This window comes from Myiozetetes cayanensis, unplaced genomic scaffold, assembly GCF_022539395.1.
Source record: "Myiozetetes cayanensis isolate MyiCay16 unplaced genomic scaffold, myiCay2020 scf2-11, whole genome shotgun sequence".
In the NCBI taxonomy this organism is placed as follows: Eukaryota; Metazoa; Chordata; class Aves; order Passeriformes; family Tyrannidae; genus Myiozetetes; species Myiozetetes cayanensis.
In genome coordinates, this window is record NW_026087411.1 from 112077898 (window position 1) to 112139849 (window position 61952).

At 49.0% G+C, this 61952-nt stretch overlaps 4 protein-coding genes and 4 non-coding genes across 14 annotated transcripts; 4 read left to right on the top strand and 4 right to left on the bottom strand.

Moving 5' to 3' along the window:
- Window positions 1-6442: 6442 nt before the first annotated feature.
- Window positions 6443-6967, bottom strand: LOC126640537 (gallinacin-10-like). Its single transcript, XM_050316414.1, has 2 exons — window positions 6821-6967; window positions 6443-6579 (listed from the first exon to the last, which is right to left on the bottom strand). Exons 1-2 carry the CDS (start codon window positions 6876-6878, stop codon window positions 6443-6445), a joined length of 195 nt encoding a protein of 64 aa, XP_050172371.1. The 5' UTR covers window positions 6879-6967.
- Window positions 6968-20608: 13641 nt separating this feature from the next.
- TRNAW-CCA (transfer RNA tryptophan (anticodon CCA)) lies at window positions 20609-20680 on the bottom strand. Its single transcript has one exon. It is a non-coding gene; the product is annotated as a tRNA-Trp (tRNA).
- A 1247-nt stretch (window positions 20681-21927) lies between these two features.
- TRNAR-ACG (transfer RNA arginine (anticodon ACG)) lies at window positions 21928-22000 on the top strand. The gene has a single exon. It is a non-coding gene; the product is annotated as a tRNA-Arg (tRNA).
- A 792-nt stretch (window positions 22001-22792) lies between these two features.
- TRNAR-ACG (transfer RNA arginine (anticodon ACG)) lies at window positions 22793-22865 on the bottom strand. Its single transcript has one exon. It is a non-coding gene; the product is annotated as a tRNA-Arg (tRNA).
- Window positions 22866-23782: 917 nt separating this feature from the next.
- TRNAW-CCA (transfer RNA tryptophan (anticodon CCA)) lies at window positions 23783-23854 on the bottom strand. The gene has a single exon. It is a non-coding gene; the product is annotated as a tRNA-Trp (tRNA).
- Window positions 23855-30540: 6686 nt separating this feature from the next.
- On the top strand, window positions 30541-32569 carry LOC126640124 (gallinacin-11-like). Its single transcript, XM_050315681.1, has 3 exons — window positions 30541-30625; window positions 32038-32166; window positions 32365-32569. Exons 1-3 carry the CDS (start codon window positions 30568-30570, stop codon window positions 32490-32492), a joined length of 315 nt encoding a protein of 104 aa, XP_050171638.1. The 5' UTR covers window positions 30541-30567; the 3' UTR covers window positions 32493-32569.
- A 1347-nt stretch (window positions 32570-33916) lies between these two features.
- On the top strand, window positions 33917-35523 carry LOC126640121 (gallinacin-12-like). The gene is made up of 2 exons (XM_050315679.1): window positions 33917-34238; window positions 34822-35523. The coding sequence occupies exons 1-2, from the start codon at window positions 34106-34108 to the stop codon at window positions 34968-34970; spliced, it is 282 nt and encodes a 93-aa protein (XP_050171636.1). The 5' UTR covers window positions 33917-34105; the 3' UTR covers window positions 34971-35523.
- A 2487-nt stretch (window positions 35524-38010) lies between these two features.
- LOC126639700 (gallinacin-13-like) lies at window positions 38011-45955 on the top strand. 7 transcript variants are annotated; one of them, XR_007628863.1, is made up of 6 exons: window positions 38013-38278; window positions 39572-39995; window positions 40090-40159; window positions 41125-41227; window positions 42969-43161; window positions 43503-45955. XR_007628863.1 is itself a non-coding variant. In XM_050314814.1 (5 exons), the coding sequence occupies exons 3-4, from the start codon at window positions 41167-41169 to the stop codon at window positions 43091-43093; spliced, it is 183 nt and encodes a 60-aa protein (XP_050170771.1). In that variant the 5' UTR covers window positions 38029-38278; window positions 39572-40159; window positions 41125-41166; the 3' UTR covers window positions 43094-43161; window positions 43503-45955. The 7 variants fall into 7 exon arrangements, 2 of the variants coding, with proteins under 2 accessions (XP_050170771.1, XP_050170772.1); XR_007628862.1 differs by having other exon boundaries at window positions 38011-38278; window positions 39572-40159; XM_050314814.1 differs by having other exon boundaries at window positions 38029-38278; window positions 39572-40159; window positions 42972-43161.
- The last annotated feature ends 15997 nt before the right edge of the window (window positions 45956-61952 follow it).

Below are 61952 nucleotides of genomic sequence, written 5' to 3' on the forward strand. Positions count from 1 at the left end.
AAGTGTTCAAGGTGAGGCTGAATGGGGCCCTGAGCACCCTGGTCTAGTGGAAAGTGTCACTGCCCATGGCAGGGTGTTGGAACAAGATGAGCTTTAGGGTCCTTTCCAACCCAAACCATTCTGTGATAATGGTGATGAATGTAGGAAAGGATCAGAACTTTTTAGTCCTTGCTTGGATTGGACTTGTAGGGCTGCACCTGAAGAAGGTGGGTAGGGCTGAAAGGGTTGTGGATATTCCCACTCCTGACTATGCAACTGTCCGACAAGGTAGTAGCTCCAATCTCCCAGGTGTTTTCCAGAGTGGTTCAGAACTCAGTTACTCTCTGTATTTTATATTTATGACTTTAACAGTGTATTTCACCAAGCCCCGAAGAAGGAATCATTAGGCAGAAAGGGCTGGAAGGGAGACCACAGTGTGCTGTGCCACGCTCTCCTAGGAGACTGCAGCCCAACTTCCCTTCAGCAATCCCTGAGCTCTGTCCTGAAAATGATGAGGTCATGTAACTTACTGCTGCTACAGGCACTGAATCCCCACACCCTGCTCTGAGGGTTTGAACTTTCTTCCAAAGTTGAGCCTGCCTGGGGAGTCTAAAACTATTTATTCTTGCCCCAAATGAACTTGGTTTAATGACTTTTTCTCTTGCTGTCAATCAGCTTCCTGATGTGGTTATGGAAAGACTCACATCTCTCTGATTCCTAGATTCAACTCACCAAGTCCACTTGTGTCATGTCTGCACATCTCTCATGACTTTGTAACCTATTTCTGTATCTGAAAATAAAATCTGATATTTTTTTTTTTCATGCATGTGAAGGACCAGTTGTAGAGAAGGTGGACCAGAGGAAGTGTCACCAAAGCTTTGTACAGACCTCTTAATATTTGTGCTTGTCTCCAAGCAATTCCTATCCTGGGACATATAAGAAATTCAAGTGCACATTTTTTGGGGGGGGGGAACAAAATGTACAAGCCGAGAATCATTAATGAAACCAAGTCATGAGGGTGCTTAATTATTTACTACTTCAGTGAGAGCAGCAAACTGAAGAGAGGGAGAGTAACAGTGGGAGGTGAGCTCTGTCTGCACACAAAGGGCAGAGGTCTGTGTCTGGTGAACTGGCTGTTAAAAGTCAGGTGTAGGGCATGAAGGTGCTTCAGGTTTTTTTATAGAAACCCATTAACTCCATATATCAGGACTGGGATTTTAAAACAAGCAAAAGTCCTCTTTGCTGTTGTGGACAGATGAGGAGCTCCTCTGTTTTCCCCCTGCACATGAGAAAAGAAGTTTTGAGGAGTCAGTCTTTAATATTGAAACACTCTCTGTCTGTGTGTGCACTCGAAACTAATTTTAAGCCAAGCTGTAGGGAACACTGAGCAGCTCTTTGATTCCTGATCTGTGAGACAGGACATAGATACAACCCCACAACCCAAACCACTCTGAGCATCTGCTCAAGGTTTCAGACAGGCACCCCATCCACATGGACCCTCAGCTCCACTTCTGGAAACATCATGGATGAAAAGAGGGGGGGAAAAAGGTGCAGTCCATGATCATAAAGCACGGGCAGTTGTAAGGAAATGATCAAGGGTGGAGTTTCCCTGTAAAAATCCAGTGTTTAATGAAAAAGGAAAACATGCTTTTCTACTCCTTGCATAATTCCCCTCCTGCCTGTCCCACGAGGGGCAGGGGTGTTTGTTTTGGGGAGTGAGGCTGCTGAGCAAACCCTGCTGGGGTCAGCCCACACCGTCACACGTCGTTCAGAGGTCTTTGGAACCAAACAACATCAGGGAGAGGGAAGGAAAGAGGGAACAGCTCCATCCTCCTCACCTCCCTCCCCCAGCTCCAGCTGGAGAGTGGCAGCAATGCTTGTTCTGGGTCCAGGCTCCCTCCATGGAAAGGTAAATGTGCCTGGGTTGATAACAGCCCCCTGCTCGGCACTCGGCACTTGGACAAGGTGCTCCACTTCTTCCTTCTCCTTGAGCACCAGGAGAAGATGCTGGCAAACAGTTTCCAGTGTGCAAAGAAGCAGCAAAGCTGTGACTGATGGGAAGCTGTTGATCTTGAGGCGTCTGTAAGGGTTAATATTTGACCTGGTAGCAAAGGAGTGGGTAGGGGATTTTGTATGGGACCTATCCTTGTGAAGAAGTGCCATTTTGTCACCCAGAAAGAATCAGTTCATCTCTTTGGCTCATTCATCCTTCAGGGGGCTTGGAAATTTTGCCTTTTCCCCTTGAGAAGTTGCCACTTGTAGTCTGTTTTCTGAGCTGTGGGAAAAGGAGTGCAAAAGTCTTTGGATCTGAAGGAGACTCCCTGCTTTTGATTACAACTGATGGGGAACTGACCTGCTGGAGCAGAAGGGGGAATTAAATTAGTGACAATCTCCTGTGGTCTAGGAGAAAAATAAACAAGTGACAGCAACAAGTGGTGTGAGTTCCCCTGTCCCAAAGTTAATGGAAAAAATGATGGTGAGAAGCACAGGCATTTAAAGACACAGTGAAGGTGACAGTGGGTGGAAGGTACACGATGTTCGTTCTCCTTCACAGAGCACTCAATAGAAGCTCCCCATGCATGAAACCAGCTTTCTGTGGGGGAACTCCAGTCATAGTGACTGAAGTTGCTGTCCAAGGCCAGTCATGGGAACACCTCCAGTGTGTGTCCTTGCTGTGGAAGAGAGCTGTGAGGGGAAGAAGTCACCAACCAGCAAATTTTTGGGAAGTCTTTATATTCCAATCAGCATTTTGAAGTCTGATCTGTTCTTCAGGTGACCAGGGAGGAGCTTTTCTGAGGTCCTGCATTAGCTTTGTAATGTGAACATCAACCAAAAGGTCTCTTTTCTCCCATGGCTTGAACACTGTTAAAGGGTTTGATTCCAGCTGCCATCCCACCAGGGTGAAATGCAAAACCCTTATGGGCATGAAGTGAAGCATCTAGAGACAGAAATGGAGACAACTTTGTCTGGAGTAACATCTCTGTGACTTACACACTGGAGAGGGGTTTCACTGGGACAGGAGGGAAATCTGGGGCTCAGCCTGTTCTGAACCGAGCCAGATTTAATACCAGAGGTTTTTTCAGGATGTTGTGGTTAACCCCAAAAGGAAGCTCAATCCCATACTCATTCACATCCTGGTAGAATGGAGAGAGAATCAGAGAAGTGAAAAAACTTGTGGGTGGAGATAAACACAAATTAATAGATTGAAAAAAGAAAAGCTGTGCAAGCAAAGCAAAACAAGGAAATAATTCCCCATGCCAATTCCCATGGGCAGACAGGTGTTCAGCCATCCCCAGGAGAGCAGGGCTCTGTCACATGTGACAGTGACTTGGGAAGACAAAATGCCATCACTTTGAGTGTTCCTCCCTTCCTCCTTCTTCTCCAGGGTTTTATTGTTGAACATGACACCAGATGGTCTGGAATATCCCTTGTGTCAGTTGGGATCAGCTGTCCTGGCTGTGTCTCCTCCCAGCTCCCTGTGCACCCCCAGCCCACTCGCCGGTGGGGTGGGGTAAGGAGAGGAAAAGGTTTCCACTCAGTGTAAGAACATGTTTGACAATAACAAAAACATCCCTGAATTATCGACGCTGTTTCCATCACAAATCCAAACTACAGTTCCATACCAACTGCTGTGATGTAGGATCACAGAATATGCTGAGCTGGAAGGGACCCACAGGGATCATCGAGTCCAACTCCCAGCCCTGCACAGAACCATCCTCAAGAGTCGTACCCTGTGCCTCAGAGTATCATCCAAACACTCCTTGAGCTCTGGCAGCCTTGGTGCTCTGACCAGTGCCCCGGGGAGCCTGTTCAGTGCCCAACCACCCTCTGGGGGAAGAACCTTTTTCTAATATTGAACCTAAACCTGCCCTGACACAACTTCAGGCCATTCCTTCAGGTCCTGTCACTGGTCACCAGAGAGCAGAGATCAGTAGAGAAAGCAAGTCTGGTGTTTTAAAAAGCAGTCTACATATCACCCTAGATCTTGTTTCTGGGATGGGATAGTTCAGCCCCCATCACTGTGTTTGTGAAGTAGTGTGTGTATATATTTTTAATGTATATATATTTTTTTATATATATAAAGTTTGCAATACTGGAGGCATTTGTTGGTTGCAAATTTGTCATCCAATCACTCATTATCAAGAATTGCCTGTACAGTTGTTCACACTCAACTTTCAGTCTTGTCATCTTGGATGCTTTATTATCATCATCACAACTGGTTTCTGTTTTAGCCATTCCCTTTTCCAAATCACTTGGGAATATGTGAGACTGCACATACTCATTTGTTTAAACATATTTCATCACTCTCTGAGCCTTGAGTCAAAACCACAGAGCAAATTACTGTTAATAACAACAGAGATCACAGGTACTGGTTTAAGGAGACATTTTATTTTTGTGTGAGAATAAAATAATAATATATATATTGCTTCACACCCTCCAAGAGCTGCATGAACCTGAAGTGATTGAACAACCAAACATCCCTGTGAGGTAGGCTGGAATAGGTGGCCAAGGTGGCAAAGTGGCTTGTGTATTAAAAGCAAAAAAGGGAGTGACTTCAGCGAGGAAAAACCTGGATCTCCAGAAGCGGTGTGCTAACAGGACATGCCCTCTGGAAGCTTCTTTTAATGCTCATTTGCAGGAGGGTTTAGATAGAGGAGGAATCCATCAAAATCACCTCCTCAAGGCAGTGGAAATGTTGCTGGTACAAGGGCACTGACCCAGGCAAGCCTCCTCTTCTTACTCTGCCAAAATCCTGCAAGAATAAAAAGAGTCTTCGTTATTTTGCTGAAGTGTAGCCTAAGGTCAATGTCTAAAGCCTCAATACCTGATAATTACCTTTCAAAGGAAATGCACAGCCTGCAGGTCTAAAAGCCTATGTTTAGGTGCCTCCAGGGAAGGTCCCCATGTGTGCTGGGTGTCCAGGTCTGTGCACGTCCAGTCCACAAGAACTGTGGTTGCTGGCAAACTAATTGTACTACCACTAGTAAGAACATTTTTATTCAACTCACTCCAAAATAAAGATTGGGGATTTGATGTGGTTACTGAACACACAAGTCTAGTGCCATTTGGAGAGTTGTGGGGTTTCTGATTGGCCTCCAGACATCTTTTCTGAAAATGAATTTTTTCCCATAGGTCATGAGTTACCTCAGCCCCAAATGCTGCTGCTAAACATCTCAGTTTATCCTGCTGAATCAAGCTCTTTGTGTCTAAATGCCAAGATTTCTTTTCAAGCAACTCAGTGAGTCGAATCCTGAGCTGGAAAAAAATATGCTATTGTACTTCAGAATACCCTGTTGACTTCAACTTCTAATGTTGTACTGATCAACTCAGCTGAAAATCCAACAGCTCATATAAGAAGAGCTCTAATCCTGAACATAAACAGCCAGCAGTGTCACATATGGGTATTTTCATCCAATAAAGAATGTTTCTGTAGGAAAAATTACACCTGAGCCAAACTCTTATTCCTTCCCCAGCCCCAGTTTTCCTTTGATTAGGCATAACAGATGCTTGTATAGAAATATGATGTTGGAGATCTGCAGTCTGCTCCTACCAGTCTATTTACTATGGGTAGAAATTGCTCCCTAAAGAGGATGAGCAGTCACAGAGGCTTAGGGTTCACATCATTCCTTTGTAAAATCATCTAATTCCAGGTGGCTTCTGTTCCATTTATTTTCCTGATATCCTAAGTGGATGGTTCCTTAGCATCTTGATCTCCTGATAAGAAACCTCCCATTATTGGAATGACTTGGGTTTCCTGAAAGCACCATCTTGTGGCAGTGAATGGAACAAAGCTATTGCAAGAATCAATGCCTGAGGAATATGTTTTATTCTAAGCTAAAGAATATTTCCCAAAGGCATGTTCAAAACCTTAGGGAAGGAAAAAACTGGCTGTCAGGGAAACTCTAGACATTATTAAAAAATGGTCTCCAAAATCAAAAGTGAAATGCCCACCCAAGTCTCTACTCACTTACAAATTCACTCTTTACCTTTCTAAGGACTGAGAAGTGGTGGAAAGAAGGAGAGATGGGAAAAAAATGAGAAGCAGAGTTGTGTGAACATATTTCCCCCTTTAAATTTATATTTTCTAGGCGATTCTGGAAATTAAAAGAACATAAGGAGGAGAAAATGTTTCCTCTTTTGGGTGAAAATACTGTGAAATATTTTTGTAACTCTTCAAAAACTTACTTTTTTTTTTTTTTTTCCCCCCATTCAAATTTAAAATAAACTGAATTCTGGGAAAATGTTGACCCCCCCGAACCCTTTTTATTGTACATACACTTCCATCCAAATGAATTGTCTCCTTAAACACACATCGATGTACACATGTTCATCCTCCCTCTGGGCTTTCTCACAAAGGGCTGCCCTGCGAGCCCCGGGGAGTCGGGCAGATTATTCAGGCAAACAGTGGATAAAGCAGCAGGACCAAACAATTCCCTGTGATGCCCTTCAGACCCTGTGGCACTTACTTGGAGCAGCAGTTCAACAGCCCGTTGTGGCAGGTCCCTGTGGCAGCGAAGGTGGGTGGGCACGACCCGGCACGGCAGAAGTTTCCCTGGCTCCTGCACTCTGCAGTGTCAGCAAAAAGGGGATCTGCAGAGCCTGTGAGAAGTGAAAAGTGTTAAAAATCTCAGGTTTCGGTCTGAAATGAAGAATTTTTAAATTGTAAATGCTCATTAAATCATTAAATGTTCATTAAAACAGATGCCCTCGGGACAACCCACTGCACCATCCCGACAGCATCAGATTTAGCCTGTCAGGTGATGATTGCTTTTTCCCTCCTATGAACACACCTTTGCTCACAACCCCCTCTGTGGTTTATAGGATTTGTTTTTCTCCTCACCTGAAGTAGCCTGGAAGATGAGGAGGAAAACAGCAAAGAGCATGTAGAGGATCTTCATGGCTGCCGGTCGCTTGTGGGCTGCGAGGTCCTGCAAAGTGCCAATGGTGGATGGAACTGGCTTGAGGAAAGGCTGGGAAAGACACCCTGTATTTATAGGGCCTGTGGGATTGTGCAAGTGTGACCACTGGGTGCTTTGTCAATGAGTAACTGCAATGAACCTTCTGGAAAGGGGCTGGTTATCCCCCTTATCGCGGGTGGCAGCGAACATGTTGCAATCCCCCGAGGGTGAATTTCCACTTAATGTGTCAGTTATATAATGTGACCATCAGCCAAGCCCCACTGAGCTGCACCAGTTGTCATGGCTTTTGCAGACCCCTTTCCAACATGGGCACAGGGATGGGTCAGGCAGGAGGCTTGGAAGTCAGCCACCATTGGAGTGGGGACCCGGCTTTGACCCTGGATTCGTCACCCCCTGACAATTCACGTAACATTTTGTCTCTGTCTCCCCATCCCTGTCACCAGGTGGATGATGTCAAAGGCAGAGAGGAAAGCATTGGGAAAGACATGAGATGATGCAACTGTTCTTTGTAACTTTTTGAACAGTCTCACCCACTGCAGAAGGGTGACACAATGATCTCTCCCTCCCTCAATCCTCACTTATATCATAGAATCATAGAATGGCCTGAATTGGAAGAGACCTTGAAGATCATCTCATTCCAACCCCCTGCCACGGGGAGGGACACCTTGCACTGGACCAGGTTGCTCAGAGCCCCAGCCAGCCTGGCATTCCATGCCACATCATTCCCCACTGCCCTATGTTCAGCCTTATGTCACAAACTCTGACCTCCTTGCACTCAGTTCCCATTTGCCCAAATTAAAAACCCCAAGAGTTAGAGTTCTGACACTAATATGTCTCTTTCCTTTTAAAGAAAGTGAACTGTTTCACATACATGTACAAGTTTGTGATGCAATGCCAAGTGTGTCCTCTCATATTGCCCCAAAAGGTTGGGAGATTCTTATGGGCTCTTATGGATTCCATAAGAATCTTGGCTGACATGATGCCTCCAAGTGCAACATCTTCTGGGGCTTCACTTCAGAGCACGATCCCCATGGCTGTAAATTTTCTAAGAAGGGGATCAGCGTAAAGAATGTTCCTCTTCATGAAATCCTGGGCTTGTAGATGCCAAATGACCACAACATCTTTGCACCCATGGGAAACCTTCCCTTTGCCCAAACACCATCACACCCAAAACCAGGTTAAACTCTGTCACAGCCCAGGTGCCTCTCCAGTTCCTGCCTCTGACGTCCTGGTTCAGTGGTTTGCTTCCTTATTGTCTCATTTATTATGCTTAACTCAGAGTTAATGGTGGTTTTGTTCTAAGAATTATTCGAAGGATGAAAACATTACCCATGTTTATGTTTAACCTCAGTGCTCACAGGCAGGCTCAAGCAGCTGAGGGAGCAGCAGCAAGGTGAGTTACTTAAGTGTTTATGCAGCAAGTAACAGCAACATAAACACTGATTTCCCTCTTCCACCCATAAAATCTAATTAACCGAGAAATGTCAAGTGTTGGGGTTTTTGTTTGTTCTTTTGGTTTTTTTTGTACCTTTGCCTTGAAAATTGTCTTTTTTTGTTTGCCAACAACTTTCCAGCTTTCCCCATTTTTGATAGCATGATTTGTCACTTCTTTCTTTTCTCTTTCAGTGAGGATGTCAGTGGGACCCTCTGAAGGAGAGACAGACACTTGATCAACAACACCAGGAAACAAAACCCTTTTGTTTTTATCAAGACCCACTGAAATGTGAATTTTTCCAACCTGTCTTTCTCACAGGCAGAAAACTGTTGTGATGTTTTGCAAATGGAAATGTGGTTTTTGAGCACTCATTGCTCCACAGGATGCCCATGTTAGAGAGGAGTCATGCTTTTCCCCAAATAAAATCAGAGTGATGGCACTGGGGAAGGTGGTGACCACTCTTTGTTATCACACACAATGATGCTTTCATGGTTGTATTGTTTCCCACCTGTGGAATGGAACAAATCCATTACCAGAGACAAATTGTTTTAATTTCACTGATGCAAACTGCCATAGCATTCACATTTTACTGGACAGCCTCCTTTCTTGCAGAAGGAAGACAGCCCTCTAGGAAATAAGGAAGAAGTTTTTTACAGGGAGGTTGGTGAAACACTGGCACAGGTTTGCTCAGAGAATCTGTGGCTTCCCCATCCTGGAAGTGTCCAAGGACAGGTTGGAAGGGGCTTGGAGCAACCTGGGCTAGTGGAAGGTGTCCCTACCCATGGCAGGGGGTGGAATGAGATGGTCTTGAAGGTCTCTTCCAACCCACACCATTCCAGGATTCCATGATTCTATGAACATGACCAACATTTCAAGCCCTGCCAGTGCAGGTAACCAGAAATCAGAGCAAAAGGAAAATTCCATGCCTTTGACTTCTAGCAAGAACAAAGACAGGTGCAAACTGGTTGCTTAAAAACCGGGTGAAACTTGCACAAAACCCCCCAGGAGCAGAGCAATTCAGGCAGCACAGCAGTGACCTGGGGCTGGAACACAGCAGGGTGTGCATGGAGCTGTGTCCCAGGGTAGTCAGGGCAGGGATGGAGCCCTGGAAATCTCTGTAGAACATTAACTCCCAGGCATGAACTGGGAACTCCAGGAGCTGCAGGTACATACCCAGAAATACCATGCTCTCTAAGCAAAGAGGAGCAGGGGGGACTTTGCAATTGAGTTTTGCTTCTCACCCATAAGCACAGCTTTTCAAAGGTGGCAAGGCAAGGAAAATCCAAAATTGTTGAGTGGGGCCAGCCCTTGCAAGCAGCATTGTACCTGATTTCTCAGTCTTCTGCAAGGCAGGTGTTTTTCTTATCTACTTCTCTTCTTGATTGACAAATACCCTCCATAATAGTTCATTATTATAGGCTTCAGTGCTTAATCCTGATTAATCATCAATAAGTTAATGAACTGGGATAATATCATGTTCTTCAAATGTGCCTTTTGTCTGACGCTTCCAAGACTAAGCAAAATAAAATAACAGACTGAAATCTTACATTCAATTTGTCATCATCACCAAGGCAATTTTAACAAATTCATTTGGGTTTTCTGATTTTTGTTGCTGCCTCGTGTCCCTTTAACAGTTTTCTCTGTGATAAATCAATGTCATTTACAGCTCTTATCTTTGCAGTGTAAGGAATGGAATGTTTTTCTGCCACAGCTGATTGCAGATACTTCGTGGTAAGAGATGTGCACTCATTGCACCTCTGCCTGGATAGCTGCAGGTGAAGCTGGTATCCAACCTGCTTCTCCATAGCATCTTACACCTCTTGGAGCATAGGAATATCCCACATAGTGCAGGGAGGGAGCAGCTCAGACCACTCAGTCTGTGAATCCATGTGTTGTCTGGACCACTGCTATGTGTATTTATTAACTTGCCATCCCATGGGGTGTTTGAGAGGGGTAATTGAGAGCTGGGGTTGTTCAGCCTGGAGAAGAGAAGGCTCCAGGGAGACCTTAGAGCCCTTTCCAGTGCCTAAAGGGGCTCCAGAGAGATGGAGAAGGACTTTGAAAAAGAGTCTGGAGTGACAAGACAAGAGGGAATGGCTTCAAACAGAAATAGGGTATATTTAGATTAGATATTAAGAAGAAATTCTTGGCTGTGAGGGTGGTGAGTCCCTGACACAGATTGTCCAGAGAAGCTGTGGCTTCCCCATCCCTGGAAGTGTTCGAAGGCCAGGCTGGAAGGGGTTTGGAGCAACGTGGGATAGTGGAAGGTGTCCCTACCCATGGCAGGGGGTTGGAATGAGGTGATCTTTAAGTTCCTTTCCAACCCAAACCAGTCTATGATTCTGTGATGCTGCTTCATGCATGAGTCTTTATTAGTACAAATCCTCTAATAGATACACTTTGCTCTTGTGCAAAACCTTCCCCCATGTGACTTGTCAGTAAGGTGGTTTATGCCATTTCAGATGGGTTCAGGTGGGTGCACAAGGCACATTTTTACCTCTCTTTTTCCATCAGTCCTAACTGGGACAGCTCCACTGGCCCCCTGCGAAAGAAACATCTTAAACCTTTCAGAGGAAGAAAAGTACAGCAGATCAGTTAATGATTCCTGGTGTGTGAGACATTTCCTGGTGTCACTGAAGAGGCACAAGAGGAGGGCCCTGTCCACGTAAGGTCCAGGGATGCTGCAACGCTGAGGTCTGGGGACCTGGTCAATTATTACCTTTTGATCTCCAGTCCATGTGCCCTCACACTGTGATCCAGACAGTGAGTCAACATTAAACAGACATTTAAATGACAGCACTGGAAATCAGCATGGAGAGATGTGCTGCCCTCTGCACCTCTAAGCTAAGGGAGAACTCCTCTGTGAGGGTGACAAGGAATAATAATCAGAGTTTAAGAGGGAGGTGGGATACAGGGTTTTCTGTATGTAATGTAGAAAAGACTAGTACTTCTCTAGTCCTTCATGATGAGTCTCCTTAGCTGTCACACAGCCCTAATCCTGCTGGAGAGATGCTTTTCCTGCAAGGGGTGAGGTTTCTGTGGGGATGGTATCCTGTGGAATAGCACAGAAGCCTTAAATTTAAGAAATATGGTGCAGTTGATGACAAACTAAAACACGAGAAGTGTTTTCATAGACAGTGAGCAGTATCTAAATACTTCCCTCTATGCATCAGCTAAATATCTACTATGGTGTGTTGGGTAAGTTTCTGTTGATTTTGGCACCACCATCATAAGAAATATAATCACTGGAGCTCCCCTGGCTCATGTTAGGTTGGAAGTTGCTAGTGCTGCAGCAGCAAGAATTGGATTCATCACTGGTAGGACTTGACTTTGCTATTTTGACTACAAGTATGCATTTAAAGGTGCATAGGCACATGGTTATTTGGGAAAGCATATATATATAAAATACATATATATATATATATCTTTACCCTACTGCTAGCAATCTTTCCTGTGCCATAAATTATTTGGGGTCTAAACACCTATTTTCTGCACAAATCAGTGTCCTGATTAAAGTTGCACAGGGTTTCCTCGCAGTCTGTGCTTGGGTGCCACTGTCACCTAAAAAATCACAGCCATTAAAAGCTTGTGAGTGACATCTAAATCCCACGTTGGAAGTTAAGCATTGCAGATCTCTACTTGCACAGATGACACACAGTGAGGTATAATAGTAAAAGAAAGTGTATGTAACTAATTTAATAAACAAAATATGTCCACAGAGTTATAAGAGGTTACTTGAAATATCGTATCATAGAATCATAGGATGGTTTGGTTTGGAAGGGACTTTAAAGACCATGTCTTTCCAACCCCCTGCCATGGGCAGAGACACCACCCACTAGACCAGGTTCCTCAAAGACCTATTCAACCTGGACTTAAAATCCTCTAAAGAACAAAGAAAACAAACCATCTGGAGGAATCCATTAAAATAAATACTAGTTACTGTAATTTACTCACTTCATTTCACAGAACAACAGAATCACAGAATGTACTGATTGGAAGGGACCCACAAGGATCATCGAGTCCAACCCTTAGCCCTGGACAGGACCAGCCCCAAGAGTCACACCCTGTGTCTCAGAGTATCATCCAAACACTGCTTGAGCTCTGTCAGGCTTTGGGCTATGACCACTGCCCTGGGGAGCCTGTTCAGTGCCCAGCCACGCTCTGGGGGAACAGCCTTTTCCTCAGATCCAACCTAAACCTGCCCTGACACAACCTCAGGACAGTCCTTGGGGTTCTGTCACTGGTGACACAGAGCAGAGCTCAGTGCCTGCCCCTCCTCTGCCCCTGAGGAGAAAGTTGTAACTGCAGTGAGGTCTCCCCCCAGTCTCCTCCAGCTGAACACACCAAGTGCCCTCAGCTGCTCCCCACAGAGCTTCCCCTCAAGGCCCTTCACCATCTCTGTTGCCCTCCTTTGGATTCTCTCTAATGGCTTAATAACTTTCTTACATTGTGTCACCCCAAACTGTCCCCGTGTTGCAGGTGAGGCCTCCCCAGTGCAGAGCAGAGCAGGACAATCCCCTCCCTGGCCCGGCCAGCCATGCTGGGCCTGATGCCCCCCAGGACAGGGTTGGCCCTCCTGGCTGCCAGGGCACTGCTGACTCCTGGCCAACTTGCCCCTTGGAAAGCAGCTCTGAGGTCAATATCACAGGCAAACCCCAGTTATGCAAGCCACGACGTAATCAAGAACATCATCAGTGCATTGGGCAATGCAGGGGCTGGAGGAGTGGGTGGAATTTGCTTTCCCCTACCCAGTGTGCTCCAAGTGCTTGGGACGGGAAGAGAAGGGGCAGTGCCTGCCTGGGGACTAAGGGTTTTTCCTTTGTGCCTACATCTCCTAAATATTTGCTTCCCAGGTTCTAGTTTAAGACAGGATTCAGTGGATTTTCTTGCTGGAGCTGCACCCTTTGTGTGTTGAAAACTCCTCCGTATGTGACTGCACCATTTCTTAGGGGTCAGATACAGGACACTAAACATCTCCTTGGTATCTGGCATCCATTAAATATCTCCTGGAGATAAGTGTGAGGGTGCTGAGGCCCTGGCACAGGTTGCCCAGAGAAGCTGTGGCTGCCCCATCCCTGGAAGTGTTCAAGGCCAGATTGGACAGGGCTTGGAGTAATGTGGGATAGTGGAAGGTGTCCCTGCCCATGGAATTGGGAGTTGGAACTAGTTGATCTTTAAGGTCCCTTCAATCACAAAACCAGTCTGTGATTTTATGATCTATCAGAGATGCCTCTGGGAGGACTGTGCAAATCTGTTCTCCTGCCTCTGTCCTTATTTCATCTCTCCATCCGTGGATGTTGTTTCCTCACCATGTTTGTCCCCGTGCTGGGGGATGAGGCTTTCTCCAGCCTTAGCTGGGAGCAGGAATGACATCACAGCACATGCAGAGTCCAGCATGGAAGAATCCCTCAAAAAGACAGGGGAGTCACTGAGTTGTTAATTTTTGATATTCCTTCTTCACAGACACATCAACAGGGCATAAACCAACCTGACTTTCATCTGTTGAAGCTGACAGAACGTTTGAGATGATCTTCTGTGACCCACCCCCGCAGCAGCCAAGAGGGTCACTTCCAGCCCTCTGCATTAAGGTCTCCACAGAGCCACCCACGCCTAATAGTTCCTGCTCCCCTGTGCATGACTTTCCTGGGAAACCACGTCTTTAACAGCAGCACCTAAATCCCCCCTCCAAGGATTAGGATTCCTCCTGGGTAATGAGCCAGACACTTCTAGGAAAGTGACCTTTGGAAAGGCCAAGACTTGCTGGCAGCATTAAGGATTGCGTTTCTCAGGAGTCCTCTCTACGCTTTTCACGTCCATGCCTTTGCTGGGGGTGTAAATCACAATTTAACCCACCCTCTCCCCCATCTCCAGCCCTTCAGAGGGACAGTGAGGGTGGTTTTGTGGGTGTTGATGCAAAGGGTGTAAGTAAAAGTTTGGCCTCGGTAAGGGATTGTAAAGACATAGCAAAGAGACAAACTCCTTGTCAATGCAAAAACGTGTCACCTCTTCACAACAAGCTCCAGGGATCGCTGCTCCTCAGGTAGGAACTACAAGGCAGAGTTCTCTGGGCTGGACAGTCATATCAACTGAAGCTGACTGAGAATAGGTACACAGTTAACCTTAAAATCTGAGCTGTCTTTTCTAACTCCTCCTGTTAGACTGAGGCAGAAGGAAAGACGATGAGCAGGGAAATCTGTGGCATTCCAGAAGTTCTTTTGGCACACCTTCCTGTGTGCTGATGGAGGCTGGTGATGGGTGACAGTGCAGCCAGTCCAACAGGGGGTGGAGGAGTTTGCCAGAGGAAAGATGGGAAGGACAGTTGTGTCAGTCATGGAACTAAACATGATAAACACCATTCCTAAGAGAGCTGGGGGTGTTCAGCCTGGAGAAGAGAAGGCTCCAGGGAGACCTTAGAGCCCCTTCCAGTGCCTAAAGAGGCTCCAAGAAAGCTGGGAAGGGACTTGGGACAAGGGGTTGGAGGGACAGGACAAGGGGGGATGGTTTCAGACTGACAAAAGGCAGGGTTAGATGGGGTATTGAGAAGGAATTCTTCCTTGGGAGGGTGGTGAGGCCCTGGCATGAGTTGCCCAGAGAAGCTGTGGCTGTTCCTGGATCCCTGGAAGTGTCCAAGGCCAGGTTGGATGGGGCTTGGAGCAACCTGGTCTAGTGGAAGGTGTCCATGGCAGGGGGTTGAAATGACATAATCCTTAAGGTCCTTTCCAACCCAAACCATTCTGTGACTCTAAGGCAACTAGGATGGCTGGCCACATCCATACTGTTAAACTCTTTCACCCTCCAGGACGAGGTGGCTGCATTAAAACTGTCTACAGAGAATCATCCCTAGTTCATACCAACCCCTCACCTGTGCCCAGGGATAGTTTGGGTTGGTGCCAGTTGGCCTGTGCCCAAACTGTGCCCAGGTGAGCTGATATTACAGAGCCGTTTCCTGCACCTGCCCCTACACTCTTTCACTTGCCAACATGGACGTGGTGCTGCCTCTTGAAATTTTGCTATGGATGTTATTGCAGAATCCCTCTATCCTTCCCCTCCACTCACTCCTCCTGCCCCAGAACTCTCAGCAGTTATGGTGGTACATTATCTGGACCTAAAACTGTTGCAATCACGCCAAAAGTCAATGAAATCTCTGGCTTTTCTCCCACAAACTAATTAGTCTTTTAGATTACAGCAGTTCTACATCTGATCAGCCATTAAGGACGTAGGTCTGGGGTAGTCATTTAGTTGCAAGAGAAGTTTGAGTACGGGAATATGATTTAAAAACTTGGAAGCATAAAGGAAAGAAGGAAGCAGGCAAGCTGTGGGACCAAATCCCATTTGCAGACAGCTCCTGTTCTTACATGAGGGACAAAATCCCAGCGAAAAGTTCAGGCAAAGGAAAGAAAATTTGGTTGATTTTCCATGCTCTAAAGACTAAGAGCAGTATTATTCCTCTATCAGCCTTGGGAGATGGGGAGTGATGTGCTGAGTGGGGTCATGGCCTCCGACTTCATCTTCCCACTCTCTTTTCATTTAAAAAATCTACTCTTGATTGCATCTCACTATCAGCATCTGCTCACAAAGCTGGTCCTTGTGCTTTGTGCAGGTCTTGGAGTTTAATCTGAAATTCACCCAGTTCCTAAGGAGACAACCTGAAAATCACTCAGGAGTATGTCCTGGGTCTGCAGCTGGAAAAACAAGTGAAAAATAGCAAAGAGAGTTTACAGGAAAATTGTTATGAATTGAGGTCTGAAACCTGCTGACACAAAGAGGTTTGAAGATTTTCAGGTTTGGCGAACTGCAGCAGAGATAGAGATAAGAGATTGCTATGAACCCTTTTTATTGCCCTGAAAAAAATCCAGAGAAGTATTTTTCTCTTGAGGGTTTTTGGCTGATAATTCATCTCATACTGGTTTATGGCCTGATTTTAAAGATACCAGTGTACTGACATCCTTCTGCCTCCTGACTGCAGAGAAAGATAAATATCAGCCACATGCTGTCACCAAAATGTACATTGGGAAAGAAACAACCCCCAGCTCTCTGCTGGGACATTCTTGACCTCATGTTGTACCATAACAGAGCAATGTCCTGCTGGACCATCCATGCCTTGACCTTTCTGACCTCACTGGTATTGTCTTCCTTCACATCCTCCCATGGCAGCAAGGTTGACAAGTTTGCTATCTGCAAATGTCAAGATGTCTTTCTTGGGTTGCAACTGTGAGTACAGTGTCACAGTCTGGGTTGTTTTTCCTGGATTCATTATCTCAGTGTACTTCCATCATGTTTGCCCAGTCACTCCATTTTAAGTTTCCTGCTGTTGGCATAGCTTTTAAATACCTTGAATAAAACTGAAAACCCGAATGTTTCATTCTTTGGGGTTTTTTTGCCATCCAGTTGCTGAAGATGTTTACAAAAATTCCCCACATTGAAGACTGGGGCACCCCATGGATGACTGGCAATCCGTGGCACCCCCATCCTGCTCCACACTAAGGCAGGAGTGGGACATAGATGGAAATAGGGAAAGGGATGAGACCACCAGGGACAGGCTGGAGCAGATAAAATGCCCATCACCATCTTGTCAGCCAGCCCAGAGCACTGAGTGCCACGTCCAGTCATTCCTTGAACACCTCCAGGGATGGGGACTCTACCACCTGGCAGTCTGTGTCAGTGCTTGACAACCCTTCTAGTGAAGGAATTCTTCCTGATGTCCAAATATTAACAGACTTCTCCATCACTTCTCCAGCAGCCACTTCATCAGTGATTCGGATGCTGAGGGGAAAAGAGGCTGAAGACCTTTAATTGGCACCAGTGCCTGGGAATTACTGTGGAGTCCTCGCTCCACAAACAGGAGGACCAACAGGTTGCCCAGAGAGGTTGTGGAGTCTCCCTCATCACAGATATTCCAGAACCGTCTGGACACCATCCCATGCTCTGGGATGACCCTGCTGGAGCAGGGAGGTTGGACCAGATGACCCACTGTGGTCCCTTCCCACCTGACCCATTCTGTGTTTCTGTGATCTTTATCCCTAAGAAGGTCCAGCAGACCAAAAGTGACCTTTCCTTCATCACTAACAGGGAGATGTGACCTGATCCTCAACTTGGACGCTGAGCCTTGAGTCAACAGGTTGAAGTCAAAGGAAAATGAAACTTCAGCTTCCAGCACAGTCATGGGATTGTGCTGGAATGGAGCATAGCCTGCTGACACAAGGCTGGCACACTTGCTTTTACAGTCAGAAAAAAATCCTTGCTGCCTGGCAAAAGATAGGTCAACGTTCTGTAATCATTTTCACCAGACACAAAAAGTCCAGAGCTGGACCCAGTCTGGCTCTGTGTGCAGGGGTCCCGGCTCAGGAGAGATGGGCTTGTGCTCACAGGGTTCACATCCTCCTCTGGTCAAGCTTACTTGTATGTCAATATTTAGAGTAAACTACTTTATACAGCAGACTTCAAAAGGACTAATCACAATTTCCTAAGAACTGGAAATAAAGTTATATATGAAAGAGCATTTGTTGCTGAGATTTACAGCTTTTTGGAATGTTTTAAGCCTTTCTCCCTCACATTTCCCCATTTTATATGGCCTCAAAGATTTCCTTGCTTATGCAAGACAGAATGTTTTAACTAGAAACATTCAGAGAGTCTCTAGATTATTAGATAACTTGGTTATTAAGTAACCTATGACAACTTGCCTTGCATGGGAGACATCAAGTTCTACTCTCTGTTAAGCTGTCCCTTTGATTAAACCTCATCACCAGCCAGATCTTCATAGAATCATGGAATCACAGAATGATTTGGGTTGGAAAGGAACCTTGAAGATCATCTAATTCCAACCCCCTTGCCATGGCATGGGATACCTTCTTCCCTAGATTGTGACTCAGGTAGCTCCTGCTTTAAAAAGAAAAGGCTTAAAAAAGTCAGAAGAGTTCAGCCCATTGAAAAGTGAGAACAATTGTAAGTTCAGCATTTTTTTCTGAAATGTTTAAAAACAGTTCCCATTGCCTGGAAGCAAAGATAATACTTCTAATGAGAAGTATGCCAGAATGACACTTCTTATCAAATATCATTCTTTCAGGAGTGTGCCAGTACTCCCAGGAGCAGCATCTAGAAAATTGTACTATATTGTGGTTTTTTTCAGCTGTGGAAGGTCTGCAAAAGGAAACACCCGAGTTTCTTTCCATTCTGGCAAGCCAAAGAGGCAAAAAAATCACAGCTGTGTGTGTTTGATCCACAGTCAGGAGACATCTCACCAGCCTTTGAGTGCTCCCCTCGCTTCTTTCTTTTTGGAAGAGCTGAGGAACATTGGGCTTAATGAACTTGGAGGTCTTTTTCGACCTTAATGGTTCTGTGATTCTGTGACTTTGAAAACAGCGAGGTGGCGACATCTTGAGGTCAACCACGGAGGGAACCTGTGCTCCCTCCACCCATCAGTGACACATCAGCACCGTAGGGACATGGGATAAAGGGCTCTTAGGTCTGCGTTCCTCAGATAAGGGGGAATGGGAGTCATGGAAGAACACACACTTCAGGGTTTTTTGGCAGTGGAAGCATCCTGAAGGCCTTACCTGCCTTGGTTCATCAGCCTCCCCTGCCTTCTGCCTGTGTCTGTGATTCCCAGGCAATGCCAGGCTAATCAGGGCATTCCCAGAGCTCTCTGGAGCTGTGATGCCCAGCTGTGGGATAGTCTGAGCCCAGGGGTTGTCTATTTTCCCCTCGGTCCCCATCCCCCAAACACTTGTGGATGGTGCCAGGCAAGCTGTGGGCACAAAGGGGGACTTCCAGAGCTGTGTAATCCAACAGGGCAGTCTGTGTCCAGGAAGATTAAGCTCCTTGCACTTTCAGGCCAGCAGCATCACCAAAGCCCCCATGCAATCCCACCGCCCACGAATTCATGGAAATTTCCTTTTTGAGGTGTTCAATGTACCAGACACCTGTAGCTGATCTTCCTCACTGGCTAAACAGCTACACAGAACCCCAAAACCATTTCGGTTGGAAAAGTCCTCTCAGATCATCGAGTTGAACCATTAACTCAGCACAGCCAAGCCCACCACTAACCCACGTCCCCAGGTGATACAGCTACAGGTTTTTTGAACCATTCCAGGGATGGTGACTCAACTACAGCTCTGGGTAGTCTGTTCCTATGCCTGAACATCCTTCCAGTGAAGAAATTGCTCCTAATGTCCAATCTAAGCCTCCCCTGGTGCAACTTGAGGCCGTTTCCTCCCATCCTTTCACTTTGCTCCTTGGGAGCAGAGTCCAACCCCCACCTGGCTCCACCCTCCTGTCAGGGAGTTGTAGAGAGTGAGAAGATTCCCCCTCGAGCCTCCTTTTCTTGAGACTGAACAACCCTGAGCTTCTCAAGGTGTTAGTCCAGTGCTGTCACCATTCAGCTGCTGTCCAAAACATCAGGAATGCCTGATTTCACGGGATGTGTGACCTCAAGCCTGCCTTGTTCAGTGAGTCCCAATTGGTGTTTTCACAGAGTTTTGGATGGGGAACTGTGGGACTTTGCTTCCTGCTAAACACCTCATCCTGGCACAGAAGTAGCAGCCTGGATCTGCCATTGCAGAATGAACCCATGAATCCCTGGTGTAGGTATGGCTGGAGAAAATACTCTTCTTTTACCCCCTCCTCTTTTCTTGCCTTTCTCATCTCTCCATTGTCTTTCCTCATTGTGCCTCCTGTTTATGTGTTTTAAAATTCACCTTTAAAGAGCCCTTAAAAGAGTTCAACTACTTTTAGTGAATTAGAACTTAGATGAGGTTATTCCCACAGATTCGAGGCCTGTTTTTTTTTTTTTCCAGCCCTCTATCCCCTCTGTCCATCTCGCCACTCGGAATCAGGAAGAGAGGAAGCAGAGAGTTAAAGATCTGATGGCTTAGTTTTAGTTCCCCCCAGCCAGGTGTTTCAACAGAATCAACAAAAAAACCCACTGACATAATGAAGTAATTCCAGTGAGAGCCACAAAGGTGGTGGGGGACTTGGATATTTGGGATGTGAGGAGAAGTGGAAAGAAACTGGGATTATCCAGTCTGAGGAGAAACACGCAAAGGATACCAAGGCAAGGAGCCACATCTGGGATATCCACTAATCCTGTCACCTTTGCAAACATAGGATAAGGGAAGGTTGGAATTATCCAGAAACTTCAAACACTGGTCCAGCAAGGAAAGACCCCTCTGCCATGGCTCATCTACTGCCCTTCACCAGGGCTTGTGGGGGACAGAGCGGGAGGGCAAAAACGATTGTTCCTGAGATGCCCATCTCACAGTACAGAGGTGGGATGTGCTGACCCCGGTGTGATTTGAACACACAGCCTTCTGATCTGGAGTCAGACGCGCTGCCATTGCGCCACGAGGTCAGGGATGGGACATTTTCCAGCCAAATGTCATGCCAGACTTTGGGCCGTTCTTTGTGGGAAGGGGAATTTTGATTCACCTGACAAAGGAGCAGGACCATCTTTGCCTGTTGCCTCGCTGGACGAAGAGGGCTCTAAATGAGATACTTCAGAGGAAGAAGAACAAAAATGACCACTGCCCAGAGCAGCCCTGCAGAGCCTCTCCTAGGAGAAACAGGCACCTGGGCATGCTGTCTCCAGAGGGACAGGAGGGACGGCATCCCAGCACCTCCCCGGGGGAAAGAGGCCCCATTCACCTGAAAGATGGATCCACGTTAAGCCCTGTGGCAGGAGGGACCCTCATGCCTCTCACACAGCCTGACTGGGGTCACCTTCCCAGGTGATGGATGGAGTCTGCTGTGAGGTCATCTGCCCAGAAATATTCTGGATCCATGCAGTTCACTCTGCCCATCTGCCCCATCCCTCCCTGGGCTCTCACCCTCCAGCTGGGTCATGAGTGTTATAGTGGGTGTCTGCCATGGTTTGCCTCATGAAGAAGCTGAAGGAGGTGAAGGCTTCCTCTGAAAAGTGAAGAATCTTGTAACTACAGGCTCAGTCACTCCTGAGGGACCTGGACTTGTCTCCATGCAACATTTTCCTGAAAGGGTGGTGCAGTCAGTCCAGAGGATTACTGGAGGGTTTGAGGACAGTGATTTGGTGCAGAACGATGGAAATAGAGAGAGGTTTCTGATGAACAGTATGAGGAGGAGTTTTTCCAAGAAAAGAGTAAGAAGTAGGAGTTGGGTCAGCCTCACCTAAGAGCCCAAATAAAGACTATGAAAGGAATGTTCCTGAAACCCATGCCTGAATAAAGGAAATATGTGATGATGACTGGAAACAGGGAACACGGGTTTACCAAGGTCAGAACACTCTCAGACAATAGATTAATTTAAAGAAATTTCCTCCTTGGCCATCAAGAGGACACCAAGCAGCACCATTTACCTTGGCTTTGGTTTGACCTCTGATGGGGTCTCACAGACATGTCACTGCAGCAGGACACAGACAGGGAGCAGCTGAGTTGAACCCAAAGTGAAGGGGCAGGACCAGGGGACCAAAGGTGATGGGGTCAGTAGTTGGCAGCCCAGCTGATGTCCTTCACTGCACTGATGCTGCACTGGGTGTTGCTTGGGGTCTGTGGTGGGCGCAGAGGGGGTTCTACAGAAGGAAGGACATGGCCAGCCTGATGGGGACATGGGAGTGACGAGGGGATGGGGCCAGTGGCGCAATGGACAACGCGCCTGACTACGGATCAGGAGATTGCAGGTTCGACTCCTGCCTGGCTCGACACTTTTAGCCCAGGGAACTTCCTCCTGCTCCCTCCATCAGGACCTTCCTTCTCCTGCCCATCATCCCTCCTCCCAGGCCTTCTTCTGCAGGGCAAAGTGCTGGGCTGTGCTCTTACCCTGCAGGAAGGAAAGAGTAACTCATTGGCGTCCAAAAGGGGCAGAGCTGGGGCCCACACCACAGCCAGGAAGGAGCACCACAGCAAGTCCCTCAGCAGAACACAGACATCTCCTGAACTGCTGCCCTGCAGGCTGGACAGACTCAGCACATCTAGACTGTCCTAGACAGCTCATGTGCTCTGGTCCTCAGCCCCCTTTGAGGTGCACATTGCTCTTGCTGTTGTTTGTCAGTGCCTAGTAAAGTTCTGCTCTGGAAGCAGTGCCCTGCTCACAGCTTTGATGTCACAAAATGATGCTCCTGGGATGCTGATACCAGAGAGATGGACAAAAAGCCTGGAAGGGTAAGGAACTCATGAGGACAGCTGTCCTTTGTCACCTCCACTACAGCCAGGCAGCTTCAGGGAGAGCCAGGCAGGAGCTGAACCAACAGTCTCCTGATTAATCTTCAGGCACCTTCATAGTGTGTTGTGCCACTCTCCCCAGCCCCAGGTCCCACCTGCTGACACCACTGTTCCCTTTTTGGAGACCCATGAGTTACTCTTTCCTTCCTGCAGGGCAAGAGGACAGCCCAGCACTTTGCCCTGCAGAAGAAGGCCTGGGAGGAGGGATGATGGGCAGGAGAAGGAAGGTCCTGGTGGAGGGAGCAGGAGGAAGTTCCCTGGGCTAAAAGTGTCGAGCCAGGCAGGAGTCGAACCTGCAATCTCCTGATCCGTAGTCAGGCGCGTTGTCCGTTGCGCCACTGGCCCCGTCCCCTCATCATTTCCACGTCCCCATCAGCCTGGCCATGTCCTTCCTTCTGTAGAACCCCCTCTGTGCCCACCACAGACATCAAACAACACCCAGTGCAGCATCAGGCAGTGAAGGACATCAGCTGGGCTAACACCTACTGACCCCATCACCTTTGGTCCCCTGGTCCTGCCCCTTCACTTTGGGTTCAGCTCAGCTGCTCCCTGTCTGTGTCCTGCTGCAGTGACATGTCTGTGAGACCCCTATCAGAGGTCAAACCAAAGCCAAGGTAAATTATATTCCTTGGTATTCTCTTGACCATCACGGAAATCATCTCTTCAATGAAACCCATCACTCTAGTCAAGAGTGTTCTGCCCTTGCTGAATCCATGGTCACTCTTTCTAATCATTTTCTCATCCTTTTATTTGGGATTGGATTTCAGTAGTATTGTTTCTGTAGTCTTCCTTTGGGCCCTGAGCTGAGATTGCCCAAACTAGAGCTCTCCAGCTGGTCTTTCTTAATCTTCTGGGAAAAAAAACTTCTCATGTTGTTTGTCAGAAACTTGTCCCATTTTCCGCCTCAAGAAATCCCCTGGACTGACTGTACCACCTCATCTTACCCTGCCAGGCAAGTATTGCCTGTCCAGGTCCGCCAGGAGTGACTGAGCCTGGAGTAAAAGACCTTCCTGCATTTTCCTGAGGAAGATTTCACCTCCTTCATGAGGCAAATTGTGGCAGACCCCCACCACAACACCTCCCTGCTTTGGCCTCTACTTTGGTCATGACCCATAACTTCCTTCTGGCTCAAAGGCAAGCTCTGGGCATCGTCTTCCTCGCACAGCCCTTGTCAGAGATGTCCCCCTAGAGCTGCCCAGTGCCCCTCCCACAGAGAAGCCCCCAAAAAAAAAACCAGAGGGGTGCTGGTGGTGCCCCAGGTCTGACCCCGGTGTGATTTGAACACACAACCTTCTGATCTGGAGTCAGACGCGCTGCCCTTGCGCCACGAGGTCGGGGTTGGGGGATCCCAGGACCCCAGGCTGGGTGGTGGGAATGTCCTTTCCATGGGGACCACCCCAGGGGGATCAGACACCCCAGGGGGAACTGTAGTTGTGGAAGGGAAGGGGCAACCTGAGGGGAGGGCAGCCAAGGTCTGGCTGCAGAGATCAGTCCAAGCTGCAGGATGAGCTTGCAGGGTGGGAGGAGGGGACCTACAGGATCAGTGCAGGCAGGAACCAGGCTCATGGATGCTGCAAAGGAGGATGGGGGCCCCGGGGGGGAACACAGGACAGCCCGAGGCGGACTTTGGGTATGTACCCAGAAATAGTTGTGGACAGTTTTGTTCCAAGCAAAACATCCATGGGCTCAGTGCAGTTACAGCTCCCGATGTCCTGCCCCAGTCATAACCCTGTGTTAGCTGGAAATGGCAGCTGGGCTTTCTGCAAGGAAGGAAAGATGCCCCACCAGTGCAGGCAAGGCTGACCACCAGCCCTGGCCACCCAGTCCTTTCCTCATGGGTGGTTACTGCCAGGTTGTCATGGACAGGGGTGTCAGAGAGGAGGTGAAACCTTCCTTCTTCCCCTCCAGCTCCACTCCCACCCCAGCATGCTGGAGACAGTCTGCTGGGTACCAGGGTGGTTGGGGAGGGACATGATGGGGGCACAGGACAGGCAGGGGCTGGGAAAAGCAGTGTAATGGAGAAAGAAACTGCACATTCCTGCCTGGCTCAACCTAATGCTGCCCACAGCCTGGCCAGAGAAGAGCTCTCAGTATTACTACACTTAAAGAGTTTTTTTTAAAGTTTTTGAAATGTTATAAAATTATATGAAGTTAGAAAAAAGTTGACTTCATACTTATACACTTACCCTGAATGTGACTCCCTCCAGTCCCTAAAATTCGATGTCTGAAACCAAAAACCCACAGCCCTGCTCTCCAAACATATCAATAATGGCCACACATTTACTCTGTGCATTAGCAAGGCTGAAGATGGAGCAGAGGCATTTCCTCTTGCCTTTACCTTTCCAGCTGAGCAAATCCTGCCCAACAAGGTCCCTTCCATCTCCAGTAGCTCTTCCCACAAGAGGGAGCCAGGAACCAGCTCATGAGCTCCACAAGCTGTAAGTCAGGCTGTGGATGCATTTTGCTTAGTGAAGGACCCTCCATTCCTAGGCCAGACTGGATAATCAGCTTGTTTCCTTCTTGGAAATACAGAGATTTTTCCCCAGAGCCCTTTTTTTTTTTTGGCTACTAGTTCCAATGGTTGCTATTAGACTTTCCCCCCTGCCCAGTTTTCCCTGCTGACCACCCCAGCAGTCCATGTCTCATCATCCATCCTGCTCTGGGATTTACTTAATTTCCAACTGCGTGACATAATAGCTGAGATTCAGCTGCCTCAATTCAGGTATCTAATGTTCTGTTACAGGATGTGCTGCCTGGTGTCTCTCTATTTGTCCCTTCAGAAATATTGAGTATCCCACAGAGTCTGTTCCATGGAATATCTTGGATGCAGCAGGATATCTGCTATGATATTATGTTCAGGTAACTGAATCCTGCCTGAGGGTGGGAGTCACCTCAAAGATGTGGGCATTTAAAGCAGGCGTCTCCCCACAGGGGTGCATTGCTGTGTTAAACTGTTGGGCCATAAAATGCTTTGAAGAGGTGCAGAAGACCTTTTTGGACACTTGGCTTTGCTGTGTTCATTTGTATTTTTTAAGCAGAATATATTTTTGTCTGATATCAGTTTGACAGAAAACTGAAATTTCCAAATTTCCCAGCAGAACACCCCTTTTTCCCCCCAGTGCCCCTTTCCAGCTCCTTACAGTGTTATAAATAAGGTCAGCTTTCCAGCTAATTTGAGGAGCACAGCGCCCCAACTGCAGTCAAATCCTCCTGATTTACACTGCCATAATGCAAATCTGGGTGAGTTCTTGGGGAAAGCAGATGTTTCCCTTAATTTTAGTGTCCCAGGTTACTTCAGGGATACCCCAGGCCCATTGACTGAAAACTTCAAAATGAAAGAGAAGTCCTTCCTTCTCACACTCACTCCCTCAAAGGGATGTGAGTTCCAGGCCAGATTAACAAGATTTATTCCACAACAGAAAGATCACTAAAGGATTTATCTCTGGTTCTCATTCTCCAAAGCCATCAGGCCCCTCTACTCTGTTTTTCCCCCTCTATTTTTCTGTGGTGAGACCCCACCTGCAGTGCTGTCTCCAGCTCTGGGGCCCCCAACACAAGAAAGACATGGAGCTGTTGGAAAAAATGCAGAGGAGGCCACTAAATGCATCACAGGGCCAGAGTCCCTCTGCTCTGGAGACAGGCTGAGAGAGCTGGGGGTGTTTCCCTGGAGAACAGAAGGCTCTGGGGAGACCTTAGAACCCCTTCCAGTGCCTAAAGAGGCTCCAAGAGAGCTGGAGAGGGACTTTGGGCAAGGGCCTGGAGTGACAGGAAAAGGGGAAATGGTCTTAGACTGAGGGAGGGAAGGTTTAGATCAGACAATAGGAAGAAATTCTTTACTGTGAGGGTGGGGAGGCCCTGGCACAGGTTGCCCAGAGAAGCTGTGGCTGACCTATCCCTGGAAGTGTTCAAGGCCAGGTTGGACAGGTCTTGGAGAAACCTGGGATAGTGGAAGGTGTTCCTGCCCATGGCAGGGCGTTGGAATGAGATGATCTTTAAGGTCTCTTCCACCCCAAACCATTCCATGTTTCTATGACTCTATGACTGTCTGTCCCTCAGACACACCCCTCAAATGGGATGGAAGTCTCCTCTGGAAGTCCCTGTATCTCCACTGACTCTCAGGGAAAGTTAGAAGATTACATTACATCAGATAGCTGGGATAGGTTCCATCCCACATCTTTTGGAGGCTGACAGATCCCTCCACCTGAACCAGTCTTCTGCATTCCCTTCATAGACAGAGGAGAGAAGCAAGCACTGGATGAGTCAAATGGAGCAGAAAGGGCCCTGGATACGTGAGTGGCTCCAGAGTTTAGACATCTCAAGTGGAGTGTTGGGAAGTTCCCTTGTAATTTCCTTGTTTTTAACGTAAAACATTCATCCCCAAAAGCCTCAAAGCTGAAGATCTCCAATGATGGATGATTCGTGAGGACCAAAATAGCGATTCAAACCCTGCTCAGAATTCTGCAGTTGTTTGCATTTTCACACCCTGCATGGAAACACAGGAAAAAAATACTCCCAATATTCCTGTCCACTGGTAAACTGGGAACAGGAACTGGGAACAGGCCTTTCCTGTCACTATTGCAACACTGAGCAGAAGGCAACTTTGGCTACTTGGAGGGTTCTTGACTTTCTCCACCCTCAGCTGTAGGTCACAGGATCGTAGAGTCACTGAGAAAAGAAAAGACCTCTCAGGTCATTGAGTCCAACCATTCCCCCAGCACTGCCAAGGCCACCACTAACCCATGTCCCCAAGTGCCACCTCTATGAGGCTTTTAAACCCCTCCAGATGGCCCCACCACTGCCCTGGGCAGCCTGTTCCAATGCTTGACAGAGCTTTCCATGAAGAAATTTTTTTCTAATATCCAATCTAAACCTTCCCTGGCACAGCTTGAGGCCATTTCCACTTGTCCTGTCTCTTGTTGGTTGCAAGAATTCCACCCCTGAGTCTCCTTTTCTCCAGGCTGAGCCCCCTCAGCAGCTCCTTATAAGACATCATTAGGCAAGGCAACAAACTTCATGTGTAAGCATTTCTTTTGTGATCCATATAAAACCATGGAATAACCTGGGAAAGGAGGATAACAAACAAGAGCAACTGAAGTCCAGATGAGGCAGAATGAGATGCCACTTGAAATCTGAATATTTTTTACGTAGAATAAAATATCTGATTATAATTTGAAGGGGGGTGTGATTGGATAAACACTCAGAGCTTGATAGTGAGAGCATCTATGTGCAATGGCTGGAAATCATAGGGAAGGTTTTGAATGTAAGATTACAGGACAAGCACTCCTCCTCCACCAGATTATTAACACACCTGAGGTTTTGAATTTCTCCTTCATTTCCCATGAAAATATTTTTAAAAAAAAGGCAAACATTTTAAATCCATCATTAAACAGAAGAGGACCACTTTTTAAAGACAGTTGATGGTTTAGAAAGCTGGGTTTCTGCTCCAGTCTGACAAGGTACAATATCAGATGCTGTCTGAGAGCTGAGATGAATATCTTAGCTAGTATCTCCCTGGCTTCAGTGGGAACCTGAGCCAACTGAAGGTTTCTTGGCAAGGTCTTTGCTTCACCCCTTTTTCTGGAGTACCTGAAAATGGACATAAACATCTCTCCTGCCCCTGTGCTGCTCAGGAGGCTTGATGGCATCTGCAAATCTGAAATGGAAAGCAAACAAAGAAACCAGGGAGGCAGAGAACAATGCACAGCAGCTGAGGGGGAGGTTTGTATTGTTGGTATCAGAGCTGCTGGGTCAGAACAACATCAGTAAATATCATGTATAGAAACAGGCTTGAGGAAGTGAGCTGCTCTGAGGGAGAACCTGTGCTATCAGCTGCTCCTTCCACATGACTCTGGGTAACACCATTCAAACACTGTGTGGACAGATCCTTGGGAAGACTGTGTCTGTGTCATGAATCTCACCTGTCCTCTGCTCTTTGTACACCTGTAAAGGTGCTGCTCATAACGTCTGCAAATTTATTATCTGCACCTCATGTGTCATAGAATTGTGGAATGATGGAATGGTTTGTGTTGGAAGAAACCTTAAAGACCATCTGGTTTCAACCCCCTGCCATGGGCAGGGACACCTTCTGCTATCCCAGATTGCTCCAAGCCCATCCAACCTGGCCTTGAACACTTCCAGGGATGGGGCAGTCACAGCTTCTCTGGCCAACTGAGAAGGTATGACCCTGCTGTATGTCCTGTGATGGAACAGTGGTTTCCAAGAAAAGGAAGTGAAGGATCGTGACCATTTCATCCATAAACATATCAAATAATTGTATTTCATTCTGTGAAAGGTGCTGTGAAGAAAATAAAATAAAATAAAAATAAATCTTTTTTCTTTGTCAAATTATCCTTAAAAAGCCAGAAAAGTGACAAAACATTTCCTGAAGCAAAGAGGAGTCAAATACTCATTTCTTGTTTACAGGCACTCAGGGTGCTGAACAATGACTTTAGGCAATAAGGGCAGGAACCCACAGTGCTGACTGCTGCTAAGATGGAAACATGTTACTTTTTTAGTAGAAAAATGGCATTTTTAGTAACAATACAGTATGTTCCATGGGAGTGAAGTCCTGGCAGCCCAAGCATAAACCAAGCTGGTTAATTCTAGACTGCTGTAACAACTTGTGTTACATGCTGGAGCATGGCAGGACTATTCATAGAATCACAGAATGGTTTGAGTTGGCAGGGTCTTTAAAGATTATCCAGTTCCAACCCCCTGCCATGGGCAGAGCCACCTTTCACTAGACCAAATTGCTCAAAGCTTTGAGCTCGAAGCTCAGATTTGAGGATAAGAAGTGTGGGAGAGCAGTGGGACATACTCAGCCTTGGGGAGACTCTCTGGCGATTTCCACACGCTTTTATTTAAATACATTATGAAACCAAGTGAGCATTTTTGCAGAAGTGCAGGTTGGTGCATTCCGACTGACACATTTTCCATAAAATAACAATCCATTCAGACTGAAACCCTGTGAGCTCTGGGCTTGGCCAGCTAAGTACAAGTATCTACATCAAAGCTTTCTACATGTGTGTCGGGTCCTAAGGTCCCACTATAACTAAACAAGTGATTTGTGTCCTAGAATCACTAACTGAACATCTCATTCCAGTGCAGCCACGTCCATATTTGATGCCTACATCTATCTGAGTGTAGCACTGACCACTGTGCTGCCAGTGTAGCACCTTCCAGTACCTCAAGGGACCTATAAAAAGCTGGAGAGGGACTTTATACAATGGCATGGAGTGAGGAGACACTGGAGCACCTGGGCTATGGAAACAGGATGAGAGAGCTGGAGATGTTCAGTCCAAAGAAGAGAAGGCTCCAGGGAGGTCTTGGAGCCCCTTCCAGTGCCTAAAGGGGCTCCAAGAGAGCTGGAGAGGGACTTTGGATAAGGACCTGGAAGGACAGGACAAGAGGGAATGGCTTCCTACTGCCAGAGGGTAGGGTTAGATGGGATATTAAGGAGAAATTGTTCTCTGTGAGGGTGGGGAGACCCTGGCACTGGTTGCCCAGAGAAGCTGTTACTACCCCATCCCTGGAAGTGCTCAAGGCCAGGTTGGACAGGTCTCAGAGCAACCTGGGATAGTGGAAGGTGTCCCTGCCTATGGTAGGGAGTTGGAAGTAGATGATCTTTAAGGTCCCTTCCAACCCGAACTATTCTATGATGATCCTGTGATATTCCAGCTGCCTTCTCTCCCTCCAAACGATTGCTAAGTTCCTCCGGGCTGTCCATTACCACCACCTTGATCTTTGAAGTCAACAAGTAACGACACTCTCAGGTGGGTCAGTGTTGAGAACCAGCCCTCCCAGTGGTCAGGCAGGGAGGTGGAGTCGTTTCTCCACTTGCTTTCATGACCCTGTGCCATTGTTCAGGCTTAGCCGTGTGCAGAGGTCAGACTGAACTCGCTGCCTTCCACACTCACCCCTGCCAAGGTCCCCCACACAGCCAGCCCTGCTCCCACAGCCCTATAAATGCCACAGTGCTCCCTCCTGCCCTGCTCAAAGGTTCTGGTGTTGTGGCCCCGTCTCCACGCTGCAGCTGAGACCTGCCACCATGAAGCTCTTCTCCTGCCTCATGGCTCTTCTCCTCTTCCTCCTCCAGGCTGTTCCAGGTAAAGGGCAAGACCCACGCTGGGGTCTGCCTGTGTAGGAGGCACAACTCGCTTGTGTGGTGGTGCAGAACATACTCTTGAGCTCCTTTCATTAGAGCAGTTCCCTATTTCTCAGTCTGGAAGCAGAAGTGAAAAATCAACCTATGGTGAGCAGGTGTCAAACTAGAACCTCCCCACCAGGTGTTGGCTTCTTATGACTCTATGAAGTCTTTTTTTGTCCATATTGCAACATGATACAGTGGAAATCATCTGCCTCTTCTAACCCAGGGTTGGAAATTTTCTCCCTTATGTAAGGTAGAAGAGAGGAGAGATGTTCCCTTTTATTACTCAAGATGAGCTACACCAGCAAACCTGACTTCAGCTCTCTGAATATTCTGCTTCCACTTCCTCAGCCTCTCAGCTGCAGTAATTTTCTGATTCTGTTCTTCATGTTTCTTCTACATGTTCTTCATGCTCAGTGAAACTCCTCATTCTGGAGTCAGGCTTTTGGAGAAGGAAGGAACTGGGCAAACTGCTTGTCCCTGTTAATTGGGCCATATCCCACTTTTGGGGGCTTTTTAAAGTCACAGTTACCTCTCAGGGCAGGTTTTCACCATGCTGTCCCTTGCATGACCAGCCTGCAGCATTGCAGGCCCAGAACTTAGAAGTATCCAAAGGCTGGGCTCTCATTCCCTGATAGCCCCTCAGTCCAGAAAGGACGTGGAGGGGCTGGAGCAGGTCCAGAGAGGAGCAATGAGGGTGGGGAAGGGACTGGAGCACAAGTTGTGTGAGGAGAGGCTGAGGGAGCTGGGGGAGCTCAGCCTGGAGAAGAGGAGGCTCAGAGGAGACCTCATCCCTCTCCACAACTCCCTGAAAGGAGGTTGTAGCCAGGTGGGGGTTGGTCTCTTCTCCCAGGCAACCAGCAGTAGGACAAGAGGGCATGGTCTTAAGCTCTGCCAGGGGAAGTTTAGGTTGAATATTAGGAAGAAATTTTTCATGGAGAGAGTAATCAGACATTGGAATGGGCTGCCCAGGAAAGTGGTGGATTCACTGTCCCTAGAGGTTTTTAAGATGAGAATGGATGTGGCATCAGTGCCATGGTCTGGGAACCACAGCGGTGTTGGAACAAGGGTTGGACTTGATGATCTCGGAGGTCTTTTCCAACCTAGTTCATTCTATGATTCTATGAATGCCCAGTTCAGAAACTTTACATCAACATCTGCTTTTCACTCTGGTTGCACCAAAGCTCTCCTTGGAGTCCTTTGAGGTTCCACGAGTTTCTCAGAACTCCTGGAAAAGCTACCCCGAGTTTTGGGGGTATTTGTATCAGATCCCTAAGTGGGGTCTGTGGGGTTTCAGCAGGAGGAAGGCCTGTGAGAATGGACTGATACGTGAATGATCCCAGTGAACTGGGAATCCCGTTCCTCCTGTAGGTCTCGGCTTGCCCAAGGACACCCTGCGTTGTCTGGAATACCACGGCTACTGCTTCCATTTGAAATCCTGCCCGAAGCCTTTTGCTGCGTTTGGAACTTGCTACCGGCGTCGGAAAACCTGCTGCATAGGTATGGGTGGGGGCCCTGCCCAGGCAGGAGAGGACTAAAGTCAGCAAAACACTGCTCTGATAAGCCCCCAAAGTCCACCTTGGTGCCTCTGCTTTTGGAGACACAGTAACCACAACTTCCCGACAGTTTTTGATGTGTGAGTTGGTTCGGACGATGGTGTCATGTTTTGTGGTTTGATTTATATCCTCTGAATTGCAGACACGACATCAAACTTCCACATTTGTCAAGAGGAGGGGGGTCATTGTGTGCCCCCAGAAATCGGATGCCTGCAAGAACAAGTGGGGCTCTGCCCTCGCAAGGGATGGAAGTGCTGCACAGAAGTGTGACGAGGACCTCGTGGAATTGCAGAGAACCACAGAAATGCATGGCCAAGAAAACAACTGAGGGGTTTTCTTCTAGTGTTTTAGGGATGTCTGGTGTTCTCAACATGCAAAATGTGTAATTAATTAGAGGCAACATGTTTTTTTATATAACAAGGGCAATAAATGCTAAATAAACAGGTGTAACAGTTGTGTAGGTATGGAAAGAGGCAGAATATCTCTCTATTACCCCCCACAGAAATCCACACAGCTTTGCTGCTGCATCCTTAGAAACTACATCCACTAAGCCTATTTATCAGCCTAATCTTACTTACCGGGTTGATGTTATGCTTGGATGTTTTACAGGATTGGGGACAATTAATCAGGGAATCACAGAACCGTTTAGGTTGGAAAACACCTCCAAGATCATTGAGTTCAACCTTTGACGAATCTCCACCTTGCCAACCAGACCAGAGCACTGAGTGCCACATCCAGGTGTTTCTTGAACATTGAACACTTCCAGGGAGTGGCTGAGGGGGCTGGGGGTGTTTGGCCTGGAGAAAAGGAGGCTCATGAGAGACCTTAGCACTCTCTAAAACTACCTGATAGGAGACTGTAGCCAGGTAGGGGTTGGTCTCTTCTCCCAGGCAACCAGGAACAAGAAGAAATGGCCTCAAGCTGCACCAGGAGAGGTTCAGGTTGGACAGTAAGAGGAATTTCTTCATGGAAAGGGTGGTTAAGCATTGGAATGGGCTGCCCAGAGAAGTGGTGGACTCACCATCCCTGGAGGGATTTAAAAGATGTGTAAATGGGCACCTGGGGACACAGTTTAGTGTTGGGCTTGGCAGTGCTGGGGAGTGATTGGTCCTGATTATCCTAGAGGACTTTTCCAATTTAAATGATTCCAGACTATGTTGTTCAGCTTGTTATTTTTGTAGAGAGAAGGGAAATTTTAACCTTGCTCTTTCAGCCATCCAGTTTTGGATGTGTTCACACAGCAGTGACATTGCCACAGCAGTGACATTGCCACAGCTGAAGGGACATCAAACAGCAGGCCCAGGCAGGGCAGCAGGAATATCACATTTCACAGCAAGAGCTGCACATCTATCACAGATTTACCACCACAGGGTGCATTGCTGAGCTAACAGCCACCCCCTCCACCAGCACTGTGTGCTCATATCACACTCAGGAATGAAGCCTCCCAAATTCCTCAGAAGCCAAAGCTGGGGGGAAAAAAAAAAAAAAAAAATCACACCCAGGTTTCAGCTGCAGAAAATATTCACACAAGCTCAGATGAAAACCAAATCACTCCCAGCCTGCACCGTTCTCTTTGCAGTTCCTCAGGAGTTTTTTCCCTTGCAGGTTGCCTCCCTCCCACTCATCAGTTCGCAGGACTTTGCTGGTGAAGGGCAGAGGATCCCTCTGAGCCTCTTTTCCCATCTGGTGACCTACCAGTCCAAAATGCCAGCTTCCAGGGAGAGGGGAATCAGGGAAGCCGATAACCAGGGAATGTGAAACAAGTCGACATTGTTTGGAGCCACAGCACTGGGTCAGAACGACACAAAGGGTTGCTCAGCAGCAAATGTCACTCCTGGGACTGGAATATAATTAACTCCTGCCTGTTCCTTCCCTCCCCACGGATGCCACCCAGCATGCCAGCAGCACACAGAGGCTTCTGCACAATCTCACACTCAGCCCTGCAGTTTTCCAGCAGAGCCAGAGCAATGAGGATCCTTATGTTCATTTTCATCTTCGTCTCCATGATCCAGCACGGTAAGACCGGGAAGGCCGAGGGTGGTTAACTGAGGGATCTGGAACAGGAATAATCTTTCCTCGCTGTATAATATTATAGGTACTGAGGAAAGGTGTCCTCAGGTTCCTGGGTGGCAAAATGCATGGTTTAATCCCTTGGGGTAATGCAAAAATGAGCAGGGATTCATAGAATCACAGAATTATTAGTGTTGGAAAAGGCCTTTAAAGGTCATCTAGTTCCAACCCTTTTAAGAAAGAAGCTGTGCCTTTGCAGGAAAAGCCCTAGAGGAGATACCCTGTGCTCTGGGAAAACATTCCTGCCTTTCCTCAGGCTGCAGTTGCCTTCTTGGCAGGGCGAGGACGACCACCCTGACCTCCCATGCGCAGTCTTTGCCAATGCCCTGAAAAAACAATTTTGTGATAAAATGTCCCTTGAGGGGGGTTGGTTCTGCAGCTTGGGATTTTTAACATGGATGTCTGAAGCTGTCCTGTGGGATGGGGATGCCCAGGCTCCATGTGCTGGCTTGGCTGGCTGGGCACAAAGTACCACGGGAAGCCCCACAAGTTTTACCCACCCAATTTGACTTGCTGCTTCTTTGCACAGGAGATGCTCACGGACCAGAGGGCTGTAACCACGAAGGGGGCTTGTGCAGAGTTGGAAACTGCATTTCTGGTGAATACCTGGCTCAGTTCTGCTTTGAGCCCATCATTCTCTGCTGCAAAAATTTGCCACCCACCACCACAAAGAGCTGAAGTTTTCCAAAGGAGCCAGAGAGCTGCTGTCAGGCTCCACTGACAGGGCAGAAGCAGCTGTTGGGAAGGAGATCTTGTGGTTTCTGTGATTGTTGCTCCCCTGGGAGAACATGGCTGTGGATTCACGTGTGAACTCCTGAACACTTCGCTTTTTTTATGACTTCCAGGAAACACTCTGACAGGAAGAAATTGGGACCACCCAAACTGTTTATCACCCCTCTGGGACTCTCGTTGTCACCTGTCACACACGAGTGAGAAATTGCCTTTCTCCTCACCTGAAATAAATAAACTTGAAGATTAAGAGAGCAGCAAGTCCCTGTCTGTGACTTAGCAAAGTTGCTGGAGGTGAGACCCCCCCTCTCCCACTGACCAGGAGTGAACACAGCAGCCCTCACCTTCCCAGCAGAGCAGGGTGACTCTGTCTCTGTATTTCCCCTCCCAGAGAAAACAAATGTAAGTGGGACAGCGATTTGGGCATCACTTTTGGTGCAGAAGCAACCTGGTTTGATGTAAAGTCAAGTGTGGTCTGTGTTTCTTGGGCAAGACCCCCCCATATCCACTCTTCCCTTCTGGGCTGTGCCAGGATCTTACAGGCAGTCATAGAATCCCAGAATGGTTTGCGTTGGAAGGGACTTTGAAGATCATCTCATTCCAACCCCCTGCCATAGGCAGGGATACCTTTCACTATCCCAGGTTGCTCCAAGCCCCATCCAACCTGGCCTGGAACACTTCCAGGGATCCAGGGACAGCCACAGCTTCTCTGGGCAACCTGTGCCAGGGCCTCACCACCCTCACAGGGAAGGATGTTCTTCCTGAGAGCACAGATTTACTTGTTTTAAACATGGTGGGGAGGGGATCTGACATCTGTGTCCCACTGCCCCTCACAGGCTGCCCTGCCCATCCATGGAGTGCATTTCTGGTGTTCCTTCTTTCCTCTGTGGTCACCCAGCAATAGTCCCAAAGAAATTAGCCTCTTTACCATGAGCAGCTTTCTTCCTGTGAGCTCCATCAGCCTAAATCCATTAGCTGTCCAGATCCACTCTCAGCCCTTCTGTGTCTTTTCAGCATGAAATTTTGACATTCCCCTTCCTTTGTCAGCTCCTGGTCTCCCTTTCCAGGTAAAATATTCCTCTCTGGGTCAATCATTTCTGTGAAAGCAAGAAAACAATGATGTAATGAGAGAGCTATGCCAATTTGCTGAGGCACTGGTCAGAGCCAGGGAAAAGTCCTCCCTGGGAGATTAAATTCTTGCTCTGACGAATCAGTAAGGAAAATTCCCATTGACCTCACCAGGGTCAGGACCCATCGCCAGAGATCCAACAATTCATTCATTCCAGTGTCTCCATTCACCCGTGAGCAGCCCAGCTGTTCTCCAGCACTCCCCTGGAGATCCCCTGCAGTTGGATGAACCTTCAGGAGAGCCAGATTACCCAGCCCTGGCTGTTGGCTTGGGAACCAGTGCTGGAAACAATGTTGGGCTGAGCCCAGAGCCAAATTCCTCCCCAGATCCAGCCCCTGTCTCTGACGCAAACTGATGTACTAGGACAACACAGGGAGGGTTTTAAATCAGAGCACCTTTCCAAATTAAACTGTTTATTTCTCACGTTCGTCCACAGAGTTCATTATTTGTGCTTCTTATCTGGGAAGGTTCACCCATCACGGATACAGCCTGGTTTCCTAAGGAAGTGAAAGGTGGGCTCATGCAGCTCACCTTGCACATCTCTGTGATGGTCACTGGGCCTTCTGCCCCTGATATGTTTTGGACCTGCTGGTTTTCAGTCAGAAAAAGTAGAAATGCTCAATTTATAGGCAACATTGTCCCTCTGGTAGTAATGAAAATTTAGGCTGCTGACAAAAGGCATGGTTTCTTTATTACATGGTCCCACCCTCCTGAGTCTTTGTGTTCCATTCCTTGCTAATCTGGCTAGAAATAACTCCCCCCAAAAAATCATAGAATCTTCATGGAATGATTCGGGTTGGAAGAGGCCTTTTAAGATCATCTAGTTCCAACCCTCCTGCCATGGGCAGGGCAGTACTAAACTCTTCTGAGTGACCATGTTCATCCACTCAGCACAGAGCTGTTCATGAGACCACTCTCCTACTCAAACACTGTTTTCCAACCCTTTAAACCCAAAAGCCAGAAAATACTCGTTGATTGAAGCACTCAGTAACAGCTATACCCACCATGACCCTTTAGCAGCGGATTTCCACACAGGACCACCAGTCCTACCCAACTGGGACCATTTCTCAGAGTGCAGACTCACATGCAGTCAATGGATTCAGCTGAATCCAACCCTTTACTTGCAGGATTGCATGTAGGAGTAGAGGCCACAGTCAGACAAGCTTAGGGGCAAGACAAGGTGGCAGAAGAAATGAGAAGGTGAAGTCTATCATCCCTTGAGAGATGCAGGCTGGTGAGCATTTAAACCAGGCTGGAAGTCAGCTCTGAAAACACATTAAGGATTTGGGAGAAAGCCAAATGGGAAGGAGGATTTTTGTGGGAAAGGATTGGTTGAGCTTTGAACTCCAGCTGTCTGTACCTGATAGAACTCTGAAGGTTACAAAATAGGGGTTCTTTAGTACTACCCTATCAGACCTACACCAGCTCCTCGGGGAGACACAAAAACCATCCAGGCATCTTGGGGGCTATATCTGGGGTCTCTGCAGCCATACAGGCAGCCAGGATAGATCCCTACCATCATGCTTGGTCTGTCAACCATCATAAGCCTCATGGATAACTGAGGGTGTTAGTTCATCAAGGCATGCCATGAATTCCCTCGTTGGAATTTGTTTGCTCTTCGCAGGCAGTGGGCCAGTGTTTGTTTGGCAGAGAGAGCGAGACAGAGGTGAAATCCTCCACTTCTGCCCTAAGAACGGCATTGTGATTGGAGCTGTGGAATCAGGAGCTGTACAGTGGCTGGATGAGCTCCTGCCTGGGGGAGCTGAGGTCCCATAGCTGTGGGCAACCCCTTAGACCCAGGTTGTCTCTTACATCCCGGGCAATCCCACATAAATGCAACCACCTGCATGGCCAGCTTTTCTTTCATCCCCACGCAGGAGAAAGGGAGTCACATTCCACCTGCTCACGTGGCTGCTTCTCCACCTCCTGTGGAGTGAAAGATCTCATCCTACCACAGCCCAGCTCCATGGGCGTGCCGGGGAGATAAAATATACTCTGGGATTCAGAGGCTGTGCCTACACTAGTAAATGGAATCACGTGAGGCTCAGGCTCAGATACCAGTGCATACTCTCATGTGCTGCCAGCAAGAGGAGCCCTTGGACACGCTGTTCCTTGGCACAGTTTGGAGGTGGGTACATTCCAGGAATGATCTGTAATGGACAACTGGCATCTGGATGTGGTCATGCAGCTGGTGGGGAGAACTCAGCTGTGAGAACACAAGGTGTGCTCTGTCTGTGTGCTGTGGGGCAAAGAACAACATTTTCTGTGTCAGGCTCTGGACTCCTCAACGTTAGGCAGACGTGGACCTGTTGGAGCGAGTTCTGAGGAAACCAAGAAGAGTGGTGTGTAACAAGAGCCTCCTCAAGGCCATGGGGGATTTCTGGGCCAGGGCTGAGTCCAGAGCTGAGCCCATGGTCATTTCTTCACAGGCTGAATTGCAGGGCTCTATCAGTGCCTGCTTGGCTTGGGGTTTGGTAAAAAGCCATCAGTGGGATGTGGAGGTGGAGGTGGCATCGCAAGCTGGTAAGGGTTCATTCACCGAAGGATTTGCTCCTGCTGGCATCAACTTATCCCAGGATTCATTTAAAATACTTCTGCTGAGATCCTGGCCCAAAGGCAGATGAAGTCAGTGGAGACATCCTTCCTGCTTGGGGCTGTAGGGCGGATGCAGATTGATTTGGCTCCTCCCCAGCCCCTAAACCTCTCAAGTGCCCAGAAGATGATTTCTGTGCCGTGTGTCTCTGAGCACAGATGAGCCTTTGTGCATGGTGGGCTCTGAAACAAGACATCTGGTGGCAGGTTGGGAAGCAGGAAAAGGCAGCAGGCTGCTGGGCCAGCCCCAGTAGGCTCAGCAGAGGCTGAGGCCAACGCAGCATCGGGACCACGCCAGAGGGAGCAAGACCAGCTGTTGTTCAAGCAGTTGCCCAGAGGACAGAGATTTCCTGCCCCTGATTTCTGGAGGAAATCTGGTTTTTGTTGGTACTCTCTAGTTCTGGCTTTTTTTCCCAAGGCACGTTCTGCAACCCAACCCATGTACCACAGAGCTGCAGAGCAGGGGCTTGTGGTGGTGTGGAGGACACATCCTGGTCCCTGTGGAGCCTGCAGCATCCAAACATCTCCAGGCAGAGCTCACTCTCTGCAATGATGCTGCTCCCACCACAGGAGAGCAGCTGAGCTGGAGATAAAACATGGCATTTTGCCATTCATCACTGGGAACACCATGGCCACGTGGTCCTCTGGCTCTGCTCTAAACATCATCCCTGGAGCACATCAAGCCTCCTGCACACACATGCTGAAGTCACACACTCAGAGCAGGACACTCAGATGAGCATCCACACACTCCTCCCTGCTTGGGCTGCAGCTCAGGAGTTGCAATCTCTTTTCTGTTAGATAAACCCTGCCCAAATTCTTTCCTTTGCAGGTTCTTTGCTGTGAGGGTGGTGAGGCCCTGGCACAGGTTGCCCGACGAGGTTGTGGACTCCCCATCCCTGGAGGTGTTCAAGGCCAGGCTGGACAGGGCTTGGAGCAACGTGGGATAGTGGAAGGTGTCCCTGCCCATGGCAGGGGGGTTGCAACTGCATGGTCTTTAAGGTTCCCTTCAAACCAAACCATTCTATGATTCTAAGAAATCCCACTGCACTGTCTCTCACATTGGAGACGTTGACCCTCAGCCGTGGGTTATGGTCTTCCACCCTCTGCACCGAGCAGTGCCACCAAATAGGCAAAACACCAACACTTGCAGAGAGGCTCTACACACATCCTTGCAGCCAACCCTCCCAGAGATGTTTTTCCAGAACCATTTTCCATCCCCAGGTTGTGCATGGCCAGTTTGCATGACACCCTGTGTAAGTGCTCAGTGTCCTGTGAGCCAAAGTCCAGCTGGTGAAGGCCCCTTATCTGCACTGTTTGATGAAGGTGATCCTTGTTCTGTTCAAGCAGCCTGAAGGACGTGGGTTTGACATTTTCCAGCACCACCTGGCATCCAGCCTGCAAATTAAAAGCTACCAAGGTGACTAATTAAGGGAAAACAGAAGGCTTGGTGATGGCCTGGGCTGTGTTGTTGCTGTAAAAAGAAACCTTTATAAAGTTTTTATTTCCTCTTCCTCCATTTGTTGTTGTTTGGGGGAGATTTCTGCTTGTTGTTTGCTTTGTGTTGTTTTCTAAAGTTGAAACACAAGTCCCACCTCTACTGATTTCCTAGAACTGACCTGGAAAACTAGGAAAAACCTGAGAGCCTGCCAGCTTTCTTGGGGCACCTGGAATACACGAGCTTTCCTAATGCTCCTAGATATCACAGGGAGGAATCCTAGCTTTCCCATTTAATAAATGCAGAAATTAATAAAATACTAAATTGCCATTTTTCTTGACAGCTGTAAACAAAACCTTGGCAATCAGCCTCTCTGCAGCCTGGAAGTTGGGAAATAGAGGCAGACCTTCAATTTTTTTTTTTAAGTATTCCATTATTTTCAAGCCAACTTTGTGTGGGGGGGAGTGCTGAGGAGGAGACTCTGGATTTTTTCACACTCGACTGTGTCAGTGCTAAACACAGAGACTGGGAGCTGGAAATAAAAAAAAAAAAACACACTTTGATACTGCAAACACTTGGACTGGATTTTAACATCACATGCTCGAGCCTACGAACACAGAGCCAGACTGGGTCAGCCCCAACTTCCTGTCTCCAGCAGCAAGCAGTAGCAGACTCCCCAGTGCTCAGTGCTATTTGTTGACAGAACACTGTCTTTTTTTTTCCCCCATTTTTGTTTTTTTCTTTCTTCTTTTTTTTTTCCTTATTTTTTCCTCGATTTTTTTGCCTGTAACACGGTGTGACCAAGAGCAGGCACACCCCAGTGCAATTGTTTGCTGTCGTGTTGAAATGCACCTGAGATTGACAAAGTTCCCTCCACTCCAGGAGTGTTACACAACACCTCAGGGCACTATAAATCCAGGATTTCCCTCTTCTTCATCTCCTTACAGGCCCTTCACTCCTCCCCCTGGTGGGACCTCCACCCACGAGCCATGCGGATCCTCCAGCTGCTCTTTGCAGTCATTGTCATTCTCCTCCTCCAGGACATTCCAGGTAAGGACAAAATGCTCACAGGGGTTTCTGCAGGAATGCAAGAGGGAGAAAAGGACAAGACAGGGCCCTCAAGTCAAGGCTGACCTAACTCTTGCTTCCAAGGAACAAGTTTCTTCTGTGATGGTCCCCATGAAGTTCCTGGATGCAGCTGTTCCAGGTTCTTAGGTTGCATATTCCCTCCTCCCCATCCCCTCAAAACTCATCCAGAAATGCTCCTGAACAGAGGAGCATTTCCACAAAATTCTCCACAAAACAAGGAGAATCCCATGAAATTCTCCTTGAGTAGAATACAGAGGTGGCAAATGCATGAAAATGAGAGCATGACCAGCAGCTTGAGGGAGATGATTTTCCTCCTCTGCCCCACTCGTGTGAGACCCCACCTGCAGAGCTGCTTCCAGCTCTGGGGCATCAACACAAGAAAGACATGGAGCTGCTGGAGATACTCCAGAGGAGGCCATGGAGATGCTCCCAGGGCTGGAGCCCCTCTGCTCTGGAGCCAGGCTGGGACAACTGGAGGTGTTCACCTGGAGAAGAGAAGGCTCCAGAGAGACCTTGAAGTCCCCTTCAGTTCTTAAAGGGGCTTCAAGAGAGCTGGAGAGGGACTTTGGACAAGGGCCTGGAGGGACAGGACAAGGGGAATGGTCTTAAGCTGAAGGAGGGAAGGTATAAACTAGATATTAGGAAGAAATTCTTGGCTGTGAGGGTGGGGAGGCCCTGGCACAGGTTGACCAAAGAAACTGTGGATTCTCCATCCCTGGAAGTGTTCAAGGCCAGGTTGGACAGGGATTGAAGCAACCTGGGATAGTGGGAGGTGTCCCTGCCCATGGCAAGAAGTAGGAAGTAGATGATCTTTAAGGTCCCTTCCAACCCAAACCATTCTGTGTTTCTTTGATTCTATGAAGTCAAAGCCATCTTTCAAGGGAAAAAGCAGGGAGAAAGACTTCTAGTTTACTTTTTTGTCTGTCTGCTTTCTTTTGGGATGCTGTTTTAATAGAAAAACATTCCTTAGCTTGGTACTTTCACTGGTTGCTTGTATATATTTAGGAATATATATATGTATATATAATTCCTATATACATATATATATATATATAGGAATTCAGGTTACATTCAGGTGTAAGGTCACTATGATGTTACCAGGACTATGGTGGTATCACTTTCACAGAAATCAAACCTGATACCCAGGAAGAGCAGATTTACTTGCTTAGCCTGTTTATGCTCTCATTTATTAAATCCTAGGGATAAAGAGGGGAGAGAGAAAGGTTTGCCCACTCCACCGGTGATGGAAAGGTATCATTGCATCCCTTCAGAACCCCCAAACTTGGTGTTTCTGCTCTGTGTAAAGAGAAGCAGCACACACCCTGCTTATCAAAACAGGAAGATTCTTAGAAAGCCCAAGCAAACAATAACCCAAAACATCAAGGAACAAACAAACAAAAAGAGAAGCAAACAAACCAATAGATAAAACCACCAAATTCCAAAAGATGTTTCTCTATCTTTTGATGCTGTCCAAGGGACTCACCTAACTTAGCCAACTCAAACCTCGGTGTCTCACCTATGCCAGTTGTTAGGAGACTCCCAGTGCTTGCAGGAGTGAGTCTGACCTTCACCATGGATCCAGCCAAATTTCCCTGTCACCAACTGAAAGCCTCTCATTGCTCAGCCACTGAGCAGTGGGTTTCACTCTGGCTCCACGTGGGTTTCACATCTCCTAATCAGGTCTTCTGCCCTCTTTCCCCAGCAGCCAGAGGTCTTTCAGACAGCCAGCAGTGCAGGAGCAACCGTGGCCGCTGCCGGAGGCTTTGCTTCCACATGGAGCGCTGGGAAGGGAGCTGCGGGAACGGCCGCCTGCGCTGCTGCCGGTGACGGGGGGCCCACCAGGACAGAGCCCAGCACCCCAGGAGAGCCAGCCCGGTGTCCCTGCAGCCACAACTGTTAGTAGGATCCGCTCTCAGACACCTCCACACTTGGTTTTCCCATCACCAATAAACCTGGTTGGTTTTTTATGTCCTTCCGGGTCCCGGAGTGCAGCTGTGTTTCCCTCTGGGATGGACCATCCTGACTTACACTGGGGGTTTGGCACTGCTTGAGGTGCACTGGGGTGTCCAAAACATCGGCAAAAGGCTGACAGATGTCATACACACCAAGGGGTGCCTTTCCAGAGTGGCAGCAAGAGAGGGGTCTGCTGGACTTGTCCAAGTCTCTCTTCTAGCCCATTCCTTTACCTCTGTCTCAGGCCCAGCCTTTCTCAAAATCAGTTTCTTGCTCTCTTCAGGAAAGGCCATGGCAGGATCCATCCTTTCAAGGAGATGAATTCAAGACAGAGGTATGATTTGTCCTCCAAAAGTGCCTCTTCCTCTCCCACAGAAACAACAAGGTGAACCAGAGTCTACAACTCATGTTTTCCAACCTGATCTAGTGGAAGATGTTCCTGCTCACTGCAGGAGGTTTGGGCTAAATGGCTTTTAAATGTCTCTTCTGACCCAAATTTTTCTGTGATTCACAAAATAGATGCCACTCACATCACGTGAGGGACATCACTGCCTCTTTTCCTGCCCATGCTGATCTATTGAGTGGAATTATGAGTGGGAATGGGCCAAGGCCAAGTTCACTTACAGCAGCTCCTCACCAGGGAGTAAATGTTGTTGACTGTGAAGCTAAGGAGGAAGAGGAATTGCCTGTCATGATGTGGTCTGGAGCAGGACCCCAGAAGCAAGTCTTCACCTTGGAGGTGGTGAGGGGGAAAGGAGGTAGTGTAGGATGAGAAAGAATAGAGATGTCTTGGAGTTGTGAGGAGAGAGATGGCTTGACAGGATATGAAAGTCTCCCAGAGAGAAACCTGGAAGATTCCTCTCTGGAAAACACCCAGTATATGGTACCTAGGACATGCAAGCAATGAGGTGGACTTAATTCCCACCCTAACCCCCCCAGCTACACACCTTGCTTCAAGCTAAACCCACTCTGCTATCTAACCCAAAGGGACCAGTCTTGTCCTGGAGGAAACAGGGAAACCAGTAAAACCAGCTGACAAGTTGTCAGCCAGTGGAGATCTATCCCATCTTTGCCTGGACTGTGAGCAGGGAGAGATTCCCTCACTCCTCCTGAACCAGAGAGGGACTGGGCTCCTGTGGGCTCCGTGCTGGAATAGCCCATCCGTGCTCCCAGATCCGCAGGTTGCAAACACGGCGGCAACGCCTTCGTGCAGTCCCCTCTCCTGGATGCTCCTCCTCTCCGCTGAGGGACGGTCCTGCTCCACGGGGCCCTCGGAGAGCTCAGCCAGAGGTTAGCAGCCACCCCGGCTCACAGGAGCCATCATTCCCATCGGGAGATAAGGCTCCCCTTGATAACAAGACCTGCCAGAAACGAGCCTCCAGTTTTTCCACCTTTTTGAAGTCTAGCCGGTGAAGTTTTGCAGAACCTTGTCTGTTTGCCAAAGTAACCAACTTCCAGCCCCAGCCTTTGCCTTCCCTCCTTTTCCCCGACCTCCTCCCCCCCTGCCTTCCCTCTTCCTCCTCGCTCCTCCACGCACACGCCTCTCCGTGGGGCTGATAGAGATGCTGGAGGGGGTGGACACGGCGAGGGGCTGATGTCATCTGTTTTTGGTCCTTCAGAGGAGCAGGCGCTGCCGGAGGAGGAGGAGGCAGGGGTTAGACACGTCTGCCTCTACCCAGCCTGGCGCCGGGAGCAACTGGGAGCCTTCCCTTGGCAGCCGCCCCTGCGCCTTATCAGGGGGCAGGATGACACCTCGGGGACGGGATGCCGGGGCTGCAAAGGGAAAGGAGGCGGGGAGCCCCTGAATGTGAGCCTTGAGAGAGGCGTGGACGCCTGGGTGTGCACAGGGATGTGTGTGTGTGAGTGTGTGAGCTCACTGGGAGCAGGGAAATCGCTCCCAGCAGGATGGAGCCGGCTATCAGCCGCCGGGGAAGCAAAGGAGAAAACGACTCGGTGCCAAAGCCCAGCCGAGTCAAGGGCGATGCTGTCGCCCAGCTCCGCTCCTGCTCGGCCCTGGGAAAGTTTAACCTCTCATATCCCAGCCAGAAGACCTGGAAAATCCTGCGCGACCATCTGGAAAGGGTTAGAAGATCCCCCTTGCCATCAAAGGAGGAGGTCAGGGCAGAGGGAGGGAGGTAAATCCATCTGTCCCACACCCAAAGCTTGGGTTCAGGAGGTATCTCTAGCAGAGCTGAGTACAAATTTATGATGGAAATGGTTTTGAGATGGAGCGCTGTGTCCCTCTCCAGAAGGTTTTGGCTTTTTTTTTTTTACACTTGAAATGGAGACCCATCATTCCCCATAAAACAACAGTAACTCTGACACCTCCACCTTTTTCTTCTCTCCCCAGAAATGGGGTTTGATTCAAAAAGTATGAAATATTTGTGGTTAAATGCAGAACAAACTATGCTTCCTATCTCCTGCAACAGGAGGGAAAAGCCTTGTGGGACCCAGGAGATGCAGCCCAAGGAGAGAGATTTCCTTACACCCATGGTCTTTTAATATATTTAATTTTTTATTATGCATTAATGTTAGAAAGGATATTTCCCCCCCATTCTGATGGATCGTCTTACTCATTTTGGATACCATTCCTCTAGAGGAAAATGGAGATTTGAGGAGAGGATCTACAGCCCCTGAGGCACAGGACAGAAATCTAAAGGAGTGCTTCTTTTCCAGCTGAAAAAAATTATAAAATTAATTTTCTTTTGCTTGGAATAAATAAGATTTCCTGCAAAAGTCATTCTCATGTAATTGTATCTCTCTGTATTGTAATTACAGTGAGAAAATAGATACTGAAAAACTAGGAGTGCTATAAATCAGGGTCACCTTCACGGACTCCCTACAAAGCACAGGTTTCCATCTCCATGGCCTCTATATCTCCATTGGAACCAGAGGAACGGGCTCTGTGCAGCAAGGAATTATGTCTGAAAAGGGTCTTCTTGTCTCTGTGGATGGCAAAGGAAGCCCAGGGCAACCCACCAACGTGGAGACTCTTACCCTCAGTCAGTTTGCAGATGGGTGGGAACGCTCCCACCAAGTTGGGTGGGAGTGTTGATCTGCTGGAGGGCAGGAAGGATGGATCTGCAGAGAAGTCTGGACAGGATGGATTCACAGGCTGAGGACAATTGTATAGGGTTTAAAAGGCCAAATGCCACGTCCTTCACTTCGGTCACAACAACCCCCTGCAGCTCCAGGCTGGGGCAGAGTGGCTGGAAAGCTGGGAGAGGTCCTGGGGGTGGTGGTTGGCAGCAGCTGAACAGGTGTGCCCAGGTGGACAAAAGGGCCAATGGCATCTGGACTGTATCAGCAAGAGTGTGGCAGGATTAGGGAGGTGATTCTTCCCCTGTGCTGGGCACTGCTGAGGCACCTCCAGTCCTGGGGGCAGTTTTGGAGCCCTCACAGCAAGAAGGACACTGAGGGGCTGGAGCGTGTCCAGGGAAGGGAACTGAGCTGGGGAAGGGGCTGGAGCACCAGGAGCAGCTGAGGGAGCTGGGGGGGGCTCAGCCTGGAGAAAAGGAGACTCAGAGGGGACCTTCTGGCTCCCTGACAACTCCCTGGCAGGAGGGAGAAGCCAAGCGGGGTCTCCTCTGCTCCCAGGGAACAAGGGATTGGACAAGAGGAAACAGCCTCAAACTGCACCAGGGGAGGTTCAGGTTGGACATCAGGAGGAATTTCTTCATGGAATGGGTTGTCAGTCTTTGGAAGGGGCTGCCCAGGGAGGTGGTGGAGTCCCCATCCCTGGAGGTGTCCAAGGAAAGACTGGCCATGGCACTCAGTGCTCTGGGCTGGGTGACAAGGTGGGGATCGATCACAGGTTGGACTTGATGATCCTGGAGGCCTTTTCCAGCCTAAATGATTCTGTGATTCTGGGTGATTCTGTGATTCTGCTGGTCAAATGAACGTCTGCCAGCAAAACCTTGTCACTTTTTTTTTACATTAATAAATTGATGCCCTGTTTGTAGACCCTGACAAAGAGGACTAAGAAGCAGTGCAGCCCCTGGCACTGCCCTGTGCTGACCTCGGTTGTTCACATCCCAGCCAAAGCCTGGCAGTGGGTCAGCCCTGACTGCTCAGAGGCTGTGCAATAAAGTACATGTCTTTTCTAGGCATAAATAAATGACTTCACCCTTCTGGCAAGGGTGCTCTGGGCTCTTTTGGCAGCCCCACGTGGAAGGACAGCAGTGCTGGAGGAGCACAGCCCCCTCCTCCCAGGGACGGAGCACTGGATGCTCCAAGACAAACACTGTGGTGAGCAGCTGCCAGGCTGCTCCCCAGGGTGACAGCAAAGCCACCTGAAGCCAAAATCTCATGGATCTCAGTTAGGAGATGCCCTGAGGCAGTGGGGAATTTGGGGGAATGTGCAGGGGAATGGCTCTGCACCCCAGATGAGAGAGGGTGAATGATCTCTTTACCCCTCTCCATTCTCCTCTCCAATGCCACAACTTGCAGGACCCTTCTCCAAACCCCATGAACAGTCTGCTCTTCCTTCAGAATCATCTCCCTGTGCTTGGGATGGACAGAAAAGCTGTCAGGAGGCTTCATTGTCCAGATCTTCAGGGCGTTATCAGCAACTCCCACACACTGGAAGTGAGATATGTGTGACAACATTTTTTCCATCAGGGAGCTTATCATTGCTGAGAAAAGGGGAAGGGACTGGGGAGGGTGATGGGGAGGATGAGGGAAGGAGGGGAGGTATATGAACATGAATGCCACCCACCCCATCCTCCACCCACCCCATAATCCCCAAATCTATGAAAGAAGGAGAGGAAAAACCATTTTTTTTTGGAGGAATGTGTTGTCCAACCAGTTGTGTCAGACCTAAAGCCTCCTGGCCCAGTAGAGCCAGTCCTAAATTTCTTGGGTAAGATCCTAAAACTCTCTTCCTGAACGCACATCTCTTAATTCATATGGGTGTATACACGAGTGGAGAGACCTTCTGCAAGGATGTTGTCTGGGCTAGAGAGACCCCAAGGGGTATGACCCCTTCTTGGTGTCAGACAGATCCTTCCCAGGGCTGGGGGGAAGCTCCAGCCAGCAGGAAAGAAAATAATGTAGCAAAAATCTTGGCTGTATCAGAACACAACAGAGCAACTGGGATCCCATCACAGTGACTGCATCTTGCTGGGGTTTGCCAGTGGTCACTCCAAAAAATCCAAAAGGTCTGGGAAGGAGGAGTCCTGGGCCACAATCCTGTTTTGTAGAATAGAACCTGAAACCTGGCTTTCTCGGTCCTCATCTGGAGAAGACAGGAGGAGAAGAAGTAAGGGATGGTTCTTCAAGCCTGGAAGTCCATCCCCAGCTTGGGGGACCTGATGCCGTGGTCCTTGGAGCACCAAGAAACAGCAAAGTCTGTGCTACAGGAGCTGTGATGAGAAAACCAAACCTGCAACTGGGTGATGGGAAGGCTTTAGGGAACCACAAGACTTGGTGAGAATTCAGATAGAGGTCTGGAGCTGGCAGCACTTGCAAGGGCTGTGAGGTCAGCAGGACAAGGAGCTGAGGATTCAGGTGTGATTTCATAGAATCATGGAATGGTTTGGGCTGGAAGGGATCTTAAAGATCAGTTAGTTCCAACTTCCCTGCCACAGGCAGGGAACTTTCCACAAGACCAAGTTGTTCAAAGCCCAGTCCAGTCTGACCTTGAACTCCTCCAGGGATGGGGAGTCCACAGTTTCTCTGGGCAAGCTGTGCCAGGGCCTCATCACTCTTAGAGAAAAGAATTTCTGCACATTTGCTCTGGAAATCACTATGTTTATTCCAAATTCATGCATATCCCACGTTTGCAATTAGCCTCTTTTCTCCCAAGCTCTGGGTTTCTGCTTGGTCCACAGCAGCCCTTGGAAGCAACCACCTTAAATAAAACACAGTTCCTGGGATTAAAAAAAAAAAAAAAAAGATAATAAATAATAAATAATCTCTCCCCCAAGCTGCTGCTTGCAAGGAAAGCCCAAGACAATGCTTTCCTGGTTTTGCTTCAAGGCAAGAAATTTGGCAATGCTGTCTTGGGTTATCACCATGGGGAGGTGATTGCCTAAAGGAGACATCTCTGAAAGCAAAGATGAAGCTGAGGGCCCCCTTGCAGGGCATGGGAACACGTTTATCTCCCCAGAGAGGACAGTTATTGATTTGCCTGATGGACTCTTTGCTTCATGGACAGTTGAGGATTTGCATTATGGACTCTCCAGGCTGATGTTTCCAAGGAAGGGGCTGGATGACAACACAATCCTTCAACATATGATCCACAGTCCAGGGGCAGCCCTATCTGAGCACCAGACATCTCCTGACACAGAGCACATGGAGAGAAAACACATGGGAGCACAAGGCAGGGGGAAAAATGTGGATGTTTTGTCTGCTCCGTGGTGTGATTAGTTCTGGTAGCCACGGTGGGGAGGTGGCAGCTGCTGCTGCTGTGATTAATGGGAGGTTTCACCATCAGCATCGTCCCTCCCAGGCTGCCTGCTCCTCTGGGAGCTGCTATCTGCTGGGAGATGATGTTCCTCAAGCACAGTTCGTTAGCAGAGTCCCCTGGGGGGTGACAGACTGCGGTGGGTCAAGCACAGGCTGGAAAAGGGTCTCTTGGATTTTGTGAGCTGACACAGTGGGGGATGAACCGAGGTCCCGCTGAGTGTAGGCAGAAGCAATTTTGGCTCGAGCTGATCCAGTTACCAAGCCCCACAACAGCCCTCTCACTCACCAAGAGTCAGCTGGTGAAAGCCTTCAAAAATGCCTTCAGAGATTGGCAGAATCATCCCACCAGCCACTGCCAAACCCCGAGCCACCAGCTGGATCACCCTGAGACAAAAATGGATCTTGAAATGTCTGTGGAGACCTTCTGTGACTTGGGCATGGGACAGGGACAAATGTGTGTCTCACAGATGAGTCTGCAGCAGTAACTCTCTCACGAGGGCAGTGGTCAGCCTTAGACCAAGAAATGAGGTTTGTGGAGGAGGGTGGTGCTGTGAGGCTAAGAAATATGGGGCCTTTTAGTAGGGCCTGTTGTGACAGCACAAGGGGTGATGCTTTTAAACTAAAGGAGAGTCAATTTAGATTAGATATGAGAAGAAGTTTTTGCTTTTTGCTTTTGCTGTTGGCAAGGCCCTGGCACAGGTTGCCCAGAGGAGCTGTGGCTGCCCCATCCCTGGAAGTGTTCAAGGCCAGGTTGGATGGGGCTTGGAGCAACCTGGGATAGAGGAAGTTGTCACCAGCCATTGTAGGGAGATTGGACTAAATGAACTTTAAAAGTCTCTTCCATCTCAAACCATTCCACGGTTCTATGAAATATCCTCTGGTAGTGCAAGGAAGGAGAAGGTGCCTTGGATTTTTGGGGAAATCCTGTACACAAGCACAGTGTACCCATGTCAGTGTTGTGCTGCTCTGAGAATAGAAGACTTTTTTTTGCCAGATTGCTCTTTCACCATCCAGGCAACTGAAGGGATGAAGGGTTTTCTCTAGAACCCCAGAAGGTCTTCCAAACCTGACCATCCAGCAGTTCACCTCGACTGCAGGGTGGCAGCCTGGTAGAGGTCAGAGACATCTCCAGTTGTTTCCTTGATCTGGTGCTCCTTGACCATCTCTTTGTCTCTCTCTGTCTTCACAGCTTGCAGGTCATCAAAATGGGGAAAACTTGCTCTGGAGGGGTGGTACCTGCACCAAGGAAGGTGAGCTAATGGTACAGGGGGAAAGGACCCCACTAGTGGGGCCCCAGGCTAGATAACACAGGTGAAGCACGGACCAAGACACAGTGGCACAAGGAAATCAGAACCAGAGAGGAATATATTGGCCAAGTGTCCCAGGACAAACCACCACACACCATCAGGAACAGAAAGAAGCCAGCTCTTGTGTACAGTAAAAGAGCAATCCTATTCCCTTACATTTTTTAACCTGTTGTGCTCATGTGCCTGTGAGTTGACCCCAAAGGTCACGATACCTCAGCTGGCAGCTCTGCTCCGGGTGCCTGGGACTGTCCTTTGAGCTCAAGAGTTATTCAGCCTAGAGAAGAGAAGGCTCCAGGGAGACCTTAGCACCTTCCAGTACCTAAAGGGGCACTCCAGACCTTTGCCCAAAGTCCCCCTCCAGCTCTCCTGGAGCCCATTTAGGAACTGGAAGGGGCTCCAAGGTCTCCCTAGTGCCTTCTCTTCTCCAGGTGAACACCCCCAGCTCTCCCAGCCTGGCTCCAGAACAGAGGGGCTCCAGCCCTCAGAGCATCTCCGTGGCCTCCTCTGGACGTGCTCCAACAGGTCCATGTCTTTCCTCTGTTGAGGACCCCAGAGCTGGATGCCATTTATATCACTCATTTCATTCTTTTTATGTTGGAGGGGAAAAGAGGGGCTGTTCCTCTATGTAGCCCCTGCACAAACAACTCCCTGAGCCCTCTTTTCTCACACTAACTAAATGCAGTTTTGCATCATTGCATCCCAGGCACCACTTTCTCATATCCCACACTCGTGTCGTGCCCAGCATGTGATCACCAACCACATCCTGGCCAAGCTCCCTGTGCACTCGTGATTGTGACCCTCAGAATGAGATTTCAGTTTCCAGCACAGAACTAAACAAGCCCTCGGCACAGTTTGGCCATCAGTATATTCCCAACAGGCTCTCCTGCAGTGAAGAGGTCTCAGACCAGGAATGATTCTGAAGGAACACCATGTTAGGTGTCCCTCCACCACTCCCATCTGTGTTTTGGGCAGGGTTACATCACAGGTTACAATAATCAGGATGGAAAATGGTAAGCACCTGGACTGGGGTTTTATCCATGCAGGTGTAGAAGAAAGGCAGTATCTTGGAGCAGGGAAAAGATTTCCATGGGCCACAAGTGCAACCTGCTCCAAGGTGAGACCTTGGAAGTGATCATACACCCAAGGGATCATCAGAAGGTGGTGGTGTCTGCAGAAATCAGTCAGGAAACACAGCTGTTATGTTTTGCCACATTAATTTAACACGAGGACACCAGCACAGGGCAGCTGAGGCAGGACAGGCCTGGGACATTGGCACAAGCCCCTCTCTGATGTTTCAACCCAGCAGGATGGCAAGAGGCTGGTTCATGTCAAGTCATAGAAACACAGAAACACAGAATGGTTTGGGTTGGGAGGGACCTTAAAGATCATCTTTTTCCAACCCTCTGCCACGGGCAGGGACACCTTCCAGTAGACCAGGTCGCTCAGAACCCCATCCAGCCTGGCCTTGAACACTTCCAGGACTGTCCCTGTCCCCAGGATTGTCCCTCTTTAGGGACAGCTTGCACAAGGCAGTGACTCCATCTCACCACAGTGGAAAACAGGGCCACTGACAGACTAATTAGCAGGCTTCACAACAGGCTAATTAACATCTTCCCACATGGCTGTGCTTGGAGTTTCCCAGCCAGGTATGACCCCGTGGGTGCGTGACAACCCCTGCACACAGGCCTGCTGGAGCATCCCCAGCTCCCACCTTGCTGTGTGGCTGAGACCTCTTTCCTAATAGGACGAGGAGGATATTTCCAGGCTGCTTTTGTTTTAGCAGCTTCCCCTCTGCTGAAGGAGAAGCCGTGATCTCCATTTCCCTCCTACCCTCCATTATTCCCCAATATTCCTCTTCCAGGTTCTTCTCCTTATCTGCCGCCACCTTCCTGTTTTTCTTCCTCGCCCAGCACCCTCCAGCCTCGCTGGCTCCTGGACCATCAGCTCCTGTCGAAGTGCTTCCTCCTCCTCCTCTGGGCAACGTCCTCCCAGCGATAGCCCCGAGCATCCCGGGGGACCACAGGCATCCCGTGGGGTCCCGCTGGGAGAGGGTGACAGCGCTGACCCCGCGCCAAAGGAAACAGCGCCGGGAGGAAACAGCGGCACTGGGCTCCCAGAATATCTGCACCAAGGGTTACCCCAGGGATGCAGAGATAAGCAGGAAAAGCCTCTTGGAAGGGGAAGGAGGAGGAGGAGGAGGAGGAGGAGGTCAGGGCTGCTGGGCTGAGATGTTTGTGTGTCTTCTGGCACAAACACCAGTCTGGGCTTTCCCAGCAGGCGCCAGAGTCCTTTCTGGGGGGCAGTTGTTTGTTCAGCCTCTGCTCACCTTGGGACGTGCAGCTCAGCACTGTGGTGAGGGAGATGCTCAAGGCCATGGGGGAGCCAAGTCCTGGCGTAGCAATTTCCAGGGGAGGGTCCCCTCTTTTTTTGGAGCTTGTTGTCTCACATCGGTGCCAATTCAGGGTAAGGACCTCGCTGTGCCCAGTGCTGGAAACACTCAGGGCTATCTCTTTCCCCTCAGGTGGGATCTACAGGCACTTTGTGGACACCATGGGCCCACGGTGACACAGCCCATCCAATGGGACAGCTGCCTGCTCTGTGAGCACTGCCACAGGTGATGTCCACCATACACCTTCGTGGGCCAGTCTCAGGAGCCTGTGGCTCTTGCAAACGCCAGCACACAGTATTTGTCACCTACAGGTCCTTGCAGAGACTGCAGATGCTTGGAAAATGCAGGGAGGCCCCTCTGGGAAGGCCCCATGGTGTTTTGTTAACCCCCAAACTCTGAAGTCCATCCCCCTGGGGGTGACCAGGTGCCTCACAACAGTGGAGGCTGCAGCCAGAAGTCACAACCTCTTTCCCCATCCCAGAGACTCTCCAGGCCAGGAACCTCCTGCAGCCAAGTGATGCCTTGGGATGAGGAAAGATGCCTTGACAGACAAGGAAAAGACCCTGGGAGAGGAATACTGAGGAATAATAGGGCATAGCAGGGAAGTTAAGATCATGGCTTCTCCTACAACACAGGCATAGCTGGAGATGACTATTCTATTCTATTCTATTCTATTCTATTCTATTCTATTCTATTCTATTCTATTCTATTCTATTCTATTCTATTCTATTCCATTCCATTCTATTCTGTTCCATTCTGTCCTGTCCTGTCCTGTCTTGTCCTATTCTATTTTATCCTATTCCATTCCATTAAAATCTGTTAAATTCTATTAAATTCCTTTCCATTCATATCATTCATGATTCTATGACTGTGCTCAAGGGCTGTGTGTTGGGACATCTGCCACCCTTTCCCTTGCCATGAAATGGCCACCCCGTGACTAAAGATGACCCATTTCGATCTAGCTGACTTGTTACTTCATCAGCTGGGGAAAAAAAAAAACATCTGTCAACTTCCCTTCCAAACCACAAGACTTCTCCAAAGTCCCAGAACAGCATAACTTTACACTTAGGTCTCAGTTTAAACACAGGCACGTGACTCTGTCGCAGTGAGCACGAAGCAACGCTCGCTGTCTCAGGGCCAGCTCCATCCGCCCTTCCCAAGCCAATCCTGCTGCCTTCCTCCTGCTATATTTATCAGAATGATTTAGCCGGTTGGAAAGTGCTTGGGGAGGCAGCGGGGGTGGAGCGACCTTGGAGTTCAGCCATGGGAGAAAACCTGCAGCCGCCTCCAGCCCGACGTGGCTGTCGCAAGATGCTCTCGCATCCCCCGCGGGGTAATTCCAGTGTAAAGCTGGGAGGCTGCTCCTCACTTGTTGAATTCCTCATGCTCTACAGGCAATTTGTAAGCCTTTAGCACCCTTGTGCCTGACCAGTTGGGCTCCTCCTCCTTGTAAGGGAGACCTGCCTGCCTCCCAGACCTTTCGAATCCTCACATCCAACCGGAGATAAGCAGGATGAACTGGTGTCACTTTTCTTCTGAGCAGGAGATGGTTCAAATCAATTTGTCCTCCCATTGTCCCTCTGAACCATAGGGATAGTCAGCCTGAACTGGGAATTCTTACTGGTACAAGTGAGATCAATGCATTTAATAACCTAAAAAAAGTTTTGACACCTCTCCACTCTCCTGTGGCAGTGAGACCAGAGGAGAATAACACACAAAACCTCTCCCAAACCCCCACAGTAAGACACAACACTGTGCAGCTGCCTTTTACTCGATGTTTTGCATCCCTTGGGAAGATCTGTTCCCAGATGGAAGCCCTGCTTGTGCCAGCCAGGAAGCCCTCACTCAATCCCTGCAGATGCAGATGTGAACAAGCTGTGCAAGGGATTCCTGCCATGCACCACAGCACGTGGACTGATATTGGGCAGCCAGGCTGGCAACAACAGAGGATCAAGAACTTGGATATGAAGGTTTTATGGTGCTCAGCTTCCTGTTTATTCCTGGAGCACACACCGCTGGCATTTCAGGCTCTGATGTGGTTTTTTCCTTCTGTGCTAGGATGCAGCAGGACTCTGCAGATGCTTTACTAAGCTACCAGCAGGCTCTTGAAGTGTTTCCACCAGTTTTCATGAGGGCCAGTACTTGTTAAATCACAGAATCATGGAATAGTTTGGGTTGGAAGGGACCTTAAAGACCATCTCATTCCAACCCCCTATCATGGGCAGGGACACCTTCCACTAGCCCAGGTTGCTCCAAGCCCCATCAAACCTGGCCTTGGACACTTCCAGGGATGGGGCAGCCACAGCTTCTCTGGGCAACCTGTGCCAGGGCCTCACCACCCTCACAGCCAAGAATTTCTTCCCAATATGCCATCTAACCCTGTCTTCTGGCAGTGGGAAGCCATTCTCCCTTGTTCTGTCCTTCCAGGCCCTTGTCCTAAGTCCCTCTCCAGCTTTCCTGGAGCCCCTTTAGGAACTGGAAGGGGCTCTCAGGTCTCCCTGGGTCCTTCTGTTCTCCAGGTGAACCTCCCAGCTCTCCCAGCCTGGCTCCAGAGCAGAGGGGCTCCAGGCCTTGGAACATCTTCGTGGCCTCCTCTGGCCTTGCTCCAACAGGTCAATGTCCTTCCTGTGCTGGGGGCCCCAGAGCTGGATTTAGTGCTCCAGGTGTGACCCCACTGAATGCTGTTCCCAGCCTGAGCATCTGACAAATATGTCATTGGATTGGGACATGATTCAATCCCTGCAGACACAGATAAGGATGCTGAAGCTCCAGTATCTCATCACCTCCTCCTTTTCCTCACCTCTGGTGTGGATCTGCCTTTGTTTCCTTTAGGGAGGGGCAGAAGGACCACCCAAGATGCTCTGTGGTTAGAGAGGATAATGAACCACACCTGGAGAGGATCAGGGCTGAAGGTGAAGGTTCTCATCTCTCCCCACTCCCTTGGAGGAGATGCTGCAGTGACAGACTTTCCCCCATAAGTCCTTAAAATGAGATGGGATGAGACAGCCCAGCTCCCTTGAGGGATTCAGGATGCCAATTCCCAAACAGACATGCGATGAGGTGATGGAAATCATCCCCTGGGAATGAGACCTGTTCGAAGTGATTGGGCCAGGGGCAGATCTCACGATTCCCTGGGAAGCCACAGCGGGAGCTGCTCCACTCCGCAGCTTTCTGCCTGGTCGAGGAAATACGCTCCACACATCCCTTTGTAAAGCTTTCCTGGACCACGAGGTGGCATCAAAAACCAGTGCAGCCTGAAGCAGACAGGTTTTTCCCCTGGTTTGGCCTCGCCCAGCAAACCCAGAGTTTCTGAGGTTCATCCCGCTGGGATGGACGGCGCGGAGTGTCCCTCCTTGCAGGGTTGTCCCTTCTGCCCCTGGGAAGGAACCCCCTCCCCCTCCATTGGCTTCCTTGTCTTGCACATTTTTTCTCAGTAAATTAAACTGAAATTGAATGTGCTTCCAGTTTCCCCACATCCCAAACAGGTCCAGGGACCTGTGTCACCCATCCCTTGCTGCTGACCCTCAGAAAACCCTCCCAGCACTTTGCCCTTCCTGCCCCAGCTCCGTATGAATGACCCCGATTTCCAGTCCCACCAGTTCTCCTCCTATTTCCATTTCCCCCCTGAGGCTCATGTATAAACAAAGCAAAGAACAGGGAAAAACAGGGTTACCAAGAGAAAATGGGTCCTGAGTGGCATGTGATGGGCTCTCACATGTCACCAAACCCCTGGCATGGTGCCTGATGAGATAACCTTTCACTGGAGCACCAAACCCACCCTTTTTTCTGAAGAATCCTGGGAGGTTTCCCTTCCTGCTAGGAGCCAGCAGCGCTTCTGGCTTTGCAAAGTCATTGCAGCAGGCCTCTCCACGGGCCAAGACTGTGGTTTTCTTCATGTGGACTCGCCATGGGATGGAGCCTTCGTGCCTCAGTTTCCCTTCTGCCAAGCAGACGCTGTAAATGGCTCTGCAGAGAAACTGGTCTCTCCCTGAACCCAAATTCTGCACGTACAAGACACAGTCTCCATCCCTACATCACCTTCCAAAGCCAAGCACAACACAGAACAAATATTTTGGCCCTAAAAAACCCTTCCCCCATTGTGTGGTTCATGCTGTGAGCAGGAGAGACCAAGAGTCTGGGGATATCTTTGAATAGACAGTGGCAATTACAGCCCCATTCTGTGGCCAGATGCTTTGGAAAAGCATCTTCCCAACCTTGTACCATGAGGGAAGACTCAGGGGAGTGTAGGAGGAAGCCTCATCAGCCAAGAAACCAGATGCCCACCTTGTTCAAGCTCTTGTCTTGGCCATGGCCAATCTCTGAGCCAGCAGAGAAAGGCAAAATTGTTAAATACTCCCCCAACAAGCTGTGCTCAGAGCTCTCCCTGTAAAGTCAGGGTGTCAAAGTTGCTCTGGGTGGAAGGTACTGTCATGTTTTTCCTGCAGAAGAGCGAAGGACACAGAAGGAGGAGGGTTTTGCTTTCCCTCTGTACAGCACCCACAGAAAAAATGCTCAGGAAGCAAATTTTTATGTGTCAGTGTCCCTGCTCCTCTCTCACTTCTTCTTTTCAGTGGATTTCCTCCTTCAAGGTCAGCTGAAGGTTTCTTTTTGAGGCACCTCATCCTTAGATGTCCCCATCTTACACGAAGCTGTCATCTGACCACAGAGGGGCACGGAGGAGAAGTCAGCTCCCACTTTCCGTCACGGGATGGATGGGCACAGATTGGAGCCTCGAAAGCACAAGCTCAGCAAGTGATCAGGTGCCTGGGGAGAGCAGCTGAGTTCTGAGCGCTTCCCACCACTGTGGAATTTCCTGGAGGTTGGGGCATGGTGGGAGCAAGGCCAAAATGGTAAATGAGACCACAGCATCTGCCTCAAAGTGTCTGAACCCGCCTGACCCGTCTGAACAAGAGCCAGAGGGTGTCCAGGTGGCCAAGGAGGCCAATGGCACGTGGACTGTCCCAGCCCTGGTGTGGCAGCAGGGCCAGGGCAGTGCCTGTCCCTGTGCTGGCACTGCTGGGGCACCTCCAGGGCTGAGGGCAGTTTTGGGCCCCTCAGACAAGAGAGACACTGAGGGGCTGGAGAGTGTGCAGGGAAGGGAACGGAGCTGGGGAAGGGGCTGGAGCACCAGGAGCAGCTGAAGGAGCTGGGGGTCTCAGCCTGGAGAAAAGGAGGCTCAGGGGGGGAACCTTCTGGCTCTGCAACTCCCTGACAGGAGAGGGGAGCCAAGTGAGGGTCAGGCTCTGCTCACAGGGAACAAGGGGAAACAGCCTCAAGTTGTGCCAGGGGAGGTTTAAGTTGGATACTGGGAACATTTTCTTCATGGAAAGAGTTGTCCAGCCCTGGCACAGCTGCCCAGGGCAGTGGTGGAGTCCCCATTCCTGGAGGGATTTAAAAGCCATGTGGATGTGGCACTTGGGGACAGGGGTTAGTGGTGGCCTTGGCAGTGCTGAGGGATGGTTGGACTCAGTGATCTTTGAGGGCTTTTCCAACGTAAATTACTCGATGGCATATGGAAAGCCCATGGGAAAGGTGCCTGGAGTTTAAGAGTTTTCCAAGAGGAACATCTTGGACTACCTGGGTCCAGAGCAGCTGCCCCAACCAGCCCCACATTGATGGGGAGACAGCACTGGGGAGCTGCCCCAGCCCAAACAGCTGACAAAGATGCCCCCTTGCCAAGGGACAGAGTAGATGGAAGAGGTTCCCAAAAACACAAAAATCTGTTGGAATCATGGATAAAAAAATCAGTTTTGGGCTGATCACACAAGGTTCCAGCTCTGGCTCCAGGAGCAGCACAGCCAAAAATTGCTGGGAGAGCTGGGGAGAGATGCCTGAGCACACCGAAGGGCCAAGCAGGGACGTTCAGGCTGAGAGGCTGCAAAAGTTTGTCTCAAGGCAGATGTAGGATGAGTTTTGCTCTCACCCTCTCTGACCTACCAGACATGAATAAAGGCATTTCCACCTCTGGGTGAGAGCTCTCAGGCCCCTCCTTGGGCACAGCTGATTGTGTTTGCTTGACAACTGAAGTGGGGGAGACAGCCCAGGGAGGCATGATGGGTGGAGCAAGGGAACCAAGGAGAGCTTGTCAACGGGAAATAGAGAAAACACTATTAAAGTTTCATTCAGACAAGGATTTTGCCTTATGTTGGTGCCAAGGATGACAAACTTTTCAGGAGCAAATGATATCCCAGCCACTGCCTCCCCCCACCCAGCCAGGGCCAGCAGGCTCTGTCTGCCCTCACCATCGAGCTGCTCAGCCAGACCGGCATTCGATTCGTCCCAGCAACGGTGGGAAGAAGCTTTTTGCTTATGTCACGTATTCCTGAGTCACCTCCCGGGGAAGTCACACGCTTCCTCGTGAGCCGGCTGGGCTGGGTTGCGTAACCGGAGTTCCCTGTTCGCACGGATTTGCAGGGAACTGGAGTTCCCTGTTCGCACGGATTTGCAGGGAGCAGAGGGGAGGATGCTGCGGGAGCCTCCAGATCTGGAAGGGGTTTTCAGCATCAGCAGCAAAAGGCTAAAGAGTTGCCCAGGGGGTGTAGGACACCAAGATTTTCCCCCCCTTCCCCCCCCCCGGTTGCCACTGCCTTGCTGCACGGATGGAAATCCAGGCTGGGGGTTGGATTTAGCTCTGCTGATGCCTTTCCTTATCTCTCATCCACACCAGGAGCACTCAGCCCCCACCAGGCAGGGCAGCCTGGTCACTCTCTTGCTCAATGCAGGCAGTGAAGCTCATTTTCTGTCTGGACAGAAAAATCCGGCCAACAAACCCTCAGCTTCCACCAGACAAGCCAAAATCCAGCAAAATGAGCCAACAGCCAGCCCAAGGCATGTTGTGGTGAACTTTTTAAAGCCACGTGCTCCATCAGTGACTCTGGCAGACACTGAATGCTTGGAGAGTGAGGATTTGAAGTCAGGATATCCCAGCTCCCATGGAGAGGTGAGGATTACATCAGTGTCCAAGCCTTCCAGTGAGGATTTATCAAGCAGGGTTATGGCTTTAGAAAATCCTATTTACCAGTTGCCCTGGGTCAGTGTTTTACTTTGGCAGCTGATGCAACTTGGTAATAACCATTATTATCCCCATCAAGACTTCATAAGTGTTCTGCCACTGCCAGGGTGTTCAAGTCAGCTGCAAAATCACGTCCTAGAAATCTTAGAATCACAGAAAGACTTGAGTTGGAAGGGACCTTTAAACTCATCTCGTTCCAACTCCCACAGACAGGGACACCTTCCACTATCCCAGGTTGCTCCAAGCCCCGTCCAACCTGGCCTTGGACACTTCCAGGGATGATGATCAAAGAGGGACACAAAGCCAAGAAACAAAAGAACCTCAGGAGCAGATATTACAGAGCTGCTTTGGTAGTAAAATTATAGTGTTTAAAAGTGGTTGAAAAGGGTGAATTTGGAATTAGCTGGGAATACTGAATTTGGAAATACTCCGCCAAGGAGGAGGTCTGGCAGCCCAACTGGACAGGTTTTGGGTTCAGGGAGGAGCACACTTTACTCCTACCCTCAGCCAAAACACTGAAGATGAAAAAAACCATGCCTGCATTAATTAGGGTGGGGTTTTTTTTGGTTTTTTGGGGTTTTTTGGTGGTGGGAGATGAAGATACATACTTTTTTTTCCTAAAACTTATAGGCGGTGGCCCTGCAGCAGCTTCATTAAGAGCTGTTTGCTGCTCACTGTTGAAGTAGGGACACTATGATTCAATCAGCAGTGATTTAACAAGCGATAAGAGAAGTTTGCCCAAGGTCTCCTGACCCATTTCCTTATCTGATTCTTGTAGTGGTGGATTTTGCTCCGAAGGCTGAAGCTTGCCAAAGTCTCCTCAAACACCATTCGATGCACTAAAAAAATGCCACAAAAAGGAAAAAAAGGGGGGTTGTTTCATGCCTGGTTTGGACACACACAGGATTTACAGGCTCCTGGGAAAGTCTCCAATGGGGAAACTTTCTGCCTGCATTCATCATCATATATAAAACCAAGTTATTACAGAATCACAGAATGGTTTGGCTCGGAAAGGACCTTAAAGATCATCCATTTCCACCCCCCTGCCATGGGCAGGGACACCTTCCACTAGCCCAGGTTGATCCAAGCCCCGTCCAGCCTGGCCTTGGACACTTTCAGGGATCCAGGGGCAGCCACAGCTTCTCTGGGCAACCTGTGCCAGGGCCTGCCCACCCTTACATGGAAGATTTCCTTCCCAGTATCCCATCTATCCCTTCCCACTGTCAGTGTGATGCCATTCCCCCTTGTCCCAAGTCCCTCTCCAGCTCTCCTGGAGCCCCTTTAGGCACTGGAAGGGCCTCTAAAATCTCTCTGGATCCTTCTCTTCTCCAGGTGAACCCCCCTAGCTCTCCTAGCGTGGCTCCAGAGCAGAGGGGTTCCAGCCCTTTGAGTATCTTATCTCAAAAAATTATCAACTTATCTCAAAAACTGACGTGTTTTCAGCTGAAACCAACTGAAAAAGGCACAGCAACTTTGACACTTCCCCAAACAGGGCAAAAAGTCAGCAGTCTGTGCAAAGTTTTAGTTCAAACTTTCATTTCTTGAGAAAGACACCAAATACTCGCAGAAAAACGGGTGGTTTCTCCCTTCTAAGAAACCATGGAGGGCACCAGCACA

Coding starts and splice junctions, on each gene's coding strand:
- LOC126640537 (XM_050316414.1), bottom strand. CDS start 6,878: ATGAAGATCCTCTACATGCTCTTTGCTGTTTTCCTCCTCATCTTCCAG. Junction 6,580..6,820: donor CATCTTCCAGGCTACTTCAG/GTGAGGAGAAAA, acceptor CACTTCTCACAG/GCTCTGCAGATCCCCTTTTT.
- LOC126640121 (XM_050315679.1), top strand. CDS start 34,106: ATGCCACCCAGCATGCCAGCAGCACACAGAGGCTTCTGCACAATCTCA. Junction 34,239..34,821: donor CGTCTCCATGATCCAGCACG/GTAAGACCGGGA, acceptor TTCTTTGCACAG/GAGATGCTCACGGACCAGAG.
- LOC126639700 (XM_050314814.1), top strand. CDS start 41,167: ATGCGGATCCTCCAGCTGCTCTTTGCAGTCATTGTCATTCTCCTCCTC. Junction 41,228..42,971: donor CCTCCTCCAGGACATTCCAG/GTAAGGACAAAA, acceptor TTTCCCCAGCAG/CCAGAGGTCTTTCAGACAGC.
- LOC126640124 (XM_050315681.1), top strand. CDS start 30,568: ATGAAGCTCTTCTCCTGCCTCATGGCTCTTCTCCTCTTCCTCCTCCAG. Junction 30,626..32,037: donor CCTCCTCCAGGCTGTTCCAG/GTAAAGGGCAAG, acceptor TTCCTCCTGTAG/GTCTCGGCTTGCCCAAGGAC. Junction 32,167..32,364: donor TCGGAAAACCTGCTGCATAG/GTATGGGTGGGG, acceptor TCTGAATTGCAG/ACACGACATCAAACTTCCAC.